Here is a 72089-nt window from a genome sequence, read left to right as displayed (position 1 = left end):
GGGTACCTTTAATAAGATTGTCCATATATGCAGAAGAATCAAAGTGTGAATTATGGAATTGCAATTATATTGATCACCTTTCTGTACAGGCAGTCCTCAGTTAATGACTGTATTTGGGACCAGGAACTTGGTCACTAGGTGATACAATCGTAAAGCAAAAAATCACATGATTGAGCCGACTTACAATGGCAGTTTCGGCAGTTCCAGTTGCGGTCGCTAAGTGAATCATGTGTAGTCGTTAAATGTGATGTCACATGACCGCAACTTGCGACTTCCTGCCGGATTTCCCATTGACTTTGCTTGTCAGAAGCCAGCAGTGAAGGTCATAAATGGTGATCACATGACCGCAGGGATACTGAGACAGCCACAACTTTGAGGACTGGCCATAAGTCTCATTCAGCACCGTCATGACATTGAATGGTCGCTGAACGAGCGGTTGCTAAGCAAGGACTATCTGTACTAATAATTCTGCTTCATCTGTTATTTAGCTATGCTCGCTCCATTGTTGCTACAATACATCTACTGAAATGCACAGGCTGGATAGCAATAAAACAAAGTTATAATAAATTTGCAATTTGTCATTTAGCTGTCTCCACGAGAGTCTCCTTGAATAATTTTTTCCCAGTAATAATGTATTAGGCCATGACATTTATCACTGCAAATATCCTGGAATGTTTTAATAGAAATTCTATTAAAGCAAATGACTAATTTTACTAGTTGTCATTTTCTTTTTAAAAAGTGTTTAAATAATTGCTGAAACCATTAAAGGTTTGAAGTCCAAACATCTATCTGCTCTTGGCTTTTATTTGTGAGAATTCTTGAGCACCCCGTGGGTATTCTTGCTAAAGCTGCTTCCAGTGGGATGGGCACTGGCCCATCTGAAAGGATAAGCCCAGAAAGCCCGTTCTCTATTTAAATATTCAGCATGTGTATTTTTGCATTATTGGAAGTAAGTAATTTGTCTGGTAAGAGTACATAATATATGCTATAAGCCAGGTTGTCCTTCCAAAACTGATTTTATAAGGCAATGTATTAGTCTTGGTTATCTTTTTGATTGATATTTAATTTTTCTCTCTATAACTGCCAGAAAACATTAATGGAAATATTAAGAGATATTAGATCTCTGCTGGGTTCTAATGACATACATGCATGCCACATACTCATCAAACAATTGTTTCTATTGTGACTTTTTACCGAGTTGGCAAATTATCTTTCAGTTTTTCATTATGGCTGATGTGTCTATTAAATTCCCATTTTGAAATATAAATGCATGGTAGTTCTTTACAGTCACTCCTCTAAAAATTAAAAGCTGTGAAATTAATCCCAACTATGCAAGCTGTACAAATGTGACCTCTGAGAATAAGTGAGAATTGCAGGTCACTCTAATGTAACAACAGTGTATCATTACCATGTAAATTACAGAAAACATTTGCCATTATTCTAATACATGTGGGCCCTGTTCACCCAACACGTCTGACCTAGTTAGCCACTGACCCATCAGATTTCCTTCTTGATGGTTTTGGCAACCCATAGTCACAGTAGCTGTATGCCAGTTTGTACAGCATTCAATTTAGCTGTCTCTCAAGCAACACAACTCATGTTGGTATCCTGCACTTGTACCGCAGCAGCAATATCAAAATTGATCTGTTCAAATAATACACAGGATATTTAGAAACTGGCATGGAAGAGTTTACCTTCCATTCACTAATGTTTTGCATGCAATGTCACATAGTCCCTAATGATACCGCTAAATCATCTCCAGAAACTGTAGATAGAACCATAGCCTTTCCTTTGTCTATTGTAGCAGGTTCGCCAGAATCAAAAGGGATGGACCAACAAGATGAGCATAACAAGGCAGCATAGACATGGCACAATCTGGACTCCCAAGGAGTGCCACAAGCCAACCCCCTTGAGGGAACAAATAGACATGGCAAGACAGCTATGCTAACTACTCATGTCTTGCACTCCAGAGTTTGGTGTCCAAGATCACTTTGGAATGCCCAAGACATTGATGCAATATTTGCCTACTGAAGCCTTCTGGAAATGAGAGAGAAATGCAAAGTAAAAAGAACAGAGAAGAGAACATATAGAAGCTATAAGACTATGGGAGATAGAAAGCAGTGGGCATAGGTGGCTTGAAGAGATGAGGAATTCTAAGCAGCTGAAGCATGGCCCATGGCTGGCTTGCCCATTATCCGCTTAATGAAATCAAGGTCTGAGCCAGCCCAGATCCTACCTGGAGAGCCACGCAGTATTAGTTGTAGCCTTTCAGGGAGTCCTGTAAGCTGTTCACAGTCTTAGTCTTCATTTTAGGGTCCTCCAAGGTGCTCCCAGACAGTCACATGAAGGGGGCAGTGCAGGTTGCCTGTTTACTTCATGAAGGTCTGTGGTGCTCAGATTACAATTCACTGTGTAATTTGCCAGCTCAGTACTTGCAATATTGCCTTCAGATGAAGAGACATATAAGGAGCCTTGGGCCACTCCTACTGATGTCAGAAAAATGTTCTGTTACGGACAATTGCTATGCCGAAAATGTATTTATTTTGTTTGTTTAGACAGTCACCAAAAGACTGGTTCAAATCATATTTTTTCAAACGTTTTCTCCCCTGCTGTTGTCAATTTCTTAACACATCTGCCTGTAGTTCTAAGGAGCCTTGTTAAAAAATGGAAATAATATTGGCTCGGAAACAGAAGCATCTGCAACTGTGAACTGTAGATTTCTGCTGCAAGGATTGGTGGGCTGACACGAAACAACACTTTAGCCTATTGGGATGCTATAACCCAGTAACAACCTGCTTCTTTTAAATCCAGTGATAGAAATACCAAGTGTGCCCCATTAGGAAAGAAACTGTCCTCAATCATAATACGGTAAAGAACTGCTTTTCCCTGTGCTGTGATAACCATGTTAATGCATTCAACCAGGCTTTGTTGTCGCTGTTGTTGTTTCCATATAAAAGTTCAGAGTTCAGAAAAAGCTGGCCGATGGATCAAACTGAATGCTGCATTAATAAACAGCTTTTTAATATTTCAGCTAGCCTTTTAGAAGAGGTAGATATTCTCTGAGAGCAATCTAGAAATGCAAGTGTAGGGTATAGAATTATATGTATGCTAGCGCTAACCAATCCTTTAAATCAAATCGAGATCTTAGCACTTTTGATAAGGGGACCTGTGTTTGTTTACACACACACACACACACACACACACACAGCCAGCATGAACATAATATAACATAAATAAACAGATAAAGCATGCTTAGTTATTGATTTCTACTCAACTTCACTGAGCAAATTCATGTAGCTGAAACTACCTCATAGGGTAGTCGTGTGGATCATATACAGACTAGCAATTACCAGAGTTCTAATTTGTGCAAATGACTAGTGAAAGATTTTGACAGCCACCATGAAAGACCGAAGTCAGCAAAATGGTGCTTGCAGGCAGCATGACACATATGACTGTTCTCCCCACTTATGGTAGCATCTGCAGGACTTCAAAATTCAATATTTTGAAAATTAAAGATGCCAGAAATGTGTGAGATTGCTACATCTCAGGATATTTTGGTTTCCTACCTAAAATTGTGTAAGATTTTGAATAAGAATGTCAAAAATACATGAGATGTGGCAGTCTCCTGACTTTTTGCTTACCTGGTTCTTGTCTATTACCATGATGTCTGGTTCATTGGCCAGTACCTGCCTGTCCATCTGGATCTGGAAGTCCCACAGGGTCTTAGTCCTCTTATTCTCCATGACCTTCTGTAGAAACTTCTATCTGGACTTGGGAGGATCTAGCCCATACGCCGTGCAGATGTTCCTGTACACAATGCCAGCTACTTGGTTGTGCTGCTCAGTTTATACTGTTCCTGCCTGCATCTTACACCCTGCCACTGTGTGTGGACTGTCTCTGAGGCCTCTCTGCACAGTCTGCACCTTGGGTCTTGTCTAGTGCGGTAGACCTCTGCTTCTATGGATCTGGTGCTTAGCGCCTGTTCTTGTGCTGCTATGATCAGTGCCTCAGTGCTATCTTTTAGTCCAGCCCTTTCCAGCCACTGGTAGGATTTCCCAGTGTCAGCCACCTCAGCTATTTGTTGATGTTACATCCCATGCAGGGTCTTGTCTTGCCATGGCACTTCCTCTGCTTGAACTTTCTCCCATGTCTGCTGCTGCCTCAGGCATTCTCTCAGCAGCTCATCTTTGGGTGCCGTCTTACTGATGTACTCCTGGATGCTCTGGGTTTCATCCAGGACAGTGGCTTTGACACTCACCAGACTCTGCCTGCCCTCTTTCTGGCTGATGTACAGTCTCTTTGGACTTGGTGTAGAAACATCCATACATTGTGAGGAGCTTCCAGGTCTTCACATCGGCAGCCTCCATGTCCTCCTATATGTATGTATGTATGTATGTATGTATGTATGTATGTATGTATGTATGTATGTATAGGCTCATTATAGGGACAGCATGGGTTAATGCCACCAATTCCTCAGCATCTCATGACTTATTGACAACAAGAGGGCAGTAGGGTATAGAAAGAAAGTTAAAGATTTACACTGAGACCCCTCTTTGTCCACTGTTCTATCTGTTCTTTGTCTGAGAGACTGAGGTTGCTTCTTTCTGCCTTCTGTCTCAGGTGCACGTGCTCTTTGGCTCACCTCTTCTCCTGGTAGGATGCAGTTAGCTAGGTGCTAGACTTTCCCTGTAATGTATTTCTTGTAAATTTGATGATGATGATGGTTGGTCGCATAGTCAGCCAGATGTTTAGACTGGATTTGGCATTTTTATCCACCTATCAAATCCTTCCCAAGAACCTGGCATAGGCAGATGTTGTTATTTGGTGGTATTAAAGGTATCATTGCAGGATATAAGTTTTCCAAGTAAAGCTGCCTTTTGCAATTGACTGATGGTGATTTTGTCAATGCCAATGGTGTTCAAGTGGTGCCCCAGAAGTTTTGGGATTGCACCTAAGGCACCTGTAACGATTGGTACTATCTTTGCTTTCTTTTGCCATAGTTGTTCTACTTCTATTTGCAGGTCTTTATATTTTGTGATTTTCTCCAGTTCTTTCTCTTCTATTCTGCTGTCTCCAGGTATTGCAATGTCCACTATCCAGACATTTTTGTGTTTCTTATCAACAATTGTTAAGTCGGGGTTTATGTGGCAGGTTCTTGTCTGTTTGAATTCTAAAGTCCCAGAGCACTTTAGCATCTTCATTTTCTATTCCTTTGTCTGTTTTGTGGTCCCACCAGTTCTTGCTTGCTGGCAAATGGTATTTTTTGCATATATTCCAGTGCACCATTGTTGCTACTTTGCCATGCTGTTGTTTGTAGTCAGTCTGTATGATCTTCTTGCAGCAGCTAACTAGGTGGTCCACTGTTTCTTCAGCTTCTTTGCAGAGGTGGCATTTGCTGTCTCTTACTGACGTCTCAATTCTGGCTTTGTATGCATTTGTTCTTAAGGCTTGATCTTGTGCAGCCAGGATTAGCTCCTCTGTCTTTTTCTTCAACTTTCCTGCTCTTAGCCATTGCCAGGTCTTGTTGCTATCTGCTTTGTCTGCTAGGTTTTTGTTTGCTTGTTTGTTTTTTGTATACTGGCCATGTAATACTTTGCCTTGTCATGTCTCTTTTCTATTCTTCATTTGGTTTTTCTTATAGGCCAGTTTGGTCTCTTCAGTATTCAGTAAGCCTTCATGGTGTACTAGCTTCAATGCATCTTCACTGTCCTTGAGATATTCTTCTAATGCCCTTTTTTCTTCTTCAACTGTCTGGTGTACTTCCAATATTCCATGCCCACCTATTCTAAGCAGAGACTGTCAACATTGTTGGATGGATGAAGGGTATGATTCATTGTCATTATTTTTATGGTCTTCCTATCCAGGGCTTCTAGTTCTGCTTAAGTCCAGTCCACTATTCCAGCTGTGTATCTAATCACTGGAATTGCCCAGGTGTTAAATGCCTTGATGGTATTTCCTCCACTGAGTTTGGACTTTAAGATCTTCTTCACTCTTCTGATGTATTCACTACTAACCTTCTTCTTGACTTCAGTGTGCTTGATGTTGTCAGCCTGAAGGATGCCCAGGTATTTGTAGTGATCTTTTTCAACCAGACTCTTGATGTTATATCCATTGGGAATCTTGATTCCTTCAGTTTTCACTATTTTTCCCTTGTTGATGGTCAGGGTGTGACATTTGTCCAGTCCAAACTCATTGCAATATCTTGGCTGTATATTTGGACAGTGTTGAGCAATGATTCCATTTCAGATGGTGTTTTTCCATACAGCTTCAGATTGTCCATGTAAAGGAGGTGGGATAACCTGGCAGGTGTTTTTGATGTTTGATAGCCATGGCCTGACTTGTTCAGTAATGTTGACAGAGGAATCAATGCAATGACAAACAGTAGTGGTGATAGTGAGTCTCCTTGAAAGCTTCCTCTTTTGATATTAACCTTTCCCAGTCTATCACCATTGACCAGCAACTGTGTCTTCCATTGTGCCATTGATCTTTGCACAAAGCTTCTGATGTTTCTACTGACTCCTGTTATTTCTAGGCATTTGATTATCCAGTCATGTGGCAGGGAGTCGAATGCCTTCTTTTAATCAATCCAAGCTACATTGGTCTTCCTTCTTTTACAGTTTTCTAAAATCATCTTGTCAATTAGGAGCTGATCTTTTGTCCCTCTGCTGTTTGGGCGGTTTCCTTTCTGCTCTGATAGAAAGAGCTTGTCTTCAACTAGATGCTGTTGGACTGCATCAGCTACCACACCAGTTAGCAATTTGAAAGTTGTTGGCAAGCAGGTAATTGGCCTGTAATTGCCTGGTGCTGCCCCTTTTGCTGGATCTTTCATTATCAGGTAAGTTTTGCCAGAAGTTAACCAATCTTCCATTTCACCTCCTTGTAGTATGTTGTTAAACTGCTTGGCAATGAGTGGGTGCAGAACAGTCAGATGTTTCATCCAAAAACCATGCAGTTCATCTTCACCTGGTGATGGCCAATTCTTGATCTTCCTTGCCCTTTTCTCCACCATTTCTGCTGTTATTACAAGTTCTTTCATTTCAGCTTCTTTTTTATTCTTATCTACCGCCTTTATCCAAGCTGCATTCTTTTTTTTTTTAATAAATTTTTTATTTTTTACAACAAACACAAACAATAACATAAAAAGCATAAAAAACCATCTTCCATTTTAAACCGTGTGTCAGCCAGTTACCAATCATTTGTGCCATCCTTTCATAATCTTCACTCATCATTTATATAGAATCTCATGTCATCTATCCAACACATATTTATATATTTATCAGTTATCAATTATTATTCATTTGTTACTAGTCTATAACACCAGCTTTCATAATAAGATTTATATCATTTTTATCCATTGATTATATATATATATATATATATAATAATAATTTATATCAGTTTATCAAGTTTCTATTATATAATTTGCTGATCTATTACATTACTATATCTTTTCATCCAACCATTGATAAAATAAATCCCATATCATATAAAATTGTTTATCTTCTTGCTCTCTAATTTCAAATGTTAATTTACTCATCTCTGCACATTCCATAATTTTCTTAATGACTTCCTCCTGCATAGGTACTTTTTCATTTTTCCAGTTTTTAGCAAATACAATTCTAGCCGCTGTCAGAACATTTACAATCAAATATTTCAGTTCTTTACTATATGTTTCAGGTATAATTCCTAATAGGAATGTCTCTGGTTTAAAGTCTATATGTTGTTTTATCATTTTTTCCAACCATGTGTGGATTTTAATCCAATATCTTTTAGCTACTGGGCATGTCCACCACATATGGTAGTATGTACCGGGCTTCTGATGACACTTCCAACATTTATCAGACTTGTTCTTGTACATTCTCGCAATCCTTGCTGGAGGTAAATGCCACCTGTAAAACATCTTATACAAGTTTTCTTTATATGCAGTTGACATTGTCATTTTATAGTTTTGAGACCATAATTTTTGCCACTTCTCTAAATCAATTCCGTATCCAAAATTTTTCCCCCATGCAATCATTGTATCTTTAACCTGTTCTTCCTCCATCTTAAATTCTAGTAAATGTCCATAAAGTTTTTTAATCACCTTTTCATCAGTACCCATCAAAATTTTATCTAAAACAGTCAGCTCATCATAGATACCTTCTGCTTTAAAATCTTTATCGAATCTAGATTGTATTTGCAAATATGAAAACCAGTTCATTTTTATACCTTGTTCTTCCAACGCTTGCATAGTTTTAAGTTCACCCTTTTCATTCAATATCTCAGTATATCTAACTGTTTGTTCCTTTTTATATGTTATTGAATAAGAAAAGGCTTCAGTAGTGGATATCCATCGTGGAACTTTTAAATAATATTGTCTTCTTGTCTTCTCCCAGTTTAAAAACAATGCCTCTCGAATATAGTGCCTTCTAAAGTAGCCCTGTGTTTTCGTTCCCTTGTACCATAAGAAAGCATGCCAGCCCAACAACAGGTCATGTCCCTCTAAGGTCAATAGTCTATTATTTCTTAAAGTTATCCAGTCCTTTACCCACATCAGATTTGTCGCCTGGTAATATAATTCCCAGTTAGGCAAGGCAAACCCACCTCTTACTCTTGCATCTTGTAGTAATTTAAGCTTTATTCTTGCCTTTTTACCCTGCCAGATGTATTTCAATACAATTTTACTTAAATCATCAAAAAACTCTTTCCCTAAACGAATTGGAATTGTCTGGAATAGATATAACATCCTAGGCAATATATTCATCTTAATAGTGGATATTCTCCCAATCATTGATAATTGTAAATTCTCCCATTTTGTCAGATCTATTGCAATCTGTCGTTTAAGTTTAACATAATTATCCTCCTTCAATGTACTACATCTTGGTGTAATATATATCCCTAGGTATTTAACCCTGTTTGTGACCTGTATTTCCAAGACTTCTTCCAATTCTTTCTTTTGCCTTGCTAGCATATTCTTTGTTAATATCTTTGTTTTATCTTTGTTTATTTTTAATCCTGCTACTTTTCCATATTCTTCTATCTTTTCAATTAATTTGCTTGCATCTGATCTTAGCATGCTGATCTTATTTTCCAACCTGATTGTCCATTTTGGTGGTGCACTGTTTGGCTTTTTTTCTTATTTGTTGATTTTGCATCCACAGTATTCAGTTATAACTGCAGCCATGCTGTACATCAGTTGGTTTGTTTCTTGCAGTGAGCTGGTGCTTATATTTGGTATTTCAGTATTGGCATCATTTAATACTTGTGCTAGCTGTTTCTTTGTAACAAGCTTCAATGCAGGCAACCTTATTCTGTTGTTTTTGTGCTGTTCTAGATGCTAAGTTATTCTTTGTTTCAATTCCTCTTGTTTTTTAGTTAGAGGGCTTTGTTCCTTCTGAGAAGGCTCTACCGTCTGAGCTTCTGGCAAGGCTTCAATTTCCTTGCCCTGGGTAGACCTTTGCAGTTCTTCTACTTCTGTGAATACTTTATTTCATGTTATAAATCAACATTGATCTGCTAGCCTCTGTTCTGTTATTTCTGATTCTGGATGTTGTTCTTTCCAGAACTGGTGCATTCTTTTCAGATATCCTCTTCTCATTGGACTTGACTGTAATAGCAGATCATTATTTCTTTGTTTTCATATATTTGCAATGGGTAAACAACTTTTCTTCCAGTACTTCTACAGCTGTTGGCCCTGGTTGCTCAGCCTACAGTCCTGAGTCCTGTAGCCCACTTGTCACCAGGTGCCTGGGAACTATAACACCTTAGTGCAGTCCTTGTTGACCTGGGTGATGACTGATCCAGTATGGGTTTCTGTAAATTACGTCTCACTATATTGTTTATGGGAGAGACACTCTGTCTGGCTCCTCTGATGAGTCCTGTCCAGTATGGTTGAACCTCTGGCATAGCTCTCATCCTCCTTGGAGCATCAAACCCCACAACCACATCAAGGTAGTGCCTCACTGGCAGTCAAGGTAGTGCCTCACTGATGGTATTATTATTTGCTTGCCACCTTTTATTTATTTATTTGTATGTATGTATGTATGTATGTATGTATGTATGTATGTATGTCAAGGTGGCAAGCATACATAATACTCTTGCCTCCTATTTCCCCACAACAACCACCCTGTGACAGGGGTTGGGCTGAGAGAGAGTGACTGACCCAAAGTCCCCCAGCTGGCTTTCATGCCTAAGGCCTAGAACTCACAGTCTCCGGATTTCTAGGTCAGCACTTTATCATAGTGGCTCTCTGATCAGGTATTGGCTAGAAAATGATGCCTCCTCCTGCCTCCTCATTTTCATGCCTGAACAAGCATCTCTCCCATCATCATCATCATACCACCACAAAGAATCAGTAGCATTTTGCCTGGACTGCCAACAAACCTCCATTGCCTTCAAAGCTCTTATTTTAGTATTATAGTTACTCATCTTGTTGGCACACTGGGAATCTACAAGCTAAATGTAGGAAATCAAAGGATGCTAGGTAGACCCACCAATGATGGAACAGTCTACTCATTGCAACCCAAGGCAGCAAAATACTGCTACAGCTGCAGCAGCACTTGCTGCAGGAAATGGGATTGCTCTACTGAGGATAGATCACAAGTACCACTGAGAAATATTAGAATGCTGAATACTCAGTTATGGTATTGTGTGATTAATGGGGATCACACCTTTGTCCCTTACTGGATCTGCACTCCCATTTGGAAAAGTTATTTATCCATCTATCTTTATCTTTATTTAAAGGTAAAAAACCAAACAAACAAAAAGGCAGGAATTGCACCACTGAATTTTGGTGGAGTAATCTGAAAAATAGTTCCTGAGACCAAGGGTCAATCCACTACGATCATATTCTATTGGTCCCTCTATTCCAAGTATTCTGTCAGTGCCATTCTATACGTAGTCAAAATGGCTTAACTTGAGCCTAAGAAGAAAATTATCAGCAATCTTAGAAGAATCCTTAGAAGAATAATTTGAGACTCTTAGAGGGTCTCAGATAAACTTTGAGGGGGGGAAAGCTTATCTGACAGAATGCATATGGTGAAAACACTCCATTGAGGACAAAGCATCCATGGAATGGAATGCTGGCTGATCATTAAGGGGGCAGAAAACCTACAGAACACTGGAAGGAAGTGTAGAATTCCATACTGAATTCTAATTGAAATGGGAGCCTTTCAGAAATTAGACTTCAGAACTGTAGAATGTGCGGTTTTTATTTTACACATTCTCATTTCCATCCCTTGCCTCCATCTCTGGGTTATCAATGCATTTCAATAAAACCATGAAAAGGGAAGAAGCAACCTTGGGATGACTTCATGTATGATTGCTTCAATATTCTTTTTGGATGATGTTTAGTTTATCGAGGAGCAAATGGACTCCCAAGTATTGGTAAAATACCAAGCAAAATGGATTTTCATATAGCTTAATCAGAACTGTGTGTATATGTGTTTGAAATGCTGGAATCTTTTTTTTAAGATGGAAGAGTGGAGGATTTCTAATGCATTGGTTCCACTTCAGAAATAGAGGCCAGGTAATTTAGAGCTCCAGGGAGAAATTGAGATGCATCTCTATGCACATGTACATATCTGAATAAGTGGAAGTGAAGTGAACTCTGGTCAGCTCTATACCCATCACATTGTCTGGAATTGTTCTCTCAGCACTTAATGACTGAAGCTATCTGAATGGAAGGTAGAAAGGAACACAGGTAATTTAATGAAGGCAGTTATCCAAATGCAATTGCGCTGTTTGTCACCTCATTTACCTAGCTCTCTCCTTGCCTGCATTTACAAAGTCATTGCTGACAATGCAGAGTTCTGGGAAAAGAAATGTGTTAAATTATTCCATCTGCTTAAAGAACAAAAACTTGCTATGGAGATAGCTCCATCAGCCTCAATTACACATCACACTAAGCCTGGACAGAATGAAAAGAATCTCAATAAGGCAAAATTGAACCATGGATTAAGATCATTTATAGTTTAGAACTCAGATATACTCTGAATTACATCAGATGTGAGCAATCATGGGCCTTTTAGGTACTGCTGAACAGTGGTGTGCTGGTAAATGTTTAAGAACCAGCTCTGTTGCGCCAGTTGTGCCATGCTGCTAGCTGTGGAACAGTTGATCAGCGCACTGGGCATCGTAGCTCTACTCTGCCCTCAGCTGTCTCGCAAAATTCCCAAAACTTTAACAGTTGGCTTCTGCAAGCTGATATAAGCCGGGTCCAGCACACCACTGCTGTTGAACCACAGCCATCAGTAATCCCTGTCAGCATGGCCAAAGGTGAGGGACCATTCTTTGCTCATAAGCCTGCACAAAAGTTTCATTCATCTAAAATGGAAGGAAATGCTTCTTAGCTCTGCCTCTTGGCTGCACTAGAGAATAATGGGATGAATAGGAACAATCTGTTCAAGTGAACGCTCAACCAGACGTTCATTGGTTCTCCACAGTGGGCGGCCTCATATAGGAATGTGTCCATCAGTATCAATCCATTCCATTGTCTGTATTGGTAGGGCAGTAAATTGTTTTGGTCCATTGTGTTTTGTAAAGATATATAGTTACATGTATGTGCACACACATACGTCAACATACCTGATGGGAGAGGAAAGCATCAAGGATGTCCAGTGGGTATGGGAAGAGAATGTTATGAAGGATGAGAAAGAGACCTGGGAAGGAAAGAGAGTGAAGCTGGAAGGAGAACAGATTTTGGGGACATTACAGGAATTGGGGAGGGGGCACAGCTTGCTCAGGATTCCTTTCAACCTGACAGATATTCCAAACTCAGGTTTTGCTGTTATCATTATTATGTACATTCCCCTTGTGCATATATTGCTCACCAAGATAAGCTTACTTTTTTAAAAAAAGGCGATTTATGTTGTGTGTATGCATTTTGAACCCAGACAAAGAATTGCCAAAGGCCTGTGTTCAAAGCTACTATTCATGCTATAAGTGAAATCCATTTGATATATTTTGGAAATCCACTGCAGAATTATTTCAGAATTATCCTGTTTTCAGGATTTGGGTCCTATCAGTTTCTTAAATATAGTCAGGAGGTGGTTTACATATGAGGTGCTGTTTTTATACTAAAGGGAGACTTCTCTCCTAGCAAGGAATTCCTTACCTCAAAGATAAAATACAAATATTTTTCTACTCAGTAGCAAATGTCAATATCCCTTCAAGACAGTGATTAGATCTAATTTCAGGTAAGACAATTATGATAGGACCTTACAGCAATTTGTTCACTTGGTAAGAAACTGTTAAGAATACACCCTTAACCGAGTGACCCTCTTTTCCATGTAGCTTTTAGCAGGCAGCTTGAGAGGTGCTAATTATCTGTTTGTCATCTCCACTTACACCTGAGGTTGTGGCTGTTGGATGACAGCTCTTAAGCATATGGTGGGTGGAGTAATTTGCATCCAGGGCTCCATGCCTCCTAATGTTTCTTTAGTTTTCCAGCAGGTCACAAAAGACATTGCTGTGCTGTTCCCCAAAGTGATCCCTTCCTTTTGCAATCAGCCATCAATGTGTTCCTATTCAGAACAGACATGTTCCCTGCCATGTATTTTCTCCCTCTTTCCCTCTCCCTCTCCCTCTCCCTCTCCCTCTCCCTCTCCCTCCCTCCCTCTCTCTCTCTCTCTCTCCCTCTCTCTCTTTTTCAAGCTGATTTCAGAAATGTAATGATACTAGCCATATACATATGCTAGGCATATACACATATACACATACACATATGGTAGGCATGTCATTGTACATATTGAGGCTGTTAAGAGGGGCATGGTTCAAGCTCAAATGCAAGGATATTGGGGCAGGGGGGAATGGAAAATTTAAAAAGTGAAGATGGTGGCTGTGATCATGCAGTCAAAGCCCTGCCCCTTTTTACATGCATCACATATTAGTTTTGTGATCCCCCCACACCCTACAGATGCCCCTGATGTCTTAAACACCATCCCTTCACAGACATAGAAGCAAATAATGTTTCCACGACTGACGAGTCTCCTTGCCTTCCCAAATCCTGATGGTGTGCTGATGATTCTGCAGCTTAGGTGCCTATGCTTAATGTTGCCTGCAAGACCATGATATGTTGCCATTTCGGAAACAGCGTTCAATGACTCAAAATGGATTTTCTGTACCTAGATACAATGCCAATGGGGCAGAGAAGCATTAAATTCATTCACAGCTTCAGGCTCCTGGCTGAGGCAGCATTTGATCAAGAGGAAGATCATCTCATCCCACTACAGATAGCGCCTCCATGTGCAAGACCAACAGTAGAAGACACTCATACTATCTCTTCCAGTTGGACAGCTTTTAAACTTGAAAGGCATAGACATTTGCCCCAAAAGGGGTACTGCGGCTAGCCCTGCAAGAAATTCCCCCTCCCCAGCTCTTTTCCTGCCCTTCTTCCTTCACCATCGATCTCTATTTTGGCATTCAATCAGTGTTTTCTCAATGCTGCTCAGCTTTTGACTACCTAGTCATTTTTCTTGCATCAGGAGAGTCTTCTCTAACCTGATGCATTAACTCCTATCCACCAGAGCAGGCTATGGTAAGAGATTATGACAGCTGCAGTTCAAAGTTTCTGGAGGGCAGCTGGTATGGGAAGCCTTCCTTAGCCTCCCTCTTTTTTTTTTAATATAATTTTTATTGAAGGAATTTTTAACAAGATAAAAACAGTACAAATCATAGAAAAGAAACAAAGAGAATAAAGAAGAATAATGAATCAGTAAGAAAGAAAATGGGAAAAAAAATAGAAACAGAAAAAAAAAAGATTATAAAGAAGTGGGGCTTCCAGTCTTTTTGACAGCGGTTATAAATGCATTTATATTTTACCCTCTCTCTCTAAGGTTACATCATAATTTCCTTCTTTCCATAAGCTACCCTTTCTAATCTTCAAACCCATAAATCACAAGTTCATTTTTCTCTTTTTTCAGCAAAAAGTCTGTAAGGGGTTTCCAGTCAATGATAAATGTAGTTGTTGATCTTTCTCTAATCAAACAAATTAATTCTGCTATCTCTGCTAGTTCTATTATCTTCACCAACTATTTCTTCATTGTGGGTATTTCAGAGTCTTTCCATTTCTGCGCATATAATAGTTTTGCAGCAGTAATTGTATATAAAAATAATCTTCCATGGCTCTTTTTTAATTGAGTGTCCATGAATCTCAGCAAGAAATGGTCTGGTGTCAGCTGGACATTGATCTTTAAAATTCTTTGTATAATTTTAATATAATTATATAATTATAATCTATTTGAACCCAGAAATTTCTGGCTTTTTTACAAGTCCACCAGGCATGATAAAATGACCCTTCATGTTGTCCACATTTCCAGCATAAATTTGGAGTACCTTTATACATTCTAGACATTTTTTCTGGAGTCATATACCAATAGTACATTATTTTATTAAAAAATGTCTTTTAAGTTATAACGTAATGTAAATTTCAAGCCTTTTAACCACATATTTTCCCACTGTTCCATCAGTATGTTGTGTCCAAAGTTCTTAGCCCATTTTATCATACAGTCTTTCACTTGTTCTTTTTCCATTTCAAATTTCAATAAAAGTTTATACATTTTAGCAATTACATGTTCATCATTTGTACATAGTTCAGCTTCAAATTCTGTCTTCTTCTGCTCAATTCCAGATGTCCTATTATCCACAATTTTAGTTTCCCTCTTGAAGTCTGGAACTTTTTTTCTTCCCACCATCCCTTCGTTATTTTATTATTGCTTTGGGCCTATCAAAAAGTAAAAGAAAAAAATATGGGGGGGGGGGCTAACTTAATACAGTAAAGTCTTAGCATCATTAAAAGTATTAGTATTAAAATTCTACACATTCCAAATTAAAATTCACATGACTGCATCCATGATATCCTTGGAACCGACTTCAGTTTTAAATAACTTCTAATGCCATCATCAGAAAAATGTTATTGCCTTGTCTTTCACAACCTTAGGCACCCAAAACCTCTCTGCATTATATTGGGAAACAACTGGAATTTGAGGGTTTCTCCTGTGCTTTATGCTGATAAGGAGACACTTCTGCCCAAGTAAAAAAGGCCTCCATGCACTTAGCAATGTACCCCAATAGATATCAACCATGCACAAAAAAATCTAGCTGAACAGCACGCTTTCCCTCCTTCTGTACAACACCCCACCCGCCCCCATATAATGGGACCCCTTGTGTTATCCTGTATAGATTCTGCATAGACGACTTTGGCTGTTATGGAATTTAGTCATCTGTTGGTTCAGAAAACCTTGGTACAACTCCACATTTGTGTTAGTATGAACACCAATATTTTAAAAAATGAATATAATAAAATACCTAAATAGTTGGATAATGCCAATTCACCCACTTTACTGGAGTTACAAATGTAATTGTATATGACACACCCACAGAAACAAAGGATGTGCATATAGAAACAAGCTCATACTTGATTGGACATTTTGAACAGTTGACATTTCAAACTGATTTCACTGATCAGGGCAATGGAAGTCTGTGACCATGTTTCCCATAACATGTAAATGAGATCACTGAGAGCAATTATACCTCCTGGTGCAATAGTCATCAGACTACACTAGCTGAGAGCCCCAGACCACTGGGATCATGATGAGTATAGTCATTTTGAAAGCTTACTCATAGCAAATAGCTTAACGGACAGGCAAAATATGAAGGGAAATATTTTCTGTTTGTGATTTATGTGTCTCTCCACAGGTCGCCCACAAACAAAGAAAAATGTTTCCAGGATATCACTGAAGTAAATCCATATAGTTTTCTAAAACCAGCTGCTTGAGTGTTGTTACATTAAAGGTGTTGTTACTATTCCTCCAGTATGAAACCTGCTGCAGATTTATCTGAGCACGTAACTTAGGCAGTTTTGAGAGCTGAGTTGCGGGATGTAACCCATTCAAAGGTAGTGCCGTCCTGGTGGGGATTGTATGGCCTGTTTTCCCTGTTGGGACTTCTTGTCTCATCCCACCTCCCAGCTTTGCTTAGAACATATCTGCCTCCCACTCAAGCTTTCAGACATCACACCAGAGCTTTGCAGTAAGTCTCAGTTCTCCAGACACTTAACCCTTACTCAGAATAGGCTTCTTTGCTGAAGGCTCTTAGGCACAATTTGGCTAGATTAAACTCTTAATTGCTGACAAGAATGAAGCTGTATACACCTAGATGATTTGCAGTAGAAGGAACTCAATGCCTTTATCTAAGTCTCAGCTCCAGAATTTAACCTTTAGGTTTTTCCTCTTGTCTTTCCAACTTACAAGATATTCGGTGGTTTATTTGGTGGCCTTGGGTATCTCAAACATGTTTATGATTTTGGAATTTTGGTGGCCTTGGGTATCTCAGACATGTTTAGAATTTCAACCCTGAGAAATTCTGGTTGCCCCCTTGCCAAATTCAGCCCTTACAAAAGCTACCAAGCAACCAAGGATACAGCCTGGCTACAAACTGTTGATGTGCTATCCTTTCACCATCACAGTTTGCAGGGGCTTTTAAAGATAGTGGAAGAATGATGGCTTGGAACCATTTTGTGTGGAGTGGCAGTAAGGTTGTTTATTTGTTTAACATTCCAGTACCTTTAATGGTTCAAGGAGCAGAACATGGATTAAACAATATTATTTCCACTATTAGTCAACTGAAGGGAACACTATTTTGTATTCACATATACATTTATTTTACAAATGTTTAGGTTTATCAGTTAAATTCCAACATTGCACCAAAACTTTTGTAAAAAATTTGCAGTTTGCTTTGATTAAACGTGATGTATTTCAAGAATTAGGATTTTCAATGCAGTTGAAATGGACAAAAATTCTCATTTCTGCAGAGTTGAACAACTGACACTGATTGATGATGTAACCAACTATTATTGGCAATCCACTGACCCTGACTATTGATAGTTAGGTCCAGCTCTTTCAAAAATAATTATGTGCCTTGGGCATTTGCTAGTACGGCATGTAGTTATATATCCATGAATCAGTGGTTATGTAAAATATCACATTGCAAGGGTACCACATTCCCAGAGGAAATTCCAGCATCAGCTAACTTCCACCAATAAGGGCCTGTCTTATGTCACCACATTATGTGCCATTCCCATAGGAGGGACCATAGAGAGATTCTCTGGTATTCCCAACTCACCAGCCAACTATACTAAGGGAAATTCTGGTTAAATACTTGGTCCTAAATCTTTTAGGTCTTTTAACAATAATTGTATAATCTTACATTGGACCTGGTATCACAGGAAGCATTATTGTATGTAATCTTATTTAGTGATTCAGTTTAGTTGCATTAACATCCTAAAGCTGCAACATTTTGACCATACAGTATTCAAGGGTAGCCCTTCCTCTGCAGTAAGATCACTGAGGTAGCCTGGCTGTCCTGCTCGGGAAGGGTCATTGTTGATGGATTAGCTAAAACAGCTTTGAATCAAAGTCTTAGTGGCATCTGCAGGTGAATCAAAACAGGCAAGGAGGCTGTTGTGGCAGTGTGAAAAAGTTGCATTTTTTGTGTTGATATTGTACATACATGCAAAATAACAGGGCTTTGATCACAATACCACAACTGTCATTTTGCCTGTTTTGACACAATATTGCTTCAAGGAGGACTCCAACCTGCAACATCCAACCTCATTCAGAATAAGCCATCTTCCTAATTCTCAATTCCTATCAGGATTCAGTTTTAATGAAAATCAGAAAATAATCTATCTCCTTTGTGCAAGAACCAGCATCTTCCACTTATGCAATCCATTTTCTCAGATGTAAGATATAACTGTGCCCTGTGGATGTTGTACTATGGAAAGGATTTTAATATTGCAGTCCAAACATAGACTAATTGGTTCTCTTTTCTGAGCATACAAATGCCAGTAAACATCCAGTTGTGTAGCAAAGAGAACTCTTTGTCTTTTATGGGGTGAAAAGAAACAGTACTACAGTAGTGCAGCAGGCAATGTGATATATCAGATTTTTAGACATTGTCCAAGACATTGCTCAAACTGTTTCTAGATAAGCCCTGCTGCAAGAAAACTCTGTGTGCAAAATAAGGTGATTTTTGTATTTAAGTAAACATTACAAAAGAGAGCCAGTTTGGTGTAGTGGTTAAGACATCAGGCTAGAAACTGGGAAATAGTGAGTTCTAGTCCTGCCTAGGCACAAAGCCAGCTGGGTAACCTTGGGCCAGTCACTTTCTCTCAGTCCTAGGAAGGAGGAAATGGCAAACCACTTCTGAAAAACCTTGCCAAGAAAACTGCAGGGACTTGTCCAGGCAGTCTTTGAGAATCAGACACGACTGAACAGATTAAAAAAAAAAATTACAAGGTTGTTTTCCATTTACAATGTAGCGCACAATAAAGGTTAGCATGTGGGAAACAAATTAATTTTGCTTTTAGCTAGGTAAATTAACTTTTTATCTCCCCTTCATTCAGTCCTATTTTGTATGTAATCTTTTCTTTCAGAGACTGCAGGGGCAGTTCTTAAATGGTGCTATTAAGTCAAAGGGTTTTGATGAGTAATATGGATGTCTAAATGATGACGATCAAATCATCAAGTTTGTGCATTCCATAACATGGGCACAACACAGAAGAAAGTTCTCTCCTGTGTCCCACTTAGACAAGCCACTGTCAGATCTCCTACAGATCTTAAAGGCTAGACAGGTTCTTACTAGGCAAGGTAGATCCTCAGCAAGTCAGGTTGTAAGCCATTTAGGGCTTTAAAGGCGAATGCTACTATAATAAATGGTGCTTGGTAAACAACTGTCAATCAGTGGTGGCGCTCAGTGCTCTATACAAGCTTCATGTAATCCAGCATGCCTGGTTGGCAGTCCTAGCTACAGCACATTGCACCAATTACAACTTCCAACATTTTTCAAAGATAGCCCTAAGTAGAACATATTGCAATAGTCAAAATGGGATGTGAGCAAATGTGTGGATAACTGATGCTGAATTTGATCAGCTAGCACCTAGTTGCCACCATCACCTCCTGTGATTCAAGTGACAGCTGAGGATTAAGGAGCAGACTCTGGCAGTTGTAACCCATCAAGAACGGTCTGAATCTCAGTCCCTGAGTCCAGTATCCTAATTACTAATAGCACTTCCATATTATCTAGAGAAGGGTTTCTCAACTGGGGTTTTGTGGAACCCTAGGTTTCCATGAGAGGTTACTAGGGGTTCCCTGGGAGGTCATGATTTATTTTAAAAAAGCAGAGACCAAAGAAAAACCCTCCAACCTCCAACACTGGGTTGGCCCACTGGACTGTGCATGTGGACCCCGGGCAGGGGCAGGAATTGTGCACACACGTGCAAGCAGGGAGGTGAGGAATGAGGAAGAGAGGAGAGAGCAGCAGCAGGAGGTGAGAGAGCGCATGAGAGAGACATTGCTGGGGTCTCCGTGTTGGGGCTCTCCTTGCTGACACGTACCTGCCTTTCTGCAGGCACGTGCCTGCCTTTCTGTAGGTGCAGTGGCCTGAGGGCTCTGTCTCAGGGTGGGTGCATGAGATCTGGGGCTGGGCTGACCCAGGCACCAGTGGCAGCAGGAGCCACCCACAAAGGTGGGGGGGAGAGGCGGGGGAAAGGAAAATGTGGTGGTGGTAGTGAAGGCTTTGGCATCAGGGTACCAAGATTTCAGAAGAGGTTGAGGAGTCCAAATATTAAGGGGAGAGTGTTGGAGGTTGGAAGGCATCAGCCCCCCTCTAGTTTTGCAAAGGGGTCCTTGGGAGAGGAGGTAGAAAGGAGGGGAGAGAAAGGAGAAGCTGGATTTGGGAAATGAGGTGCTGGTGGTGCAGGGAGAAGGGAGGAGGCTGGCAGACCCTCAGCATGCCAGCATCCTCTGTGTCCCTGCAATCCATTTTGCAGTTATCATTCATGACAGCTTGATATATCGCTCAAAAACTGTACACCCCCTTAAAAGTAGCCCAAAATAGCCCAAAAAAACCCGCAATCCACAAAGGCCAAAAATTTCCCACAACTGATCTCCAAAACTTAAGTTCGGCCCAGAATTGAGTATTTGTGCAGCAAAAAACAATCACAGATTTCACATTAAAGAGGTAAGTTTCATTTTTTATTTTTAGTTTAAGAATACTGTTAATGCATATATACAGGCCTACACATGAAACAAATATAATAATTTTGTAACTCTGGCCTATACAGTGGGGCAAAAAAGTATGTAGTCAGCCATCAATTGTGCAAGTTCTCCCACTTAAAAAGATGAGAGAGGCCTGTAATTTTCATCATAGGTATACCTCAACTATGAGAGACAAAATGGGAAAAAAATCCAGAAAATCACATTGTCTGATTTTTAAAGAATTTATTTGCAAATCATGGTGGAAAATAAGTATTTGGTCACCTACAAACAAGCAAGATGTCTGGCTCTCACAGACCTGTAACTACTTCTTTAAGAGGCTCCTCTGTCCTCCACTCGTTACCTGTAGTAATGGCACCTGTTTGACCTTGTTATCAGTATAAAAGACACCTGTCCACAACCTCAAACAGTCACACTCCAAACTCCACTATGGCCAAGACCAAAGAGCTGTTGAAGGACATCAGAAACAAAATTGTAGACCTGCACCAGGCTGGGAAGACTGAATCTGCAATAGGCAAGCAGCTTGGTGTGAAGAAATCAACTGTGGGAGCAATAATTAGAAAATGGAAGACATACAAGACCACTGATAATCTCCCTCGATCTGGGGCTCCATGCAAGATCTCACCCTGTGGGCTCAAAATGATCACAAGAACCGTGAGCAAAAATCCCAGAACCACATGGGGGGACCTAGTGAATGACCTGCAGAGAGCTGGGACCAAAGTAACAAAGGCTACCATCAGTAACACACTACGCTGCCAGGGACTCAAATCCTGCAGTGCCAGACGTGTCCCCCTGCTTAAGTCAGTACATGTCTGGGCCCGTCTGAAGTTTGCTAGAGAGCATTTGGATGATCCAGAAGAGGATTGGGAGAATGTCATATGGTCAGATGAAACCAAAGTAGAATGTTTTGGTCTAAACTCAACTTGTTGTGTTTGGAGGAGAGAGAATGCTGAGTTGCATCCAAAGAACACCATACCTACTGTGAAGCATGGGGGTGGAAACATCATGCTTTGGGGCTGTTTTTCTGCAAAGGGACCAGGACGACTGATCCGTGTAAAGGAAAGAATGAATGGGGCCATGTTTCGTGAGATTTTGAGTGAACACCTCCTTCCATCAGCAAGGGCATTGAAGATGAAACGTGGCTGGGTCTTTCAGCATGACAATGATCCCAAACACACCGCCTGGGCAACGAAGGAGTGGCTTCGTAAGAAGCATTTCAAGGTCCTGGAGTGGCCTAGCCAGTCTCCAGATCTCAACCCCATGGAAAACCTTTGGAGGGAGTTGAAAGTCCGTGTTGCCCAGGCGACAGCCCCAAAACATCACTGCTCTAGAGGAGATCTGCATGGAGGAATGGGCCAAAATACCAGCAACAGTGTGTGAAAACCTTGTGAAGACTTACAGAAAACGTTTGACCTCTGTCATTGCCAACAAAGGATATATAACAAAGTATTGAGATGAACTTTTGATATTGACCAAATACTTATTTTCCACCATGATTTGCAAATAAATTCTTTAAAAATCAGACAATGTGATTTTCTGGATTTTTCCCCCCATTTTGTCTCTCATAGTTGAGGTATACCTATGATGAAAATTACAGGCCTCTCTCATCTTTTTAAGTGGGAGAACTTGCACAATTGGTGGCTGACTAAATACTTTTTTGCCCCACTGTATATAGTATTATACAATAATACTGTTTTGGCTTACATACAAATTCAACTTAAGGACAGATCTTGGGAATGGAACTTGTTCTTAAACTGGGGACTACCCTGTGGACTACCTGTATACAAATCACACATATATTTAAACCATTAAAAATAATATAGTACATTAATGTAAAATATGTTAAGTATAGCCATGCTTCCACCTCCCTCCTTTTCCTCTATTGTCTCTTGCACTGAATTTTAAATTATAAGCTTCTAGGGAAGACAGCAAGCACATATTATGACCATCCTAACTATTATAATTAAGAGCAAGGGAATATGTTACAGTAAATGGCCTGGAAGGATATATAAGTTCAGCACTTAGATATGCCAGCATATATAGGAAGTTCTATGTGAACGTTTGAAAACAAGCCCACAGATGTTCCAGAATGTAACACTAGAGGTCTTTCTGGCCATTATTGTTCAATGGTTGAGGAGGATAAATAATAGGTTATGATACTTCATACTCCTGTGCATATTTCCATTTTCCACAATTTATGATCTTAGAGATTCCATACATCAAAAATAACAGCAATTTATCATCAGATCATCAACACAATTGTGCCATGATTTTTTTCCAAATTAAAGTTGTGTAGCCTGCATTCTTAAGGTTCAACCACAATTATGAATTTATATTGTTGGCTGCTTTGCTTTAAACATTGGCAACTTGAAGAGTGATCCATTCCTGCCCAGGAGAGAACAACCTGGGATATCTTTTGAGTAGCCAGCTCTTAAAACAGCCAGGCTGAGCCTTCAGGGGGGTACAGCTATCTCAATACTTCACTCCCACAGCACACTTTGCAAAGTGGCCTTTAAATACTTTGCACAGTCTTACCAGGGTGATCTTTAAACAAAACCATGCAGCACCACCTTTTATACTTCTCATCTTTTTAGGTGAGGGAGGTGTCCGGTAGATCAAGCAGATCAAAGGTAAGATGTATTTATTAAGTGGGCTGAAGAGCTAGCCAGCTAAGGAATTTGACTAGAAGGCGGTCTCACGCCACTAAAATCCAGAGGAGCAATTTTATTGCTTGTCTCACTCCAGGGCACTGGTCTATCACTTATTTATTTATTAAATTTGACTAGAAGGCAGTCTCACGCCACTAAAATCCAGAGGAGCAATTTTATTGCTTGTCTCACTCCAGGGCACTGGTCTATCACTTATTTATTTATTAAATTTGTATGCCACCCAACTCCCAATGACTCTGGGTGGCTCACAAGTAAAAACTTTTTTCCCAAAAAAATACAATTAGAAACAAGAATAAGGAATAAAAGATAGCAAAATGACAAAAACTGGACAAGAACAGAAAGAAAATACAAGGGGGCTTCACTGACCCTCACTAAAGGCATATGAGAAGATCCAGATCTTCAAGCCCTGAAACACCAATAAGGTGGGGACTTGATCTGCGGTATTAATATATTTAGTTCTCTGAAGAAAGTCACATTGTTTCATGTCATTTTGAGATGGGAAGCACTCAAAAATTCTCATGTAAGCATTACACAAGCTGAACACATTTTTAAAAATCAAGGCTCCCACCTTCAAAAAGAAAAGGGAAGGAAAGGGAAGGGGCACCCTATTGTCTCTGGCCACCTAAAATCTGCCTAGTGCAACTTCTCCAGCCATCAAAAGTTTGCGTAGGGCCATAAGCCTCACTTGCAGTATATACTTGGGTTCTATTCAACTATTATTTAAACTACTTTTATTCAATATAGGAAAGTGCTGCACTGAAGCAACATGCATGATATAACATTCTTGTTGATATCTGCAGGTAGCACAAAAATGTCTGGTGTTAATATATACAAAAGTATAGGCAGAAGCTGTCACATAAGTAGGAATCATTGCCAACAAGATTCTTACTCCATGGGAGTCTCTCTGCATGCAACCCCACATGCAGAAGCCATTTCCCTATAGATATTTGCACTGTATGCCCAAATATAAAAGGGGAGGGAAGGCTAGCTTGTATATTTGACATCAGAGGCAGGATGACTCAGCATGGGTCTCTTTGTTGTGTACTGGGTAAATTAACTGCTGGATAGGTCCTAGTCCTCTCAATTAAATGTAGTTTGAGGTATTCCTCTTTAAGCAGTGAATCAGGACTTTTATTTTTGCACCACAATTCTAAAAATGAAACTCTCTTGGCATATTTTCTCCATTCACTTCATCAAGCACTCTGAAGCTTGAGGCTGGATTGCAAATTAAATTATCTGTGATAGAAAATGAATTTTACAGTCTAGTAATGGAGGAGGAAAGAATGGGATGGAGGGAACTTATAATTTCACGCCAGACATATTTTAAAAAACAGAAGAAAATACATAAAGCCTAATGATAATACATAATTTTTCAGGAATTTTAACTTACTTAGAGAAGATTAAAAGAAAAATCCATCGCAGAAACACTTCCTTAGCTCTGTCATTTGAAGTTTGGCAGTGATGGTGAGATCAGATTCATGTGGGCAAACAAAACGTGCTCATGGTCTGTGCTACACATAATGCCTGAAACGGGACCTCATTGAGATGAACTACTCTTTGCGTGGCAGGAGTCAGAGGTCATCCCAGGTGCTAAAAGAAAGAAGGACCAATTCTCCTTATCCCATTTTAATATTTTTCATTAATTCATTCCCATTTTAATAACTACTTTTAACTCTGGTTCATATTCTACAGCAGGAGGAAACAATTTACCAGCTGAGATTTGCCCTTCTTTGCATTTTTCCAGCCAAGTGCTACACTCAGTTTGAAAAGAGTAAAACTGGGTCAAAAGAGGGTGGGCTAATAAAAATTGTAAAAAAGAGATAATAATCCATAAAAATCCCAAATACTATTTTTGTTGCAAAATAATAATTTTAAGGCTAATTTTAATGACAATCCATATTGCTGAAATTGAATAGTCTAAAGGTCCTATATGGACTGGGGCCTTGGCTGCTTTTCCACTTTTTCAAGTATGGAAGTTTAGTGTTATGTCTTAGAAGAGTGAGGGGGTGCTCACACAATCCCAACCATGATCTTACTGAATACATGAAGGGGGATTGGGGTTGTACTCCTTCCTATAAACCTATATAAAATCCCCTCTCATCCCTATGGGTGCTATGTGTCTTCCTCAATCTTGGGTCCTCTACCAGAGGCCTGGGAGTTTGAGGGTTCTGCGCAGTATCTTAGCTGTTCCTAGCACTGCACTCTTCTGGACAGAGAGCTCTGGTGTTGTTCCTGGGACCTGTTGGAGCCACTCTCCCAGATTAGGAGTCACAGCCATGAGTGCTCCTACCACCACGGGGACCACGTTGGCCTTTACTTTCCACATCCTCTCTGGGTCCTCCTTCAGGCCCTGCTACTTCTCCAGCTTCTCATACTCCTTTTTCCTAATGTTGCTGTCACTTGGCACCCCTACATCTATCACCATTACTGTCTTCTGCTCCTTGTCTACTACCACGATGTTTGGTTGATTGGCCAGTACATGCCTGTCCATCTGGATTTGGGAAGTTCCACAGGAACTTAGCCCTGTTATTCTCCACAACCTTCTGTGGAATCTCCCATCTGGACTTGGGAGGGTCTAGCCCATACACTATGTAGATGTTCCTGTACACAATACCAGCTACTTGGTTGTGCAGTTCAGTGTATGTTGTTCCTGCCTGCATCTTACACCCTGCCACTATGTGTTGGACTATCTCTGAGGCCTCTCTGCACAGTCTGCACCTTGGGTCCTGTCTAGTGCGGTAGACCCCTGCTTCTATGGATCTGGTGCTTAGTGCCTGTTCTTGTGCTGCTATGATCAGTGCCTCAGTGCTGTCTTTTAGTCTAGCCTTACCAGCCACTGGTAGGATGTCCCAGTGTCAGCCACCTCAGCTATTTGTTGATGTTACATCCCATGCAGGGTCTTGTCTTGCCATGGCACTTCCTCCACTTGAACTTTCTCCCATGTCTGCTGCTGCCTCAGGCATTCTCTCAGCAGCTCATCTTTGGATGCTGTGATGGAACGGACTTATGAAGGCCAGGCTCAGGGAGATAAGTGTGTTCTTAGCCCCCAGCAGGAGCATGGAAGTTCAAGAAGATGAGGCTGGCACCTCCCTAAGGAATTCACGGTGTTGTGGCTGGCTGGCTTGGGAACTAGGGTTTAGTCTGGGGAGATTTTCTGTCTGGAGGTTGTAGCTAATAAACGCAACAGAACTGTATTTGCATTGTCTCTTGGAGTTCTTTGGGCTGAACCTGACATCAGTCTCCCCAGACTGAACCCTAGTTCCCAAGCCAGCCAGCAACACCGTGAATTCCTTAGGGAGGTGCCAGCCTCACCTTCTTGAACTTCCCATGCTCCTGCTGGAGGCTAAGAACATGCTTATCTCCCTGAGCCTGGCCTTCATAAGTCCATTCCATCACAGATGCCACCTTACTGATGTACACCTGGATGCTCTGGGTTTAATCCAGGACAGTAGCTTTGACACTCACCAGACCCCGCCCACCCCTTTCTGGCTGGTGCAGAGTCTCTGTGTATTGGACTTGGGGTGGAAACCTCCATACATTGTGAGGAGCTTCTGGGTCTTCACATCAGCAACCTCCATGTCCTTCTTTGGCCAGCTCACTATACTAGCAGGGTATCTGATCACTAGCAGGCCATACATGTTGATGGCATGGATCTTGTTCTTCCCATTGAGCTGGCTCTTCAGGACCTGTCTTATCTTTTGGTGGTACTTGGATGTTGCTGTCTTCCTTGCCTCCTCATTGTGGTTTCCATGTGACTATGGGATACCAATGTACTTATAGCTGGTTTGTATGTCTGCTATGTGGCCTGTTGGTAATTCCACCCCATCAGTCTTAACTACCTTCCCTCCCTTTACTACCATCTGGCTACACTTCTCCAGTCTGAATGACATCCCAATGTCCTCACTGTAGATCCGTGTCAGATTTTATATTTATACACACACACACACACACAGACATACAGGAATGGATTGCTGGAGATGTATTCTTGACCAATGGTTGGGAGGTTGTTTGAAAACACACTCACAACACCTTTCAGTGAGACAACAATCTCCAAGGGATCAAGGACAAGCAAGTAATCCACACAAAATGGCAAGACAGCACCCAAATAATCCCTTGTTAACCTCTTGGCTTTATCAACTATATAGTAATATAGCTGCATTTTGCTAAAGCACTTTCACAGACCCGCACACGTTTCACTATTACATACTCACTGAACCTACACCAAGCAACTGATCATGGAGCTTGGTGGGGAGGAGAAAAGAAACTACAGCTTCAGATACTGCATGTACACATGTTGTTTTCCCCAACCAGCTTTGTATCTGGTTCTCTTTTTTAAAGCAGCCCTTCTCCTTTCCACCTCATTGGTTATTGCTGTCGTTGCCCACCTAAACAAGTCTTGCTTGATATTGCTTGATGCAATTTTCACCTAGTAGCTGTCTTCTGGACTGCTCTGGTTTCAAACTTACTTGTCTTCATACATCCAAGACCATATTCCTGAGATTGCTTTGTTCTTTGTTTGCTTTCTGGTGCTGTTTGCTGTTTATTTCCCCTTCCCTTCTCTCAAGCCCTTGTCAGGTTATTGACTTCAGATAGAGTCCATAATATTTATAACAAAATACATTTTCAGGAGAGATTAAGTAAATAGAGGTGAAAAAAGAAGATTGGGTGGTTCACCGCTGGATAGTGGTAGAATCACCAGCATGGTAGTCACCTTTGGAGACCAGGCAGCCAGAAGGAAGGGAGGGAGGGACAGAGTAGTGAGGATTAGGAAGAGTCCCTGTGAAATTCAGGTGTTGGAAGAGGGAGACCAGAGTGCAGACTATACTGGACCTGGCACCATAAAACCTGAAGAAGATAGCAATCCACAAGATGAGTGCTGTAGGGCTAACAGCACTCTAGAGTCACTGTTGGTCATTAATGCAACACAATTATATTATACAGTGAGATGGGTGGTGTATAAATTTGATAAATAAATACATTTGATCAATAACTACAATACAATACAATACAATACAATACAATACAATACAATACAATACAATACAATACAATACAATACAATACAATACAATACAATACAGAAGATTGCTACTCCCTGGGAGAGAAACAGATATTGAAGGAAGCCCCCACTCCAGAATGAGAGTATGAAGAGGGTTCCTGCAGTCGAGAACCCTAATGGAAAAAGATTCACTCCTAGTATGGAGTCTGGGAGGCACAGTATATCCCAATCAGGACAGCTGGAATGGTCCTCCAAGCTGGGTAATGTGATGAGGGCCACTGGAAGAGGAGAATATGTTTAAACAATTATCTGTATGAAAAAGGACAATCATGTCAGCACTTTTAGAAATAGTTTCCAGTTAATAACTCTCCCCAGCTGATACTTAACAAAATATGAAACTTAAAATCCATATGTGATGTTGTGACCGCTCTGAAAAAGGGGAAATTCAACCATTCTGAGAGTAGAGGCACTATGGCAAAACAAGCCTTTACTGGCATGGGAAGAAATGTTAATAGCACTTCTGGACTAGCCAGATAAGGCAGCACCATCTCAGCTGGAGTTTTATGCCATTCTAAATACAATTCTTCATTTCAATGCAGATTTATATTAAGTTCACACTGCAGCAAACACACAGCTTGTGCAAGAACCTTAATCATAAGTTTCTCTCATTTCCCACATTTGGTTTGGAGTCTAGGCAAGATAGCAAATAAAAGATGAGAACGCCCAGCCAAGTGTAAATCCAGAAGAATGACTCATCATTTCTGACTGATGTCACCCCTTGAGTTGAGAGATGTTCTCAGTCTGAAAAGAAGAGCCATGGCCTGCCCATGACGATTAATATACTGTGAATAATAGGATTTTTTTTTTTTTTTTGCCATATACCAGTTAATTTGGGAGCCTGCCTAAAGCTTGGGAAATGATGAAAAGCAGTGTGATAATGGGAAAGCCCTGATGTACTAACTCATGGCAAAATTAATGACTCTTATTGAATGGTAGAGGCAATAACTATACCTTTATTATTCCAAGTGGTCTGCTTGGAATTATTTTCTATCATTAATGTTTAACTAAATTTTAGCATATGGTTACAGTGATAACACACACCCATTAAATTAAAGTTGTCTCAACACATGCTGTTTTGGAATATTAGTTTCATGAGATCAGGGTGATTAAGGAAGAAACATGTGAGTTTGGAGTTGGTCATGCATTCATGAACTCCTATGGTAATCTTGTTTATATTTGCATTTCCAGAAATTAAGCATAATGACATCTTTAAGCTGAATGTTTAATGTCAGTTAATCCAGCCATTCAAAGCAGAGTAATTTGCATCACTGGGCATCAACAAAACAGGTTCCTACATATGTCTATTAACTATGATAATTGGGACTGGCAACTCCGTTGCTAAGCAATGAGGTCATAAAGTGTGACATCACATGATTGCACCAACTTACAATAGCAGTTCTGGTTGCCATCATTAAGCAAATTCCAAGTGGTCATTAGGCACAATCTCACACGATCACCATTTGTGACCTGCTGCTCGCTTCCCCATTGCCTTTGCTTGTCAGAAGCCAGCAGGAAAGGTTGCAAATGGCAATCAAGTTACCATCTTAATTGTGTGCCAGTTGCCAAGTGCCCAAATTGCAGTCACATGACCGCAGGGATGCTGCAACGGCCTCAACTATGAGTACAGGTTGTAAGTCTCCTTGTACAGCGCCGTCATAACTTTGAACAGTCGCTGAATGAGTGGTCATTAAACAAGGACTACCTGTACTGTATTGCATTGTCCTGATTCTTTTAGCTATCTATATGTTTTGCAGCTCTTGGTAATTTTGCAGTACAGAAAGGAGCTGCATAAAGGACACCTGAGGAATGGACAAGTCTAGTATCTTTGCTACGGGGGCAAAACGGGTGTTGCCAGGCTGTCCTAAAGACACTGAAAATAAGTAATGAGCATGGGCTCATTATTCTTCATCTGCTGCTGCTGCTCAAGCATATTTTTTTTTAACTTGAAAGGGTTTGATGTATGGGACCATTTAAGCAACCAACCTTTGCTGTACAAAGACAAAGCACAATATCCTCCCGTTGTCTTCACTCTGGGAGGGGGCACTTTCTCATCGTGCAGAGAACTGGGGCAATGCTCCGTTTTTTTGCTGGGCTACGCTCCATGGTTTGCCTCAAATCCATGAAAAGACCGTTACCCCTTTCTATCTCTGCGCGTTGTTGGAGGCAGAAGGTGACTGCATTCGCACATTGTAATAAGGTAGTTATTGATCTTGGTCAGCGTGCTACATGGATCCAGCCATAATGATTTACAAACTATGGTTTTATGGATTAAAGTTATCTGTGATCCCAGAGGGTGTGGTTTATTTACAAATCATTGTTAAACAAACTATGGCTTATCACACTGCATGAAAGTAGCTGCTATATTTAAGCTAGTCTTGCTTGGGGTTGTGAACTTTAATGCATAAGGAAAATGTCCTAAATTTTCCTGTCTCTACTTTATCACAATGAGAAAGGGTAAAAAATCATGCCCTTTTAAAAAAAGAAAGAAACTTCCATTGCAATATTTGAGACATTTCTGGCATTCTGCCTAATTAAGCTAGAATTAAGCATCAATCTCTATGGGTCTTGCCAGCAGTGGTGCAGCCATCTTGAAGATTACTTCCCATTCTTCTTATAAGAAAGAAGTAGAGCCGTGGAAATTAAATTATTCACATCAGGGCTCCATTATTAGGTATCTGCCATTGCAGCCTTTCAAATACAGACCTTCTTTTCTAAATTTCCTGAGTGAAAAGCAGTCATTCCATTGTAACTGAATATGTAACTGGCTAAGCTATCCAAATAAACGCTGCCATTATATGAGGAGAGCTTGCATGACAAAGGGACTTGCCATTTCCTTTTTCTGTGATGCTTTTTATTCCCCAGGTTAGTCTACAGCCCTAGGATTTCCTGATGGTCTTCCATCCAAGTAATGACTAGGCCCAACTCTGCTCCAAAGAAAGCAGCCTTATCATGAATATAGCAGCTGGTGGGCAAATGTATTCATTTTACATATTTTGGCCCAGTACATACTATGGATGGAGAGAGCCAGTGTGGTGTAGTGGTTAAGGCATCAGGCTGGAAACTGGAAGACTCAGTTCTAGTCCCGCCTTAGGCACAAAGCCAGCTGAGTGATCTTGGCCAGTCACTCACTCTCAGCCCTGGGAAGGAGGCAATGGCAAACCACTTCCAAAAAACATTGCCAAGAAAACTGCAGGGACTTGTCCAGGCAGTCGCCAGGAGTCAACACTGACTTGAAGGCACCCTCCCCCCCAAAAAAACTTATTATGGAAACAGAAATTCCTCAGGATACAGTGCCCAATATAAGTATCAGAAATTACCTTTTGGAGAATGTGATGTGACAATCATTCATTGCAGAACAGAGCCCAACCATGCTGGCTCTGCTTCCATAATTATTATGGTGGCATAATTTGTGGGGGGGAGGGAAGTAATTTGAGGACCAAAGGCTCATTCCTACCCTTAAAACTCTTCAAAGGGGAGAACAAGGCTGAAAGGAATCAGTTCTTTCCCTTCCAATTGTATCATTAGGTCATCAGAAAGTATCTTGTCTCCCTCCAGCTGGACTGAAGAATGAGTTGCAATCCCTGGACAACAAAACATTGCCTTGCCCTCAACAGATTCCAGATGTAGATAAATACATCTGGGGAGAACAGGGAAAAGATTAAAGTCACTGGCCTCATTCAGAACATGCAAATGGAATAATGTGATTTATTTGGTTTTGACTTAATCGGTTATATGATACTAGCCAATGGTGATTTATTCACTAAACCATAATTTGAAAAGCCATAGCTTAGCTCTATGTGTGAACCCAACACATTAGAGCAACCAGCCACTATACCATGATTCTGATCATAACAGGGGCAACCTTGGTTGGCAAGGAAGCTGATGGGCTCTTCTCAGCCACCAGTAGCATTGGAGAGATGCCCTCCCATGGGACCCCAAAGCTTGGGCCTATTGGTGACAGGCCAAGGTCTGTTTAATAAGCTACAGATTCTGCAGTAATGTTCAACCTTTGTAAATCAGTTATTTCTGTTTTCTTAAAAACATTCCCTTTTCCCCCTCTGGGGATAATCTTAAAACACACAAATTAGCAAGGGTGTTCGTATACATTTCTTCATTAGTTGGGATATTCTACTGGAATCCAGTAGATTCTTTCTTTCCCATAAAAATGATATAAATAGTATATAGGTTTGTCAAGACAATAAATAATATTCTGTACACTGATTAGAGAAATATGCACTTTCCACATAATTTTATTTTTTTTTTCAATTGTGTCATGGGCAACAATAGTTATGAAATAAATAATGTTGTAGAAATCAATTGTTAAAAGTGAGCCCCTGAACCAAATAAGGTGTAAAATTAATGCTACTTTTTATACAACTATTAGGGTGGGTGCTACAGTTATTATACATGCTATTTTAGACAGTAAGGAAGTTGTAAATTAAATTTTAATAGCTTAAAAAAATTCTGCTCATTATAGTGACCCTCTTGCATTAAAATGTTACCATTTAGAGTACACAAGTAATTTATTTAAATAAACGTATGTACAAGGATAATGAAGGTGGGGGGGGAACCTACAGATTTCAGTACAATGGCTGCATGCACTGGTGGGTGGACCTCCAACTGGTCTTCTACCAATGGCACATGGAGTGAAAACTAGGAAAAAAAGACTGAAGGTCGGCTGTGACTCCCATCACCACATTGCAGGATCTTCATACCTGCAGCACATCATGAAAAAAAGTGGGAAAAGATTCAAATATCTCTGCAAGAAAATTAAAGATGAACAATTATATAATCACAGATTTTTGAAAGAGACATAGGCAATGAGCTATCATAATACAGTTGAATTTACAATATTTTACATAATGAATTTGAATTAAAATTGACATATGAAGTAAGGGAAAATTAGTATTTTTCTTTTAAAACTCAGCAAATTCTGAATTTGTATTTCTTGTCATTACTGGTATGCCACTGAAGAAGATAGCCAAGTTTAAACTTATCAAGCAATTGAACTGTTAACCATGTATTAATGAGAAGAACTTATTTCTCTTTCTTCCTTGGATGCTGGACCATTATCTTAACAATATAATGAAATATGTTTCAATTTAAAACATCACATTATTTAGTCATACAGAAGCAACAGTTGATTAAGTAAAAGTATTGAATTATTTCAGACATATTTTTAATACTTTTAATTTTAATTTTTTTTAATTTAATGCTTTTCTACTGTTCCTTACTCTAGAATAAATATCAGTTAGTTTACTCAGGGGAGCTTATTCATGCAAGTTACTTTATATTTAGTCTGAGTGCATAAATTAAAAGTGGAGAAATTTTAGCGTGACAAATGTTGCTGGATTGCAGTTCCACCAGCCTCAGCCAGCATGGATGATGGCCAGGGAAATGGGGAAGAACATGGATTCCTTATTCTTGATGCAACATGATTCATCGTATGAAGGGAGTTTAGTGTCATGCAGCTTATAAATTATATCCATATGCAGTGGGTGATAGATTGTACAAACAATACGTGCAAAGAGGTTACACAGCAGTTTGAACATTTTCTGTGAGATAGATGTTAGACTTTTGGGTTATATTGCATGATATGCTTCCTCAGTTTTTGTGCCCTCCAGATATATTGGAACTTCAGATCTTAGAATTCTGAACCAGAATAGCTACACCATCTCAATATTCTGGGAGTTATAGTCCCAAATTATGTGAAGGATACTAAGTTAGGAAAGATGAACGAGGCAAAGCATTTATCAGTTTTCATTTATGTATGTTTTCAACTGTCCCTTATTTCAAACCGATGAGGGATTGTGCCATCACTTCTTAATACGCTTGATCAGAGTAGCTCCAAAGGCCACATCAAGGGGCTCAACAATGTGGGTTTTGAGCTACACTTTGCTCCTTCATGTTTTAAAGGGAAATAACATTCTATCCATACAAAAGAATGGGAAAATGCACTTGAAAAGGGAGCTGAATCAAGACCCTCCTATTAATTAGAATTGTAAGCATAGGAAATATATATAACACATACTCCAGCTCTTACTTCTTTGTGCTGATGGTGAAAATCCAAAGAAGAGGTAGCTGCCTTGTTCAGCTGAATAAGGTTATATAGTTCTCCATGCAATGGGAAAACTTTGTGACTGTGATAGAGCAGAATCTTGTTGCCACATTTAACTGAGCATGGTTATAGTCTTTCTACAAATCTTTCCCATAATTTCAGATAGAATGGAGAGGGGAACATTTTTCTCATCTCTCTATGATTACATAGGTCAAGCAACTGATATGGGGGGATTATTGGAAACAGCCATTTGCCTCAGTATCTATAAAAACACATAATAAGTAAATGTGGCTTTTATTCTGGGACATACCCATTTTCTGTTTTTTCTTCTTTGTCTCTATGCAAAGGCATCCCATAATAGACAGGCAGTCCTCACCCCACCCCTGATTTACATGAATCTCTCCCCTTGCAGGAGAGATAGAGAAATTGGGGGAGTATTCAGTAAGAATAACTGCAGAATGATACAAACTAATGTTTAGCTGCCAACATTCATTACAGTCATCTTGGAAATTCATATTTTTACCACAAACCACTGACATTTATCTCCCGCGCCCATATTCATTTAGAAATAATTATAAAACCTCAGACTCTGGATTTCATGAGGGCAAGTCTGTTCAGTTTCCTGAACTTCATTTGAATCTAAGCTGGCCTGGAATCATCTTTGCAGCATCAAGACATCATAGTTCAGGCAGGGATGAAAATATAAGATTAAAGCTTCTCTGAACAAGAGATGATATCCACTTTTCCTTTGCTTAACAACTGAAACAACTCTTTCCAGGTAGTAATATAAGTAACAGTATCCACAACAAGCCATGATAACATCAGAACGACAACACATGCATTATGAAGTCATTGTACAAATGGTACAATTATAAAATCACATCTAATGAAAGTATGTAGCCTATCTCATTGTGTCATAACACATACATTGTCATTTGTCTCCTCTTTGACCCCAAGAACATCCATGAATACAAGCAAGTTAGAGTAATGAACAACATCACAGATTTCTCCATCAGCCTATATGTGTTGGCTAAAATAGTCGGCCACAAATTTCAGAGTTTTAACAAAAAGTGGAAGAGGAGCAAGTCATTTTTTTTTTTTATATATATATATTTTTTATTTTTTACAACAAACACATACAAACAATAACATAAAAAACATTAAAAAAAACCATCTTCCATTTTAAACCGTGTGTCAGCCAGTTACCAATCATTTGTGCCATCCTTTCATAGTCTTCACTCATCATTTATATAAAATCTCATGTCATCTGTCTAACATATATTTATATATTTATCAATTATCAATTATTATTCATTTGTTACTAGTCTATAACATCAGCTTTCATAATAAGATTTATATCATTTTTATCCATTGATTATATATATATATATATATATAGTAATTTATATCAGTTTGTCAAGTTTCTATTATATAATTTGCTGATCTATTACATTACTATATCTTTTCATCCAACCATTGATAAAACAGATCCCATATCATATAGAATTGTTTATCTTCTTGCTCTCTAATTTCAAATGTTAATTTACTCATCTCTGCACATTCCATAATTTTCTTAATAACTTCCTCCTGCATAGGTACTTTTTCATTTTTCCAGTTTTTAGCAAATACAATTCTAGCCGCTGTCAAAACATTTACAATCAAATATTTCAGTTCTTTACTATATGTTTCAGGTATAATTCCTAATAGAAATGTCTCTGGTTTAAAGTCTATATGTTGTTTTGTCATTTTTTCCAACCATGTGTGGATGGAAACGCAGAAAAAGACTTTTAAACTATTGGAGGATGACCATAAAAAATTGGAAGAAGAGTTACAGAAATCCCCGCAAAAAAAAGATATTAAAGCTAAAATGGATTTAATTAAACATAAAATGGGATTAATGGAAAAGGAGGAGCTGGCACAAAAAATTAGGAGTGCTAAACAGAATTATTTTGAAGATGCAAATAAACCAGGTAGATGGCTAGCTTATAAACTGAGAAAAGAGAGAGAATCAAAAAGGATTAATCAATTGATAAATGAAGAAGGACAGATCTGCTTTGGTAACGAGCACAAGAAAAAAATTATACAAGATTACTATGGAAAATTGTACTATCAAGAGAATGTACAAGAAGAAGAAGTAAGACAACATTTACAGAAAGCGAAATTACCTCAGATACCTAAAGACATTGAAATAATGTTAGAGGGGAATATAACTATGATGGAACTAACAGAAGCTCTAAAAAGCAGAATGTCGGGAAAGCCCCGGGTCCAGATGGGCTGCCAGTGGAATTTTACAAAACCTTCCAGGACATATTGAGCCTTCAACTATTGGAAGTTATGAATGAAGTTATGACAAAGAAGAGGATACCCCAAACATGGACTGAAGCATATATTACACTTATACCAAAGGAGGACACTGACCCGCAACAGGTTAAAAATTATAGACCTATATCTCTACTAAACTCAGATTATAAAATTTTTGCTTCAATATTGGCAGAAAGACTAAAAAGATATTTAAATAATTTTATCCATGCCGATCAAAACGGATTTTTGCCAAAGAGACAAATTAAAGACAACATGAGAGTAATTCTGGACACACTGGAATACTATGAGGCACACCCTGAAAAGCAAATGGCCCTGATATTTTTAGACGCACAAAAAGCCTTTGACAACGTGAATTGGCGATTTATGCTACTGCAACTGGAACAAATGGGCTTTGGTAGAAAATTTACCCAAGCCATTGAAACAATATATCATAAACAGACTGCAAAAATCATGATAAATGGAGATTTAACAGAACAGATAGACATAACAAAAGGGACGAGACAAGGTTGTCCACTATCGCCCTTGTTGTTTGTCTTAACACTAGAAGTGTTGAACAGGAATATAAGAGAAGAGAAAGAAATAAAAGGAATGAAGATTAAAAGGAAGAGTACAAATTGCAAGCTTTTGCAGATGACCTAGTATTTATACTAGAGGACCCACTGGAAACAGCACCTAAATTAGTTGAAAAGATAGAAGAATATGGAAAAGTAGCAGGACTAAAAATAAATAAAGACAAAACAAAGATATTAACAAAGAATATGCTAGCAAGGCAAAAGAAAGAATTGGAAGAAGTCTTGGAAATACAGGTTACAAACAGGGTTAAATACCTAGGGATATACATTACACCAAGATGTAGTACATTGAAGGAGGATAATTATCTTAAACTTAAACGACAGATTGTAATAGATCTGACAAAATGGGAGAATTTACAATTATCAATGACTGGGAGAATATCCACTATTAAGATGAATATATTGCCTAGGATGTTATATTTATTCCAGACAATTCCAATTCGTTTAGGGAAAGAGTTTTTTGATGATTTAAATAAAATTGTATTGAAATATATCTGGCAGGGCAAAAAAGCAAGAATAAAGCTTAAATTACTACAAGATGCAAGAGTAAGAGGTGGGTTTGCCTTGCCTAACTGAGCAAGTCATTTTTTGATGAGTCTGGCCTTATGTATTTAATTTACAATAATTATAAAAATGCATGCTAAAGCAGGATAAGAAAAAATATTAACAATCCACTAAAACATAAGCAGGGAGGGATGTGAGAACTGGAGAAAGGCAACATTAAAAAAAAAGTGTTTAACTGATGTGATCCAGACAATCTATTTTAATTATTGTAACTGAATTGTTAAATATATATTTATCTGTCTGTTTTTGTAATAAAAGTGACTGAGCAATGTTTAACTTTGGTGGGAGCTCACCATGTCTAATAGAAGTGTTATATGAATAATTATGCAGCTAAAATTAGTTTCAGAGATTTTGTTTTTCAGAAGGACTAAGAGAGAAAAAGAATAAGAGGAGAAAGTGCCAATAAATGAGAACCCTGTTATTCATGTTAGACTCAGTATGTTTATAGTACAACACAACATTCATACCTGGAATCACCACAGAGTGAGATAGCAGTTCCCTTTTTTCTTCCTTTTGAGATACCAATTAATATCTGGCAACCTTCAAACTACAGAACTCATTAGCATTCTAGATCTGATGCAATCCTAGATATGTCCATGCAGAACTTGGGCTTTAAATTAAATATGGACAGTCTAAATAAAGTTCTAAGCAAGTTAGAAGAATAACTTACCTAGATCTAGGAATGTTTTCTGTACTTTCTCGCAACAAAAGATCGGAGATCAGTGTCTCTGGGCTGGATCGTTTTCCGTATCTGTTAAATGAGTTTAAAAATTAAGTTTGTTAGATCTTTTTAATAAAAAAGCACTAAACAAGCACAAACATGCACAACTGTCAATCAACATTCCAATGCACATTTATTATTCAACCCATCACAATATATACAGTATTACTGACCAGCTGAAGAAAAAAATATACAAGATCTAGTGTTAATAAAAATGGGGAACAATTCAGCTTAACTACTAAATGTAAATTAAAACATAATCTAAACATTGCATTGTTTCCCCCATATGTAATCTATCAATCAGCAGCTGATTGATATTATACATGGGCTTTGTAAACAAAGGATCTGGTGCTCAGTCTTGCCATCTCCAAATAAAAAGTCCAAGAATATTTAATTCAAAAGACTCCTTGGACAGACACTGCCAGTCAAAACTCACTAGCTGCCCCCAGTGTTGTGTCTTCTGATATGCTGGAATACAACTTCTTCAACTTCAGCCAGTATGGCAGGGAATAAATACATTCAATACAGTAAAAGTATGCAATATAAAATATTAAAAAATGATTAAAAGCCCAGTGGTACAGAACAGTCATCACTGTCTGCCTAAAACGCAACTGAGAGGAAATCAAGCTAACCCTTCTGAAGAGTAATTCTGCAATAGTGCTACCTCAATAAAAAGAGGTAACATACTACTGCTAGTAGCAGGGTATCTATTAGGCCCTCCAGTTGCAGCATACTATTCAACCAAGCAAGCTACAGAACCCCATTTTACTGACAGTGAATTAAGACTTAAAGAGAGACTTTTAAAAAGAAGTTTCTGGAGGACAGGAGAGGGAAAGAGGAAAAAATACAAGAACTATTTGATGCTGCAGAAGAAAGTTCTAGTAAATCATATATTCTATCAGATCTAGATTTTAAAACCCTATTTTCGTTGCAATTGTATACACAAATGTAGTCAGAGACTTTTTTTCAGTGTTTCTCTGTATCTTCAAAAGGCAAAATATGAGTGAAAAATGAAAAAACTGAAGAGTACCAGCTGCATTATTAAACTGTGAACCTTGTGTTTTAATTCATTATACAGCTGATTCAAGCACTTTCCTAGAATGGTCTGTGGCTTGTTTTTGCTTATCTTCCCCAGAGTATGTGCCAGTGGACTTACCTTCAGCAGTAGAGCAAGTAAATATCTTTTTAATAATAAAGGCGGGGGACTGTATTTGTTTTAAACAAATCTAAACTTGCCAACTATCACAGGGCAAAGTTTTTATTGGAATCAGTTAATAAGATTATTGGATGATGTTTTTAAGAATAAAAAGGAGATTTCAGCTTCTGTAAATATAAGGGAATTTGAGCAAAACTGCCATTCTCTCACACTGAGTCAAACTGAGCCAAGGCTCAAATCCAGCAGCTCTCCTATCTTGCAATGGTGAACGCTGACAACTCTTGCAGTTTTAAGACAATGTTCTTAAGCATTTCTTCTTCATCCAAAGCAACAAAACAAAATAAAAATAGTTCCCTTAAGAATATCAGTCTCATTATATAACCTTCAAGAGTTAGATCTGTTGTTTGTATTTGGAAAAGAAAAACCAGAACATGATAACATATTTTTACTATATTGATGGATTTGAATAGATATATGATCTGTGCAATGATTGCAACTACTGCATGATGACTTGATGGTTTGAAAACTTCTTTGCAGATTAATAAACTCACTATGCATGAGGATAATTTACTCTCTCAGAAGTTAGAAATACTGATATGCCAAGATCAGCACTGCATATTATCAAGAAATCAGGTAAACGTATTTGGTGGCTGATGGGAGTACTTCCATCATTCCAGGTCAAAGTGGGCCATTCAGAGAGTACCAGACTGAGTCAGACTGAATTGGATGGAATATATGAAGGTTCAATGTGTTCAGTTAGCAAATGGGAGGATTTAAGTAAAGGGAAGTTTCCCTAATGCTAAATGCTGACAAGCTGACTTAGTAACTGCTGCTAGTGAAAAGTAGTTCTGAATTTTTCCTCCACAACAGTCTCATAAGGAATGTTATACATCATTGATAAGCATTATCTGCACAAGCTGCTTTTTGAAAACTTATAGAGCTGTTAAAGAGGCTGTGGGCATAGAAACAACGAAGACATTGAGCTGTCAACATTTTACCCAGTATAAATGTGTCTTTGAACATTGTGCCTTTTGGATAACAATATGAAAAGTTGTCTTTTTTTCTGGAAAGAGTAGAAGAGCTAAAGTGCTGTTGCAAGACGATATGGAAGATAATAAGTACATTCCTCATTGTTTAATCAAAAAGCGGGCCTTTGAAACTCATCTGTTAAAATCCTTGCTAATATCTGTGGTAAGTGTGATAGAATACAGTCTCTGGCCTGACATGATTTGCCAGATGTTTCTTGTTAGTACTAAGTTAGTCTTTCCAACCTGGTAGACTCCAGATGTGTTAGACTAGATTAGGAAGGCTGATTTGAATCCTACAGATGCATAATGTCTCAGAGATTCAAACAAGACCGTGGATCCTTCCCAAGTAATCTTTCCCACAATGAGAAATGCTGAGAATTTGCCAATCTCAATTTTGTTGGAAGTCAAGAAAGAGTGGGGTCTTTGACTCAAAGGAGCAGAGAGGAACAGACCTGCTTGAAACTTAGCAGAAATTCTCCTCCATCTCCCATTCCACAGAAGGCAATGTGGGGGGTGAGATTGATGAAATGTTTGGATAACAATTTTCCAATTTTTTTCAGCTTTTTGTACCTACTTTGTTCTATATGCTCTTTATTTGGAAAACTGTACATTCCTTTTTTTTAGATCACTTCCACATGTTGGTCTTAAATCAGTTTTTGTTTTAGATTCGCTCTAGTGGAACTGTAAAAACTACAATGGTTGTAATGTACATTTAAAAAAATAGATTTTCTTCTATCCTGGATTAATATTTCCATATGGCAGAAACCATGAAATAAACCTTCAAGAAAGTCTGTTTTGTGACACATGGGAATGGTTCAATACACGCAGGATGCTTTCCTGTAAACGTGCTTTCCTCATATAAGTAATGGTTGGAATACATGTTGTTGCATCTTTTCCCAATATTTACATTTTTCCAACCTGAACCTAAACAAAGTACTTGATACCATTGGATTCAAATCAGTTCAATTCCAATAATTTTTTTAAGGTGAGTGTTCAGTGTAACTCAGAGATTTTTCAGTACAGTGGAACCTCGGTTTACGAATTTAATTCGTTCCTTGACTCTGGTCACACCCTGAATTGGTCGCAACCCGAAGGAAATTTCCCCATAAGGTTCAATGTAATTACCGTTAATCCATTCTGGCGTGGAGGACAGGGAGGCGGCTATTGCTTGGAGGGAGAGTCCCCCTCCCTACGACCACGTGTCAGGGGCGGAAAATGGCCGCGGACCACGTGTCAGGGGCAGAAAAATGGCCGTGGACCGTGTCACGGGAGGGAAAATGGCCACATATCCTGTTCGTACCCTGAGGCAGAGTTCACAAACCGAGGTAAATTTTTGCAGCCGGAGCTGGTCGTAACCCGAAAAGTTTGTTAACAGAGGCGTTCGTAACCCGAGGTACCACTGTAATTCAGCTTTTTTTTTTTAACTGACTTCACTGAAGAGTTCTTGAAATTCAAAAGGCTGCAATTATTTTATGTAATTTCATCTAGCCGAATAAAAAGCTCCTGCTATTATTTTTTTACAAGGCTACTATTGCTTCATATGGGAATTGGAATATACCACATTTACCCATTCTATAGAGGGTTCCTGTTCAGGAATATGAAAACACTTTGCTATGACTTTTATTTCAGGATTCATTGCCACCTATCACTAGGTACTCCTACCTAGTTTGGCTTTAATTGATTTTATTGCTAACTCCAACAGCTAGAATTATAACAATCTTTGTTAACATAAAGGCTGTTTGGTTTATTTTGTTTTCCATTGGTTAGTAGATCTGTATAATTCTGATAGAATGGGCAAAAAAAAACTTCAACAGCTGGACTTTATATTTGGAAAAATGACAAATGTTTACTTACATCTTCTTTCCTGCAAACTTTGGAAGAATCATAACCTAATATTACTCTGTATCTGATAGGCCTGCTCATGTCTGAAGACTCTCAGTCATTCTATCCAAGAATATAACAGGGCAGGCACAGGTCCATGATCAATCACACGTTTTTCTTCTCTCCCCTATTTTTTTCCCCTTAACCAATTTGCTTAAAGAGTTCTTTAAATTTGAAAACTTGTAACAATTTTGTATAACTCCATCTCACCTAGGAATTTTGAACAGTATTACTACACATCGTGATGATGATGATGATATTGATGATGATGAGCCAGATTAAAATCAAGTGATAGAAATTACAGGGAATATTTCAGAAAATATTAGGAGTGTTCTCCCATACAGAAGAGCTGTTGATGCTGAAAAATTTTGCCTTGACCACTGTTGGATATTCCTTCAGAGATTGGTGGATTATCCATTTGGAAGGCTGCATTTGCATCCTTTGATCAAGACTGTGATGGGAGAAAGTATTCAAAGACCACATCGTTGCATTCCATACTTGATACAGTTCTGATCTCCTGTATCTCTATTGTCATTGACCAAGCAACAACAGAAGTAAACCTGAAGTATGTTCAAAGAATAACCATTCAAACCTAAGGCAGAATTTGCTGTTATAATGTCATTTTAATATTCATTTCATTTAAAACCAGGTAGGTGATCTTGAGCCAGAAACCCCTATCAACCCAAATTGCCATCAGGCTCTGTGACAAGCCATGTGAAAAACCAAAACCTTCATTGCAACATGCACTGATAAGCTTCAGTGTAAGAAGCAGCTGAGTGCAGCGCAAAACAAGTGGATCCTGCAACTAAGCATGACAAATGCAAAGAAGAATAATTTCATTTTAATATTTGTTCTAAATATAATTTTAAGTAACCAGACAGGATTCACATATTTGGAGTAAGCCATCGTATGGTATATTGCTTTGCAGTTCTATAAACCTTGGAAAAAGTAGTTTATTAAATAAACAAGGTTTAGCACCTGTGAAGGCAGTCATAGTGACAAAATGAATCTTCTTACATGTATAATATGACATTTTTAAAGCATCACAATCGGTTCCTTAGGTCTGGATTTGTGCAGGGTTGTCTTGTCCAGGAAACAATTCTGATTTGTTTTATGATCACATAGAATAACATAATACAAGAACCAGGGTAAGGCTATAGACAGCAGCGACTACTGCTTGGAAAATTACAGCACTTTATGGGAATTGTTCCCTGTTGTATCTATGATCCATTGGTTTACAGAATAGCCTTATGTTTGCAATCTCAGGCAATTAAAAATGCTTGGAGAAGCATTTCTATTAGATTCTTGATCTCTTTTTAGCTATTTTAATGCAGAGACAATAATTTATTTGTTTGCTAAAACAACTTTAATGGGCAATATTATCTTCCTGGCTTCTAATTCAATTCTTCCAACTCCAGAGTCCAGTGAGGTAAGTGAAAACCTAATTAAAACTATGTCAATTGTTTTGAATTGTAAATCAATTAGGGGATGAGTCAAAACTGGACTATGCTATAATAATTTATTGGGGCTAAATGGGATAAGCAGTTGAGTTGTAGTATTATTACTTACAAAGGGAGATATTTCACCTCTAAATTTCATTTCTGCTATTTAAATTATAAAATTGAAATATCAAAATAACTTAGCTTTGTATGTTCTCTCTCTTTTTTTAAAACTTTCCCTCAAAGGTTAATTCCAATCTACATGCATCCTAAAGACCTGTATCTGAACAAATTATTTCACAGTATGCAGCCTACTTGTTAACCCCAACTTTGGAAATCCCAGAAGAAAATTATTTTTAAAAATAAAATTATATTAAAAAAAAAACAATAGTTTAAATCCTGACTAATCTCCCTAAAGTGAACTGACTGGAAATCCCATTGATTTTAATGGGTCTATTCTTCATATGACCAACCTGGTCACACAATCCTTCAAAATGACATTTATTCGCTAATAAAGTCAATGCAGGATGTATGCCCTTTTTTGCAGGGATCTTTGAATGCTGTCTTTTGACAGGCTGTCCAATCCATGTCTATTTTAAGGAAACAGAATCGTAAGGGAAAAAATGGGCATGGAAGCTGCACCTGTACAATCAATCAAAAGGAAAATGCATAGGTCACCTGCAGTCTCTATCACAATGTACTGCATTTCTATTTCAATTTTAGTAATTATGTGTGTATTTATATGTATAAATAGCATGTAAAATTGGTATGCAAACGATGTCACCTTTTTGACATCGTTTCCTTTTTTGCAATGATGCTTAAGTACCCACCCTCTGCAGCAAATGTACAATAGGCAATTCAGACTCCTTCAAGATAAAATGCCCTTAAGTAGTAACTTAAGCAAAGGATTGCACCCCATTTGAATGGTTCAGACTATAGGATCTGGTTGATCTATTCCACATACATTCCTTTTATGCACAAACACAGGCATAGGTCAACTATTATAAAAACATTTAAAATTATTTTATAGGAATGTTTTCTGTTGACTAATTTCTGTGAGTTTGTGTAAGTGGGAATATATATAGTTAAATTACATTTTTACATACAGAGATCCAGTATTAATGATGCAATGTACTAGGAAGCCCATTTTACACACTGTGTCTGGTGGAGCATTCCCAGATAATTATGCAAAGACTGTGTGTCTGGAGATGAGTAAGGAATCTTTCTGAAATCACTCATCCTGGTCTTGAAATGCAAGCTTTAAAAGTCACCATTTTCTATAAAATGCTTTAGGATTCTTACAGTACCACAACCTGACAGAGTTCCCATTTGTTCCTGCCAAATTTGATCATAACTGTTATAACTATTTGATGTTTTTCTCCTGTCACACAGTAAAAAAAAAAAAAAAAAGAGGGGGGAGAATCTGCTGACCAAACCAAGCTGTAGACAGGTTAGAAAGCAACTTTTTATTTGAATATGAAGGGAATCTTCATATTCCCTTCCTAGAAGGGGAAAGTGGGCACATAGAAGTCAACTGATAAAAGTGCGGGAGCAGGACCAGCTTGCAGAATGGAGATGGGCTACATACAGTCCATGAGCTGCCTGTGCCTTTCTTCATATGGTCTCATGAAGTCTAGTGATCGGCCTCATGGAAAAAAGAGAAGCCACAAAGCTTTTCCACCTTCAGCATGTAGCTCAGCACTGCTGCATTCATTAAAATAATCTCTCCAAGCAATACTCAGTATCAGGATCACAATTCCCCATCCACTACTATACCTTCATCTGAAAATTTCAGATTAAGCAGGGGATGGCTTTTATTCTTTATTTCCACAATAGGATCACATCACATTCTAGGTTTTTTTCTTGCTCTCTCTTCATCTTTCTGTCTTAAGAAAGGTTTGTCTAGGACTAATAGGATCAAATAACATTCACTTTTATCTTCAAAAGTTCAAACTCCATTTACACTGGCAGCTCCATATTGGGCTGATGATGGCAAGGAGAAGTCAAGCAAAGAGCAAATCATCTTTTTCTATGTTCCAGAATGGTAACCCTGTTATTCTGTTGCAGCAAAGACAACAAAGAGCCTTACAACACCATAAAGAATAACACATTTATTATTGTATAAGTTTTTATGGGCTAGAAAGTTGATGGAATGAACTCCAATTGGTAAAAGCATATGCCATAAAAATGTGTGGGCCTTTATCATGACATAGAATTGTTTTTCTTCCCTTTTGATAGTGCATGCTTAGGGCAAACAGCCATTTATCATGATCAACTCCTGACTTGAGCAACATTGGGACAGCAGATTAACAAAGGGTAATAATAGAACTACTACAGGGGAAGATATAACTCCTAGGAAAAAATTGTCATTGTGTCTTCTTGAAAGTTCCTCTATTTTTCTACCTTATTCTTCGTTGCTTTCAAACTTATTAAAGTATAATTTGAGCCTAATTTATAATTGCAATGTGACTGATGGTTCAGGCGGTGCTTTTTATTGTTGTATCACTCTCCACATTCAGAAGCCACCCTGGCTATCCATGCTTCCTAATCTGAAAAAGTCCCATGGAAAGAGTCTAATTCAGGTATAAGTCAGGGAAGCTGCAGAGGTTACAGACTGCTACAGAAAAAAATTGTACAGCGAAATTCAAAATACACAGATCCGTCATACTGAGTTACACATAAGAATGCTACAACCCATCAATAAAGAATTTCAGTGAATTTTTTTCTCTTTTGGACAAGTGAGATTCTCATCTTTATTATTTTATTTATCCATTTATTTATCCACATATTGCATTCTTATTAAATCTGCACCCACATAAATATGTAAAACCCATAAAATTCAAGGCAGATGGTCAAAATGCAGAAGAAATTACCTAGAATATTCTTGACATCTCTCCTAAATATCAGGGAACTTATAATACCTTATTATCTTGACCTGCCATATGGGCTGGAAGAAGGGACTCTATTTATACCAGCACCCTTAGTGTAGACTTCCTCAGATGGCTGGACACAGGGATATGGTTGATGGACCAATGGACTGACCTAATATACTTGTTCTTACCACAATTACTCTTTGCTGATACTGGAATTTATAGCAACAGCTGTACTATGAACAGTAAGCCTATCCATAAGAACATCTGTGGAGGGGGGGCATGGCTGTAAAGTATCAGTGTCAGCCCTATCCTAGAACTGATTTAGACTTTTTTTCCTAAACAGGAACAATGTCAAAAATAGGACGGCTTGGTTTAGTACACCATTCGCCAGTTTCATGCCTTCAATATATAGTTCTACAACTCCTATGGCCCTCAGCCAACATCACCATACTGAATTCATAGTGTGTCTCTACAGCTCAAATTCAGGCTATAATCCTATAAAAGTTGGCTGAAACATTCATGGAGTTGCAGTCCTATCACATCTGGAGGGCACTGGACTGAGAAAGGCTAGTTTGGATGGTCTTTCCATTTTAAATGTCTGTCCTCAAGATCATATATTGTTCTCAGCAGACAAAAAAAGAACACAAGAAAAAGAATCACATAGGTGGCCTGCCAACTCCCTGTGGTTGTAGGATACATCTGGCAAAATGCCCCACATAAGGGCTGCCTCTTCTTCATTTCACCAGCAGGCAAAGACTGGTTTCCCCAGAACTCCAGATACAAATGATAAACCAGGTTATAATTCAGTTACCTTCCTCCCATTCTTGAATTAGACATGCTCAAGTGCAAAGTAAATTATAACAGCCACAGCAACAAAAAAGTGGTTTTGTTTGGGCTAATAAATTTCCTCCTTATTTAGGCATCCCCAACAAATTTTTCATTGTCCTACTCCTCGTTCAAAAGAAATGGCTAGCCTTTTGGAAAGAAAGAAGCTTTATCCATCCCCACCAACCTACTATTACTGCTTCTTCTATGTTTTGCAATGAAAAGTTAGTGCTAGTCCTAACACAAGTATTATCCAGCTACAAATCTTGATAGTTTGTTTGTTCCATATACCGACCCAGCTTAGATTATAGGATAATCACAGTTATTAAGAAGGGCAGAGGGAAGGAATGATGAAATTGACAACTCTATCCTACTGCTATTGGAGAGAAAATAGTTCCATGGCTATTTTTTAAAAACAGTGGACCAATAATGGCCCCCATCTATCATGTCTCCACCACAAATGATATAAAAATACCGCCACATATTTTGAAGATCGCCCTGCAATAGCAATTAACTATTACTTTTTATTACAGTTTACCAAGGAGGAAAATACATCTGGGATGCAACTGGGATGGACAGTCTCTAGCATTCCTCAAAATAAAGGATGAACGTAGCAGGGAAACCATCAGTGTTTCTTTCTTTCATATATATGTGTGTGTGTGTGTGAGAGAGAATACATACATACATACATATATATATATATATATGAATATATGAATATATATATTCAGCCATATGTATATATATAAATATATTCATATACATGAATATATATGTCTATGTATATGTTCAGCCAATTATACCACACAAATACTTTGTGCTTAATAGTTTCATAGGAAGGGGAATTTTACCAGGGATAACGGAACCAATCATAGTTTTACATGGTGACAAACATGCATTTGGAACAATTCCCCAAATTACTAGTACTCCAAGATCTAAATGACACTATGTCAGGATTCCTTCATGTTTTGTATGAGGGGCAACAGGATAAAAACTGGAAAATAAAAATATCCCCTCACATGATAAGGTACCATATCGTACACCTCTCCTTTCCACACTGAATGTTGCTTTGGTACCTACCTTTGCCGTGTGATGAGGTTAATGTAATGCCTCAATGCTGAGTAGTATCTGGCCATATCTTCTGCAGGCGCATCCTCACCAGGGCTGTCTGGTTTGGAAGGATATGCTTCTGCCAATGTCCCCAGACAGATCAGCAGGCACAGGGCAAGAGTCATCATGGACAACCACAACCGCATAGTCCCCTGCATCTGTAGGAAAGTAAGAAATTGCAGGGGGAAGGCAATCAAAGGATTATTTTCAATATTTTTCTGTTCCCCCTTCTCCGGGAAGGAATAGAAACATTGTGGTTACCAATCCCTTGCTTTCACAAAGATTCGTAGAATAAGAAGCTCTTTCGGACCTAGTGAATATACTAAGCTGCCACTTAGAGTCACTTGTGATTGGCCTATAAGCCTAAGTAAGGACATAAATAAGGAAATAAAATTATTTACCCAGAGGCTAGTTGGGCTGGATGGAAATCTATCTCTGTTGCTTGGAGAAGTGCTTCTGTAACCTCATTAGCTTGCAAGCTAGCCCCTGTAATTATTTAATGTTGAGAGAGAAACTGTTTTGTGGTATGTTTTTAATGGCTTTAATGCCTTACAAATTGCTATGAGTTTTTTTGGTTGAAGAGCAGTACAGAACACTTATAAGTAAAAGGAGGAACAAAATATAACTCCTCTGCACCTCAGTGTTGCAATTACATTCTGAGAGGAAATTTTGGAAGGCATTTCTTCCAAATTCTTCTCTTGTTTTCTTTCTAGTGGCTGTTATTTAAAAATGTTCGAAACCTTTCCCATTGGGTTGACAAACAGAGAGGTCTATACACCATTATATCATTCAAAAAGGCATTGTGTAGCTATTCCATCTTTCCTTCCTTAATGGATTTGCCCTGAAAAGAAAAATAGGTTGGAAGAAATAACAGGAGAATTACAAACAGAAAACATAACTGAACCCCCCCCCTCCCCACCTCAAATTCCATCAATAACGCACAGCATTGCAGAATAAAAGCATTGTCTGGAAACACCCTAGGGAAAAATATAGGTTTATGTAATACACCTAGATCTTCGTATGGGTAAGTTTCTTTTTTTAAAAAAAATGCCTAATCCTTATAACCTGTTTATAAAATTCAGCTGAAAACTTACTAAATTTGCAAGTTTGGCGCCAGCTGTTCTAATTAGCAGCATAACAAAGAGGCAGTGAAAATGATTGAAAACCTCAGATCACTGCTAATTCAGGAATGCTTAAAACTGCTCTCTAAGATTTGGGTCTGTGTTAGGATTTTTCCTCCCTTCCCTTCCACCCTGGAGATGGGAAAACTAACCTTGGGGTCCTTTGATGGAAAACAGATGCAATTTGCCACTAATTTGCACAACAAATCCTTCCCCAACCACATAGAAACTGATGCATCCCAAAGGTATTATACCCCCCCCCCCAATTACATTCTTTTAAAAGTCTTGTTTAGCTTATTGGGTTGTGGGGTTTGTTGGTTTGTTTTCAAATTATTCTAACTTTTCCCCGTAAACTGTTGATAAAAAAAGAATTCCAATTCCCGAAAAAAAGGGGGGGGAGGGGATCTTTCTCGCAAAAGAAGTGGAAATAGAGGTATACTTCGAGCAGACGGGACGCCTTTCCTCTACACCCGGGTCCCGGGGAGCCAAATGGTTGGGAGAAAAGTCCAGCTGAACTTAGCCACGCGCTTCGACCGCAGCATCGCGCGGGAAAAGTGGCGAGTCTTTAACGCGGAAGGAAGCGGCGCTTCCAGAGAAGGAAAAGGAACTGCCTGGGGGGAAAGCCGCTTTCCTCAGGAGGAACTAGTTCCCGAAGGAAAGGAAGAGTCCTCGGTCTGAGGGAACGCGGCGGAGACAGGGAAAGCGGTGGACCTCGAGGAAACTCTGCCCAGTCGAGTTTCCCGCGAACAGACGCGAGTCTTCCTGGAAAGGAGAAGAAAGGCAGGAAGAGAAAGCGACGCGATGTCGGGACAGGCGCCTGCTCACCTTTTGTGGTACGTAAGACTCTCGCTTGCTCTGCTACTCCCGGATCGATCTTGGCTGCTCTCCTCGCCAATGGCTCCGTTCTCCCAGTGTGGGGCTGCGCGCCTCGGCGAGGGTTTTTTATGGCTTCTCCGGCAGGCAGGAGGGGCCTCCGGCGATCGCGCATGGGTGACTTCAGATCCCCCCTCCTCGCCCGCGGTCTCCTTACTCTCTGTTTGCGCCTTGTCCCGCGTTTGGCGTTGGAGGCTGCTCCAGCCTTTGGCGCTGACTTGGGAGGGGGCGCGCAGCTGTCGAGTCAAAGGCGCTTGTCCCCCTGTCCACTCCTGGACAAGTTTAAATCAAACGAAGAAACCGAAAAAAAAAAAAAATGTTTCCGCCAAGCAACACTTTTTCGTAAGGCTTCGGCAGATCCACTGCCGTCCAGTGGGGAACTGCTGGAACCGAAACTTTTGATGCAGCACAGGTTTTGAAAGCATCTTTCCACCCGCCTCCCTAAATCCATCTGTCCTGACCTTGTGCTACTCCCCAGATGTGTGGAACTACATTTCCCATCACTCTCAGTCACTGTCACTTTGGGGAGTCCAACACTGTTGGAAGGCCTCAGGGTGAGATGGCTGGGTCCCTATTTTGCCAATGGGAGGGGATACAGTGGGGCAAAGAAACCACTCTGGAATAGATCCAAAATAGTCCGGAGAGAGATCAGGCTCCCACAGGCACTGGCAGCAGCTATGGACTTCAAAGGGAGAGTAAATTTTCTACTGGGGTGCACCAAGAATTTGCATTCTGTCTGGGAGGCAGCATTCCTAGAAGCCTTCACTCTCCTTTTTTTCTTCCAACATTGATCTTGAAATTGAGAACTCAGTCATCCCATAAGCACTGTGATAAATTTCAAATCCAAAAATGGAATTCTGCCAAACTAAAGCTAGAAACAGACAATAAACCCTGTTGGCTGCTGTCTGCTGCCCCAGCAGGAGAGGCTGAGTGACTCTGGAATTCCACCAGTATGCACCGTCATATCCCTAGATTTCACAAGCTACTTTTTTGATGTGAAGATTAACTTCCAGGCTAAAGAGTGAGAACAAATTTAATGAGTAAGTTTCAGAAGTGTTTATGGATAAAACAGCTACTGCCTATGCTGTTTCGTGCATTCATGCACACTATTTTTTTCTAGTTTTATTAGTGTGCATGATCCACTGATACATCAATATAGACATTTCTGTTTCACACATTATAAGGGACATTTTAAGTATCCTGGTGAAATGCAATTATTACATTTACTAAAACTATAACATGTAGTGAGCATTGTAAATTTGCTCATCTTTGCAAGTGAAAGGAAAGGTTGTATGTCTTCTTGTAAACATGTGAGGTAACATGAATATAATAGTTGGAATAGTACACTAGATTTTCTCTTGTTCTACTCATGGCATTTACAGATGGCCAGATATTCTAAGAAGAACCAGATACACGTTTTGGGGGGCTGATGTAAAAATCATCTAATTCTAGCAGATGCTGGACCAAACTAAACATAATAGTAGCAAACTATACTATTTTCTACATGGAGGAAAGATGACTATAGTATGACTAATTATGACTGTAATGTGACAAAAGGAGAACCTTTCATTCTAATAAAAATACCATTTCCACCAGTTGCTATAAACCTGGGAATGGATATTTGGGAATAAACCCCATAGGATTGTGGGATTTAGTTCAAATTATCCATGTATCAACAAGGCTTAAATCATGCATATAGTTAAAGTCCCATTAGTAGACCATCAATGACACTCCAGTTGTTAGAATCCAGTTTTCACCAGCATATAACTGAAGGTGATGTAGTCCAGCAATATATGGATGGGATTTATAGCAGAGTAACTGTGCACAGGACTGTAGTCTCTGATTGACAGCAGCTTGATCTCGACTGATTATGTGCCATCAAAGTCAATGTCGACTCTTAGTGACCGTATGCTGTAGATCACTCTTCTCCAGGATGATTTGTCCTCAACCTAGCCTTCCAATAGTGCACCTATTGCTGCTGCAATTGAGTCCATCCACATTTTGCTGGTGGTCCTCTTCTTCTCTGTCATCCTACCTTTTCCAGCAATTTGGACTTCTCAAGGGAGCTGGGTCTTCAGTCTTCACATAATGTGTCCAAAATATAATTTCCAAAATATGATCATCTGACCCAGGCAGCTTGGTCTAGCTGCATAATTTTGGCAGGAGAGAGGACTGGATTAATCTGGTAGAATATATCAAGGGGTGCATGTGATTAAGGTCATGATGAAATTAGATATGGTAAAAGCAGAAACCATTTAAAATAAAAGTGACATTTTTCTTAAAATTCATCCATAGTTGTTTATATTTATTGTCCTCTCATCCATATTAAACCCCCTACTTGCAATTTTAACTTATGTAACAAAAACCATGAGGAGTGGAGTGGAATATTACTGGTGTGCAAAAAATGTATACAAAATTTTCCCTTCCCTCTCTCATAATATTGGAACTCCAGCATTGGCAAAAAACAGTTCAGGATAGACCCAAGGAAAAAGTATTTTTTTCATACATACTTTTTTTCCATTTTCAAAAACTTAATGGAACATGGTGCCACATTACATCATGATGACCACTGCCTTAGATGGATTAATTTACAGCAAGGAGAAGAAGTCTACCCACAGTCATGATGAGCTACAGTATGCAAATCCTTCATATTATGAAGTACCATATACAACTATCAGTTGTTAAAAGGATAAAATAGTAGAAAAGCCCTATTGCAATGTTCAGCTTCTCCATCTTATCATTCTAAGATTGCCAACTCCAGCAGAAACTAGTCCTGGAGATTTCCTTCTCCCCAGTAAATGTGTACATGTGTCTTGTATATGTGTATATATCTGCCAAAAAAGCACAGGGCCAAAAAAAAAATTACTTCAAAATAGTTGAAGTAATAACTACTGATTAAACTTAATTGCCTATAAAATAAAGTACCCCATTCATAATATTAATTGGTCCCCATCTGCGTATACCAGCCATTCTGTTAAGCATAAAGAAACACACAAACATACATACACTGCCTTTTCTCCTTTCATGAAAAAGAAAACATGAGATGGAGGTGGGATAAGAGGAAGGAGTAAATGCACTGGAAAGGAAAGAGAAAGGAAATTAACCTGTGAAATTCATTACCACAAGATATGGTAATGGCTATTCTCTTGAATAGCTTTAAAAGGGGATTGGATGGATTTGTGAAGGGCGTGCCTATTATAAGCTATTAGTCATGGTCTACTGAGGAGTATCAGCTAGTTGCAGGGGAACATCAATGGCAGGAGAGGGGTGGTCTCCACCTCTTGTTTGCAGGCAACCCAGAGACATCTAGTTGGCTACTGGTGGAAACAAAAAGACTAAAATGGACTCTGGTCTGATCCAGCAGAATTATTTGATCCTATGGAAGGAAAAAGGAGGGACCAAGACAGAATGGAGCTGAGGCAAAGGGAAGAAATAAGTGGGCAGGGAAAGAAAGAGAAAAGAGAGATTAAAATTAAAACATTGCACTGATTTTCAGCAACCTTAATTAGAGAAAGTTTTTTAAGGCCCACATAAAAGGATTTGGAAGATTGTCAAGCCCTGCCTTGGTGGAAGCTGCATATTTTAATTCAGAATATCTATACATTATAGGTATGGCAGATCAATAGTCTTAAAGAAAAACACTTGAAAAGTGGGGCTCTGTACATAGGGAACTTATGTAGAAGGGAGGATTCTGAACTTTGTGGTTCTTTCAGCATGAACATTTCTCCACCCATCTCCTTTTAAGTGATGGGAGCAGATCTTGGCTTAAATGCAAAGATCTGCTACTGCCAGATGAAGTTTAGTTCTAAGATAATAGATTGAAGAGAATGGGTGCCCATTGGTCTCCAGTTACAGAAAGCAGGCTTCTTGTGCCACGGTAGTTTACAGCAACCTTCACCCATTTTGACCCAGAGGTGCCTATCTGTAAATGACCGAATTCCCAGGCACCACGACTACATACCCATGCTGGCTGGGAAATTCTGGGAGTTGAAGTCCACGCATCTTAAAGTTCCCAAGGTTGAGAAACATTGCTATAGAGGTTATCAAGCTGGGGAAGGCTAGGGCACTCTGTTGAAGCCACTGTGATATCTTTGCACCCAGTGAGTTACACCTAGTTATTTTAGAGGGGTTCCTTGGCATTTAGGGTTTGCCATTAACATCTATGGATGGTTTTGTCCATGCTTACCTGACGTGGGGCACCCTAACCTTGCAGCTGGACAAATCTTCCTTGCCACATCTATACTTAGTTCTGCAACTTCCAGCTAAGATGCTTTCATTTTTGCAGAAGAACCACCAGGCTGCCTGACCATTATAGTGAATCTTGAGTAGCTGTCTCAGGGCTTCCAAGACCTTTCATTGTTGTATTTCTGATCAAATGGGGGCAGCAAATTCCAAACACTTAGCACATTATCATGAGCTATAAACCTTTTACGCTTCCAAGCTTTAATTTTTAAAGAAGAATATCTGCACCTACGTACAGTACTGTTTCACTGATTTGTATTTTGATGTGTATTTTGTTATTTAAATAATTAGTTCACTGTATTAGGATTTGCGTTGAAAAGCAAAGTAGAATATTTTAAAAAATATTTGTTTATTACAATTGTAATTATAAAATATCTGATGGAAGAAGTATGCAAGCCAGACTGATGAGGATGGGAGAAATAGAGAAAGATTGATTTTGGCAGAAATACATATTGCATCCCACCAATTCCTTGTTTAATCCTTGTTTATCAGTTTATATCAGTTTAAAGTATTAGATATGGGATTCCTGAAAAAGATTTTGGGGAGCCCATATCAGTCAGCCCTCTGTATCTTCTCAAGCACAAGAACTTAGATTCAACAGTGCCGAAGTAGCGTTGTACACCTTGTGATAAAGTTGAACACAGGAGTTTTTTTTAAAAAAACAAGGCTTTATTCAAATAGAAAAACTGGTCAATATTTTGAAGTGAATGTTGGAACTACAACAAAAATATAAATAGCACTTTTAAAAACAGCACATCTCAAGGCTAATCAATGAATATTAAGGTAAGTTTCAATTTACTCCAAACCATGTTTTCAAAAGTCTGGGCTGAATATTTTTATATCACATTACAGTAGGACAATGTAAGCATTCAAATTCTATCCATACCTCCATCCAAGGGGAAAAAAATAACAAACCATTTAGCAAATGCCAAGTTCTAAAAATGATATTTTACTGGTTAACCAATAGTAACAGTAAGTGGGAAGAGAAACATACAGAGTATCTACAGAAATTATATTACAAGGCAGCCTAAAAACATTTCATCAATTTAAATGTACATTATTGCTTTTTATAACAAAATTTATAAGAACTTTATTATAATAGTAAAATCTAATACAAACTAAACTTAAAGAGAAGAGAAAGAAAGAATAAAAGATGCAAGGAAAAAGGAAAAGAAAGAGATGTGAAAAAAATAAGAATGTAATAAAGACAAATATGTAAAGAAGTGACTTCCAACCTTCATCACAACAAGAATAAACCAATTTAGTGACTCTTCACCATCTCTAAAATTACAAACAATTATCTCTTCCTCACATATCCCATCTCTTATCTATAGGCAAATCCATAAAACTTCATATTTTCAGGCCTGGTGTCAGCAGAAAGCCCATAATGGGTTGTCAGAAGTAACAACATATCTTGTTTTAACCTTGATCAAATAAACCAATTTTATATTCCTTCCTTTTAGCTCTAACAGTCTTAATATTTAGTTCACTCAAATATTGTTGTAGGATTTGATTTCTCATCATTTCTTCTTTATCCTATCGCACAGAGTTCTTCAGGTCTTTAACAAGCCTCTTTTGTAAATCTGATAAGAAAAAATTATCCAAGTCATTTGTATTTCACTTTTGATTTTTAAAACATCTGCCAGTTCCTTTTGTATATCCAGTGAGACATCCTCTTCCAAGTCGTTCTTTTTGCCTGTCATTTGTAAACCCACTTTCAGTACTATCTCTATCTTTTCAGATAAAATTTGTTCCACATCTGTCATTTCTTCAATAGTATCTTTTAGTCTATCCATAGAGGCAGACATCATGACTGATACTGTTGATATTGTGGCTACTAATGTCTGGCTCTATTTTTCAAAAGTCTCCTTTAATATTTTCAATGTTATAATTTTTGCATCATTTTATAGGTCCCAGTTAATTAACACAAAAGATAGATTTGTGGGTTTTTTTCCTCTGCTTAGAATCTTTAGTCCCCTCTAGTGTCCAATGTTTAAAATCATAAAATTACTTATCTTTGTTATGTCTTGCAAAACCCAAAACAGATCTATTTGCCATGAGAAGCTGTTTGTTTTTTATAATTAATTCCAAAATCCTACTGTAAAATTTTCTATATTCCAAATTTATCTGGACTCTTAGTCTGTCTAACTTTCTAAGATCAAAATCTTATTTAGCTTTTTGCTGTTTATTTCAAATTCTTTAAATTCTTAAGCTTATGATTAAAATTTTCTTTCATTCAGGATTGAAGGCAAACTCACTGTTTTCAAACTTGTCATTCCGAATGTCTCTAATGGCTTAGAAGTAGTTAATAAGCAATTGCCAAAAGTGATTAGCAAGTGAGGTTAGTGAACTTAGTGTCCTTTAAAAGGCGCCAACTGCAGTTGCGAGCAAGATGGCTATTCCCATTGTCTCCCAGTGCTCACACCTGTGGGAGACCATTGTCCTGCGGTCTCCTCATGGGGAGCACCCGCCTGGAGCACATGTGGACAATCTCCTGTCCTCACTTTATCCAGAGAGGTTGTAAGGAACCAGTCTACTCACCAGTTCCTTGGTCTTTGCCACGGTCATCGGCTCTGCTTTCGTAGAGACATCTTCAGTCCACCATTCCTCCCCTGGAAGCCCAAAATATTTTGTTCTGATAAGATACAAATTCATAAAATTCACTAACTTTTCATCTGCTTCCTACTGTAAAAGCAGGGGCCAAATCATACTTTAATTGTACAGTTTAGCTACCATGGCAAAGGATTTTTAAAAATTAAACTAGATATGAGACCTAGTTTTGATTTGAACTATCGTGTACAGAGAAGAAAACTCAGCATAGGTATGATAGAAGAGGAGTAAGCAAACTTCAGGTTCATGGGATTTTTTTTTAATTCAATACATCAACCAAAACACTTTGTACAAATGACACATACTTGGAAATAAGGAATCCTGACCTCAAGATATATATTCCTCCTTAGATATATATGATTGGAAAGGGATGATAACATCTAGCCCAGTCACTGAAACTATGATCTACAGTTACCAATATCATTGGTTTAGTCAGCACATTTATGTATTTCTCTGTATTAAATGATGCTTGTGTTTTTGTCTAAGTACCTAAATTGCTAATAGATACAATATAGTATACAGGAATATTGCATCATCAGATTAGTATCAATGCACATTGTTATAAAAAATTCATGAGTGAAGATAAATATTGGTTCACTCTTCTGTTAACTTGGTCACTGTAATCCTGATGGTAATACCATCAAATGATCTTAGTTTCTTCTTAGCATCATTTGTTGATTGAGACAGCAGATGCTTCTGACATTCAATTCTTGAAAAAATAGTATATTAGAAGCATTAGAAAACCATTTAAAATATTTATGTGCATCTATATGTAAAAGAAAGAGAGCACAAACAATTAAAAATCCATTCATTCAAAGCAGATGGCAAGAACTGCTAAGAAAAAACCTTGAAATAAGGATTATGAATATCCAAATAATATAGACTTTAATATACATATGCCCATTTGCAGGAGAAACCTTAGTTGACTAATTGAGAACCTGACAAAATACCAAGATGCTGAAGATGTGGGGACTATTTTACAAATTCCAGAGAAGTGAATTACAATTTTCAACATACTATATAACATTCAACATTCACTATAACACATGTCACAGACCTTGATGAATCTGGAATTTGAGGAGACTCATTTGAATTTTGATAGCAAAATTTTCCAGCAATCTTAGTACGATAAATGAATGGACTTCCCTTATTCTTTTTTGCAGTCAGGGACAAAGTGCAGAGTAATACAACTTAGTGGCAGCCATGAAAGATTCCAAAAGAACAAGCATTTGTTTCAGAGGTAAGAACATTTGAAAATAGGCCCATGCTTGTCCCATTCTCATAATCCAGCCAAAACCTCTTTTAATGAAGGTTTTAATGAGGATATAAAATGTTAGGATGAGTCACTCCCAGTTTCATGACAGACAGATGCAAAAGTTTTCCCCAGGACAAGTTATTAAAGTGTCTAAAATAACTAGGAACTATTAGTACACAGGTTCTCAAGGTTGGGTGAGGAGTCATTCCATTAGCAAAGTGCTGTTCTGTAGATTTCAGAAATCAACACTTTTAAGTTGCCACGTTATATTCTTTTAGTGTGCTTGCCCGCCAGATAAAGCTGTGTGCTCAATAGTTGTTGTTTCTATTTTATACAACTTCATTTGAGAATGCAAAAGCATCATGGCTGGGATCCAAAAAGCTGCTTTTAGGTTCTCAGGACAGTTTGCAATGGTCCATGGCTCAAATTTTATATATGTTTGGATTCTGATCAATGAGCCATTGTTCAAAATTACTCCAATAACTTTCTTTCAGTGTACTTCTAGAATTGTCTAAAATGGCACACCTTCATTGCAGCTATGCACAGAAGAATAGTTTGGTGCTGTGTTACCATAATGTCATTCTTTGCAATTACACATTTACTTTATGACAGGAAGAATGATTTCAAATATCATTTTTTCAGCTTTATAAACTGAAATAAAATTTCTTCACTGTCACCAAACTATGAGTTTATATAAAGAAAAGTTGTCCAAATGCATTAATCATGTATAACCTTGTTAACTAATGAACCATCAGTATGCAAATACTAGTGTATTGTCACTGTTTTATTGTGCCAATCACAATATAGTGCCATGGCATAATGACATATAATTTTATGCCATGTACTTGTATGAATGGATATATATGAAAGATGGAGTGTGTGAGACCCACTCATAACCGAAGGAAGAAACATTTCTTCAGTAGGATTTCAGTTCAGACCACAGAATGAAGACTGTGAAGAAGACACAACTGTTGGAAATGTGAAATTTGTGGCACTTTAGTTTTTCATGGCCTACTGACCACAGGGGGGGCAGTGGGGTGTGGATAGAGGAGACAGTCAAGGATTACTCTGTTATCTCTGCCACTCTGTCTATTCTATGTCTAAGAGATTGCTAACCTCAGGTCACTTGTTTCTGTCTTTTTTTCCTGAGCAAACATATCCAGAGCAGATGGTTTTTTACCTTCCTGGCAGTATATAGGCGTTAGGCTTTGCCTATCTCTTTAATGTATTCCCTTAAATAAATCTCCTTTCTCTTTTAGTTATAAAATCTGCTTCACTAATCACTGCTCAGACCAGATTTTCATTCTCAGGAACAATCACATGAACACAAAGTACATTTCCACCTCCAAGAACAGCCAGTTAGGGTTCCCCAAAAAACAATGGATCTCATGTGAATTAGACGAGACAATGGCACTCTGGAGAAAAATGCTAGTAAGCGTGAGGAAAAAGTACCCAGGTGGGGTTGGCCTAGCTTTGATGGACTGGTTAAACCTTGTTAGAAGATATAAAGATGTATGGGAACTATAGTTTCTGGGAGCCATCACATGGAATTAGTGTTCTATGGTGGTATCCTGCCTTCATTCTCCCTTGGAATTCAAGGCTAGACTCGAATTGGGAATGTATGCATGGGTGTGTGAATATGTGGATTAGTAGAGCTTTTAGTTCAGAACAATAAAAGTAGTAAGCCTGAATTTGCTTCTACATGTCTGGTTAAAAAAGGGAAAGTAGAATAGGAGATGCTTTCCAGTCCTCAGTGTGACAAAGTCTTCTGAGAATGTATTTAGTTATTTTTTCAATGAAGCTGAAGAACTTCACATTATCAACTACACATCATTTTATGTGGGCCACAATTTTAGCAGGCAATTACAATAATCCCTCTGAGTAGTTTATAGGAAGCTGTTAAATTAGAGATCTTTGTGAAAGTACTGACATACACAATCTCCTAGGTTATGTATCTTGGTGCTTAATTTGTCCCAAAAGATTTGCTACAAGGCAGGATCCATTATTACTACTCACCTGTTTGACATCAAATGATTTTGTGTAAATGCCAGTGCTTAGTACTTCTTGACTTAATGGCTTGTTGTTTTGGTTCTAATCACTTTAGACTTCACCTGGAAGATACAACCTTTTCCACATGTTGCATTATGATTTCTGGAATCCCACCTGCTGTTCTTAGATCAGGTCTACCAACAATGAATTTGGTAGGATACCTGAAAATATAAGTGATTTATTTTAAAGGACCTACTTCCTGGCACAGGAGGAGTTTCTCTAGTCCTGCATACAGGTCCTGGAGTGCTAACCCAGTGGCTAGCTGAGTCTTTCACCAGTAAATGGGGCTTTATACTTATATCACAGTGGTATAATGCAGTTTTCCCCAACCTGGCACTGCCTAGGTAGCTTGGGCTGCAACTCCCATAATTTTCACACTGGGTGGGAATTGCAGACAAACACATCTGCAGAACACCCAGTTGAAAAAGGCTTATATAATGAGCAATTACAAGGAAAAATGCAGCCAAGATTCCATGTCATGGTGATGTAGCTGGATAGAGGAGTTCTAAATAGATACAGTACTGGTGCTATAGTTACATGGCTGCATTTAAACATTTTTTTCCCTGAATAACTGTAACCATAATTGCACATTAGTTAAAAACTGGGAGCTGGGTGGGGATGGAGTGAAGGAAGATCAGTTCTAAAAAATACATTTTTAAAAAGCCAAGATTTTAGAAGCTGATTGAAGCTGCTATAAAATGCTTAAACTGAGCAAAGGTCTAAGAAGGAAGAAGCATGGTGAGCTTCATAAATAGCAATGTTGGCAACTTAGCAAATATTCAAGTTCAAAATAGTGTTTCATTAGTGCAAATGACAGGTGCATCTCAACACAGATGGGAAGGCTGCAGCATCATGAAAACTGCCGGTCAGTGAGGCAGTTTGTTGATAAATTACTATAACTTTCTGGAAGTGCCCATTGACTCCTGGTTCTGTGCCTACTTGGCACGAGAAGCAAGCTAGAAAAGCCTTCCCTAGTTTCAGATGTTCCCAGTGATACGTCTGCTGCCTCTCCAAGGTTGCCACAGTTCAGGAAAATGGCACAACTTCCAGGAGGGTCTACTTACTTCTGCTCTGCATTGCTGGGTGATCCTTTGGCTACTGCTGTATCTGCTGTTCCAGGAAAAATATCTGGCACTGCATTTCTTGAGCATTAGGCTGCCATTTCTTTCTTTCTCATTAGTTCTTCAGACACACTGTTTTCTCATTTCTTCTCATGATAAATTGCATATTATTCAGCTCTTTTCCGGAGTGGGAACTATGGTGAGAATTCAGTGATTTGTGAGATCTCAAATAGCACTGACCTTAAAGGATTTATTTTATGTGAGTGTGAGATCTAAAGCTTTCTAGATGTTGCCAGACTCTCACTATGCTTGATCATCGGCCATGCCGGTTAGAACAGACATGAGCTAAAAATCAAACAATGTTATGTTTCTTTTTTATGTATGTAATTTTTATATAATAATAAAGTTATGTAGTTTATTGCTATTTAGTTTATATATACTGTAATAACAAAACTATGAAGGGTTTTTTAAAAAAATGTTAATTCTAATTTTTGAAGCTTAGTAAAATAAAAATAACGTGTTTTCTGTATTTCTTTGCAACTGTATATAGTGGTCATCTAGATTGTTGCAGCCTGGATCTGGCAGCCCTAAGCTGTACTCTAGGTCCTTGATATTTAGTTTATTCATAATAACAAAACTATGAAGAGTTTTTAAAAAGAAACATTAACTCTAATTTTTGAAGGTGAATAAAATAAAAATAAAGCTGTACTCAAGATCCTTTGTATTATTTAGCCTCTGTTCCTCAGCTATAATGTTCATTAAAGAGATCATGAATAACTTGGAGGAAGAAAATACCCTTTACTAAATGAAGTTAAAGATCAGAACTGGAAACTTTGGTTTTACCCATAATTCTCTTAGAATTTAATCTCAGCAGGAGAGGGGTTTCCTTTATATACGTTTTCCTTCCTATTTTCAGAAGCTCTACAGAGTAATCCAATGCAGGTGTTCCCACAAGTAAGTCTCATTGAGTTCAGCAGGGATTATTTTATTGTAAGTGATTTTAGGGTTGCTGTCAGGCATATACCAGCATCTGAGGCATTCAAATCTAGGTTTTACTGTTAACCCAGTTGTAATCATGTATACAGTGTCCTGGGATAAAGGACAATGAATTCCAATGAATTCAGCATATTTTGCTTCTGAGTGAGCTTTTTGATTAAAAACATTTTAATGAATAAAAAAATGTAAAAAGAAATAAAGTATTCCTACTCTCCATCTCCCTGTATCGCTTGGGCATGGCCAGGCAACCATAAAAAAGTCTGTCACAATTCAAGTCTATAATTAATAAAGCAGACTTGTTTTAATACAACTGTTTGCATTTAAAAGCCTCTCTCTGCTTTTCTGGTCCACGAAGAATTTTACCAAAGAAGCTGATTATTGGCAAAGAATGACGGGCGTTTTTGCAGGACTGCAAATATCTAATCCTCATAAGGAGGAAGCTAATATGATAAATGAAACGTATAATTCTTAACTATCAATTCAGTATTGAACAAAAAAATGAAAAGCTGACACTGAAAGCTGTAGGACAGGATGCATGATCCAAGAGCTAATTTAAGTACAAATTCTCTTTTGTAAAACAATAGGGGATTCTTTCTCAATTATCTAATAAACAGAGAGAACAAATTACTTTTCACCCACTGTTTTGCACACTGTTTCATGGTTTAAGACATCTCCTCATTGGCCCACAGGTTTTAATTCAAGCCTCAGTCTTTTAATGTTGTTGAAAATCAATCTCTTCATTGCTAAGATGTCTCCAGGGCCTCATGATAGGAGTGTGGCTAACCTCGCCAATGATGGGCTCTTAAAAAAATGGCAAATGCATAAAAAGTGTACATGCCATAGCCCACCTTATAAGCCTCATTATTATTGTCTCAATCAGGGTTCATTTCAGGGCAGTTTTATGAGGGTTTGGAAGAGAGAGTTCACTGGAGGTTAGAGCAACAAATGAAATCTGTCCAAACTCTTTCTTGATAGAGATGTTTTTACACATAGAATACAACCCGTTTCAGCAACCTTCACTGCATTCTGAAAACAAAGTGGGATTAAAATCCCACTTTTGGAACCAAAATCTAAATAACCACTATTCCTTTAATGAGGTGAAGAGCTACATCCAAGGATTTAGACAACCCTCAGTGAGATTCTACATGTTTCCCCCCATTTCACTACCAGGCGTGACCAGCTACTTTAAAACTTTTCCTCAGGGGATTCAGAAGCATGCATTCTCTGTTGGAGCTCCCTCCTATGCAACTGGCTCTATCCAGGAACAAAAACATCATCCTTGTTAATATTTAGAAAACTAATGAAATTTAAGCAGGCTTTTGGAGTCTGAAATGGAGGATATATGTGGGTGCTGTTGATGATATTCCTATTATTTTTATTGGGAAATTCATTTATTAATATTATATGCAATTGTATGTTTCTTATTCTATATTGCCTTTGTAAGCTGCTTTGATTTGTTTTTGATTGAAGCAACATAAAAGCATTGTAAATACATACATACATAAATGGGTTTAATGAGGATTAACTGTACAAACTACAATTGGATGAATTCACATCACACATTAAACCATAAACCATGGTTTTCAACCCCTATGATTGGGGTCACATAATCACTAAGCTACAACTAAGCAAATGACATTTTGGCTGTATTGCAGTGCTGTGGTGTATGTAATGCCTTCTCAAGGTGTATTTTTTCTCAAATTACAGCTGAGAACCACATTGCAACATTCCGAACAAGTGTAAAATGTAGTGAATGGCTTCTGACCCTCACATCAGCCCCAGGATGTGATAATCCCAGGACATCCATAATTTTGAATAACAATGACTGAATATTGCAGGAATCCTTTTTCAAGTAATGCTACACAAATATACACACACACTTCAATGAGCAGTTGCCTATATTTTGTAGAGCTTTATTCTGAACTCAGGACATGTCAATGTAATTTAAATGCTGCTGCATGACTGGCGCATACTCAAACTGGCCACAGCTTCATCCATCCCAAGTGAACATTGCTGAGCATATTTTTGCCCATGAAAAATACATAAACTAAAGATGCGTATTAAGTCCTCTTCTAAAAATCTTTGTTTCCACTCAGAAGTTGATGATGGAATGGAACTCATCCTTATTTGAACAGCAGTGAACTCATAGTAATGTGTTATATGAGCCAAAATAACTTTCTGAAAGTTTAACCTAGCATTTTGTATATAGAATGTATATTTAATAGTGATCATCAAATTTAGGTGCCAAGAGTCTGCCCATTCTTCTTTTTCGTGGTTCCAAGGGTTGTACAAAGTGTTGCTGATGAGATCCAAATATCATCAGTGTGTGAGGGACCAAAATTTTTGACCTGAGTTTTTGAGATGTTGAAAGGAGTCAATTTGAGAAATGGGAAAACTGGCCCATAAGCATTTCCATGGTTATAAAGCCATTTACCCATAAAACTTACCCCAAGTTTTCCAAAGTGAAAAAAGCTGAACATTTTGGTTCCACCCACTCTGAGGCTCTCAGGTTCTTGGAGTGGCTGGAAGTGAGCTATGAGTTCTGCATCTATATTGTAGTCCAACATATATGGAGTGCTTTAGCTGAAGAAGACTTGGATACCCTCAACAGTACATATCCTAAGACCAATACAAACAATTGCATATACCTAAGCATTCATTCATAGATATATTTGTGCACATTGTGTGAAAGACAGAATCTGGGCCAAAGAGCACACAGTGGTTGCCAACATGACACACATCATTTTTCCTATGGGAAGTCTAATTAACTGTCTCCAGAATCCAACAAGGGTCAGTTATTTTGCCCTAATCCATTAGGAAATGTATTCAAATGAAAGAAAATGCCTGTACCCATTGTAAGACAACCAAGAGTTCATTATCCAAAGCTAATACTGTCCAAAACAATGAATCAGACGTTGTGAGCAGTTCTACATTTCTCTTCTGTGCCATCAGTTCACCATACCAACACAGGGCAGCATTTTCACAGCACCATGGGGCTACCCACGAAGGCTGCTTGCTTGAGGCAGCCAGCCCTCCTTCAATCAGTCAGTGGAAAAAGGCCCAAACCAGGATGCTTTATGACCCACATAAAACTCTTCTGACCACGGTTCCCATAGACTGAAAGCAGAGTTGATAAACTTCTGGAGTTTCAGGTCAGCTTTTATTGAGTTCCCAATGCCCCAGAGCTTCAAGGGGAGGACAGGCAATGGTGGCACCAATCATAAAGCAGTGCAGTCCTTGTGCATGGAAGGGCACAGAGAACTGATGGATAGTGGTGGCAGATCTTTAGCTGTGCATTAGCAAACAGCAATTTCATCCAAATTGGTTGGTCAGAAGTCATTAATTTCAAACCAGGCCAAGCCCTTTGAAGGGGAAATTACAGACCAGCCAATTCACTGTTTTACTTTGTTGTGGTGATTGTGCTGATAGATTTGATGCAATTAAATTTCTTTCCTTTTCTGCCAATAGAAGATAATTTTTTTGAGGGGGAAGAGTGGCAGTGCTGAAAAAGCAAGCATATGTTTGCTATTTAAGAACATTCATATATATATGAAGAAGAGATCTGTGCATATTTATTATACTAAATACTGAATTAGCACTATCAGCTGGAATATCTTATTTAAACTGCTCCTATATTATACAGATTTTAGAAAATTACCATGGGGTACTGAAATATTTTAAGACATGCTGGAATGTTGATGAGACACATGCCACATTCCTTTCAGAGGTAAAGGAATTGCATGACATAAGTCTTGTCTGAATTCAAGGGGATCTGCAGGGGGAGGGGTCAAAAAAAGTCAGGAAGGCAGTCATGATCATGCAGTTGTGGGTCCATCTTGACCAAACCGAAAACAAAAAACAAAACCCCAGAAATTGACTGACACCCTGCCTGAAAGGAGGAGTGGGAAACCTCTGGTTGCTATGTTATAGTCTCATGAGCAACCTCTTTCTGCACATCAAAATTAGCAAAAGTTTCCCATTTTCAGTGGCATAATTATTATCTTTAGCAAAACAAAAAAAGGGGATAGAAATCAAGATGTTAGACCCATGTGTGTCATAAAGCATCCATTTTCAGCTTTACTTTTGGTAAAAATAGTTCAAAGGCATAATGCTGAAGATCGGCCATTTTGTCAATGACTTATTGGCAAGATTTTGGGATATTTATGGCAAAAACAAAGAAGGACGTGGATCTTTGTGGCCCAGATAAAGTGGGACACAGATGCACTGAGAATGGTTGGGTGGAAGTGTAAATAATCCAGACCTTGGGGGAGGGATCTAGGCTTGTTTTCCATTTGTGGCCCTCTCAAGATGGCCAACCACTTCTTTTGACTTTTATCATTTCACAAAGAAACCCACAATTTGTTAAGGAGGGAAAGAAGGAATTTCTGCAAAACACCTTCTGACTGATCACACTAGGATGCCTTCTCTTGGAATCACCCACACTCTAATTACTACAAGTAGTTTTTCATGTCATTGCATGGAGGATGCCTGTAATCTCCAGAAATAATCACAACAGATTCCTTTTTAGTACACCAACCAAGGATAAGAGAATGATTATTTCCTTTTTTAAGTCCATTCTTAGAAGAGAATATCTTTGAATAAAATATTTCAAACACTGTAATTCACATGTAAACTGAAAACAGCAAATCTATCAAAACAATCAAAATAAATCATGGAAGCTCAAGTTTTATAAGCTCAGGACAACAGAGGCCCTTATATGGCTATGAAAAGGCACCAGAGAGGCATTCTTAAGCTAGGAACCACCATGGAAAAGCCCCCTTCTCTTAAACTAGCCATGCTCGGAGGGGGATGCAAGGTAGAGCTTGTGAATGTGATCCCAAAATACAGGCTATTACAGGTGAATCCAGAGTTCCACTAATCGGCAAGGTGGATATGCCAATAGAAGAGAATATGTGTAGCTCAGGGTTGAACTGTGGAGCCCTTGGGGATCTCTGAGCTTGGTTGTTTTCTTGCAAACATTTCGTTACCTGGCTAGGTAACATCTTCAGTGCACTGAAGGTACCCAGTACCTAGCTGGGTAACAAAAGGTTTTCAAGAAAACAACCAAGCTCAGAGAACCCCAAGGACTCCAAGGTGAATATGACTGCGAGTTTCTTTTCCTTTTTATTCTTTAAGATGCTAGTCAGAACATCAAGCTGTGAACAGGAAAGCTGGCTCAGTAAATGAGGCTCTAGGGTGGGCAGTATACAAATACTTGTATTAAGAAATAAACGAATCATACAAATCAAATTTCCGGCTGCTTCTGTACAGAGCAGAACTTAATTTAAGCCCCAAAAAAAAAAAAAGCGGAAGGGAGCCAAAGCGACTGATGTGAAAACAGAAACATACATATAAATACTGAGTGAAGCCAACTCTGGCCCGGAGTTTCCCTAAATTTTGATACCAAACAAGGGGCATTCTTTTTCCTTTATGGCAATCTAGTTATTATCTTGCTTTACCTTGTAATCACACTAGCTGCACGTTGGCTCAGAATTCAAGTTGTGTCTCTGCAGATGTCAGAACTTTACAAAGAAGGGAAAACAGGACTGCTGAAGAAACAGGAACGTGGAACACAATGTTTTAACTGGACACGCCTTCTAATTCTTTGAAATTGCTTGATTGGGAAAATGTTATTTAAATATAAATTAAATTATGCTGAAGTGTATTATTTATATTTATTGGGGTTTTTTAAACTGATATACCACAAGTTAGGATTATACAGTCAATACAGAAGAAAATATGCATATACCAAAATAGCTAGTGACCCACATTTATTTGTTTACTTTAAAATATTTATAGCTTACCCCAATCCTAATAGACTCTGGCTAAAGTACAAAAATATGCATTAAAACATATATAAATAATAACAAGAATTTTTAAAAAACGTATATCAAAGGCATCATTCAGCTAATCTAAGGATCAAATGCCCACTGGAACACAGTGCTACTTTGGCCTGTATTTGAAATATTTGTAGAGCACTATGTAATTGAGTTACATATGCCTATTTCATTGATGCTAGCATGCACTTACAAAAAGCCATCTAAATCCTGGCATTCACTGCTACATAGCCTGCCACAAAGCTCTTTTTAAATCAATACTTGAAAGCAATAGCCACTACAACCCAAATTGCAGAAAGCTTCCTTCCCCAATCATGGGCGGGAGATTTCCCTTCCCAACTGCTTCTTCCAAGGACCTGTTCCTCTTGGTCAAAGCAAACATGGATCTAGACTTCACAACATAATCATTAACTGGACTGAGAAGAAATCTCTTTGGAGAAATTACACAGAAAATGGCCGTTGGACTCAGAATGTTCGACTTGTAAGAAATGAATCTACTTGGCCTTCTGCTGTGTTACTGAAAATAATAAATATAATAAAATACAACACAGTTGTAGCCCTGAATTAACAACCTCTTTCTTCTAACTAGGCTGCATTGATAATTAAATCAGCTTGCTTTATCATTAGACGTGATTTACAATACTCCCTTTTCACCCACACTCTCAATATATCTCTGAGACCATAATAATCTATAAATGGCTATTTTCCACAAATGAGTAATCAGCATACTCAGTTGTTTTCAAGACAAAATGAATGTGAGAGAATTGCCAACAGAAGGAAATGAACAGTTCTTGGTCACCACTCAGGATAAAGTAAAAATGTTCACTGGGCTTTCTATGGGAAATTGCCAGAAATTAGCAAACATCCATATACACAAAGGGAAGCTTACATTCCAATACCCCCCCCCAATGTTTTATTGATCTTTACCAGCTGAATCTTAGATGTTTTATAGTAATGTACCTCTCACCTCCAGCAACTTGCTTTTCAGTCCCAACAGAAGGGGACAACTGCATATGATCACCAACATCCCATTTGTGAACCCAACACATCAAAGTTTCACAACTTGAATTCTGGTGGCGAAATTGCAACATTTCCACTGCTTGAATATTTTTGCTTCAAAATTAAGGATAGAACTGGGAACAGGAAGTCTCTGGGAATGAAATTCTGAAAAGCTCTGGAACATATTTCCACCCTTAAAGAAGAAGAAAAAAAAGCCCAAACCCTGAAAAACACTCTAAATCTGCCCCCAAAGTGATAATTTTGGCAATCTGAGGAGGAGTTAAGGATGGCAATGGAAGCAGTTGGCCTCTCAGCAACCTCTTACTCCCATTACCACCATCCCCCCCAGAACAAAAACAAAAATGTCCTACCCTTTATGATGACTTCATCACATCATCAGGGGCTTCCTATAACCCTTTGGAAAGTCAGGAGGCTAAGTTGTGGCCAAAAGACCAAAAATATGCAAACAGAAAATTGGTTTTTACTGGAATGGTGAAGAGCCTGAGTCTGTGCAGACTTGAGTGAGCACCCCTTCAAAACTTGTTACTGAATAATAATTACCTGTGTGGCAGAAAAAGTAAAATATGGGAACCCATGTATTTCAATAATTAAGGTAAATGTTAAAGACATTTAAGTTTCAATCAAATAAAATAACATTTAATGTATCTCCTGGCCCTACCTACTTCTTTGTCCTGGTCCCTTCTACTTAGTGAATTAGGAACCTCCATAGAGAGACATCTATATTCACATTTTGGATTAATATTTTGCCTTAAGTTATTACAACACATATATAGTTAAATGCTTCTTTTTGCTCACCCTTAAAGCAACAAATTCCATGGTGGGGAAATCACAAACTGCTGACAACTTCTATTTGGATTATAACAAGAAATCAATCACTTGTTTGCTGGATTGTTCCGAACACTGACAGACACATAGAGCAAGAATCCATAAGCTTGCACCTGGTCAGGAAACTGTGAAATGGGACATCGGTTTCTCTTTTGGGTAATAATTATGCTTCTGATGAAAACATCAGCATCCTGCTTCACAAAATGAAAGCTACAGCAATATAAATGATGAAAACATAGATATTTAAATCAGGAACTATTCCTTTCTCTCTCCACACCTCCACTTGGATTTGAATGGTTATGAATTTTTATTATTTCTTTGAAATTCCAGCTGAAGCTGTCACTAGTTCTGCAAGGTATAAACTTTACAGGTGACAAGATGTGTCATTTTTGCTATAGGCTGAATATAGATTTTCGATATTTTGACTTATGAGTCAAACCTTTCAAATGCAGATACAATTAAAATTCTGAGGTGTTAGGTGTTCTGAGTAGTCCGTTTCTGCATCAATTTCACAAAGTTAGCTTTCAGATTGCAGAGCGCACACAGCTGTCAATCTGATCACAAAAGATGGCTATTTGGGTCAATGGAAAACTTGGAATCCCAGGCTGTAAAAACTGAGCTATTGGTTGAAATCAGTAGGACTTATTTCTAATCTTACTATCAGAATATTTGTATTGTCTGTTCCAACTCTCAGGGTCTTTGGCAGAGATTTCCCCTTCATCTGCTGCTTCATTCCACTAAGAAAAATTCCAGAGAATGGATCTAGGATGTCCTGCACTGAAAACAATGTACTCTGCCACAGGGCTATGCCAGATATCCAGCTTAAGTTATACATACTTGAGGACAGTGTTTCTCAACCATGGCAACTTTGAGACATGTGGACTTCAACTC

General features: G+C 38.5%; 1 protein-coding gene across 2 annotated transcripts; it reads right to left on the bottom strand.

The window, feature by feature from the left end:
- Nucleotides 1–32992: 32992 nt before the first annotated feature.
- Nucleotides 32993–51581, bottom strand: NPY (neuropeptide Y). Of its 2 annotated transcripts, none has more exons than XM_025165097.2 (4): nt 51256–51581; nt 49280–49467; nt 38947–39027; nt 32993–33519 (listed from the first exon to the last, which is right to left on the bottom strand). In XM_025165097.2, the coding sequence occupies exons 2-4, from the start codon at nt 49465–49467 to the stop codon at nt 33510–33512; spliced, it is 279 nt and encodes a 92-aa protein (XP_025020865.1). In that variant the 5' UTR covers nt 51256–51581; the 3' UTR covers nt 32993–33509. The 2 variants fall into 2 exon arrangements, with proteins under 2 accessions (XP_025020865.1, XP_007425778.1); XM_007425716.3 differs by having other exon boundaries at nt 32993–33475; nt 51256–51568.
- Nucleotides 51582–72089: the final 20508 nt, after the last annotated feature.

The sequence above is a fragment of the Python bivittatus genome, unplaced genomic scaffold, assembly GCF_059951505.1.
Source record: "Python bivittatus isolate LINGU-HERP-01145 unplaced genomic scaffold, Pbiv_v1 ctg000610_np1212, whole genome shotgun sequence".
In the NCBI taxonomy this organism is placed as follows: Eukaryota; Metazoa; Chordata; class Lepidosauria; order Squamata; family Pythonidae; genus Python; species Python bivittatus.
The sequence above is the reverse complement of the archived record's forward strand: the minus strand, read 5'-3'. Positions and strand labels throughout refer to the sequence as shown.

What these genes read in the sequence shown, in the direction of transcription:
- NPY (XM_007425716.3), bottom strand. Translation starts at nt 49,467, where the DNA reads ATGCAGGGGACTATGCGGTTGTGGTTGTCCATGATGACTCTTGCCCTG. An exon ending in AACCTCATCACACGGCAAAG is followed by an intron (nt 39,028 to 49,279) that starts GTAGGTACCAAA and finishes CTCATTTAACAG; the next exon opens with ATACGGAAAACGATCCAGCC. An exon ending in GAAAACATTCCTAGATCTAG is followed by an intron (nt 33,476 to 38,946) that starts GTAAGTTATTCT and finishes GATGTGCTGCAG; the next exon opens with GTATGAAGATCCTGCAATGT.